Below are 72,089 nucleotides of genomic sequence, written 5' to 3' on the forward strand. Positions count from 1 at the left end.
TCCAACTAAACGATGTTCGATCATGGAAAACAAGGTAAGTTGTAATGAACGTAAGTAAGTAATGAACGTAATTCTTCCACCAGGCTTTCCAAAGTCACCTTAATTGCAGCTTCTCCTTGTTCAACAACTGCAGTTTCATCAGCTTCCAGTTTCGAAATCAATCTAGCTCGGATGTCCGCATCCCGTGGTGATTGGAGTCCACAGACAAATCGGAGAGCTTTGAATTGATCCGACGTGAGCTTGGAAAGTTGAAATGCTTCGTAGTGTTTGTTGACCATGGCAGCATACGAAGTAAAATCATCCGCGTCACTCTTGGCGTACTGCAGGCACTGGTAACGGGAGTGAAAACCCGACTTCTGGCGACCAAACAACTTCTTCAGTTTTGTAATGGTCTCATCCAGAGAGAAATCGCGAGGATGCTTTGGCAGAATAGCAAATTGGCATTGGCTTTGGCATCAAAGAATACTCCTGCGTCCGGATCGTACAGGAAATCTTGGATTCCATTTGCCAACGACTCGATTGTCTTCTCGCTTCCGCTAGCCGCCGTCGAAAAAGTTCGATTTGCTAAAATTTCGATCTGCTGCTGCTGCTTCGCGACGAGATTCGCCAACTTGCTTGTTTGGTGGTTAACTTAGAACTTATTTATTACTAAAGAAGGCATAGGCTACTATGCCTAGGAAGCGAAATTATGCTGAGGCAAAATCCCACTGATTGGTAGTCATAGCCTACTACACAAAGCCCGCTCGCCGTTGGACGCTTGGACATTTCCTTTTACAAGCATTCGGTGACCAGTTTGCGAAACGTCTTGCCGCACGCCTGGTACAGGCCCTTCTAGTTGTGGTACGGCGCAGTTCCGGTCGCTATCTCGATCGCGGTAAAGCCGAACGACTAGAAGCCGTATCCGTGGTCCCGCTCCATCTCCTCCGGCGCCATCCAGCACGACGCCAGCCGATAAACGTGTGGTACACCTTCTGCCGCGACATGTCTCCATCGGTGGCGAGCCACGCGCTCATCCGCTATATTTAAGGAGCCGTCGTCGCCGGGCAGTATGATGGCCACCTTGATGTCCACGTAATGGGCAATGAGAAATGTGCACTCAATTGGCAAGCGCACGGCAAGATCCAGCAAACGTTACCGACAGTCTTTGTCGCCGTGAAAATGCTTCTAATGCACGGGTGAGTTGGATTATAACTACAAGCATACGTTTTTTTTCTTTCTTTAGTTTCCGCTAATGCCAGACGAACGATCGAATGACTGTTGCCTCGGAAGGGAGGTCTCATTGCGGATACTGACTTGGATGTGATGCCACCGAGTCGATTGGTCGCAGTTAGCCCTGGTGCTTTGAATGAGGCGACATCGGAGAAGCTGAACGCTTCGTGGACGTGTTGTGTTTAGATTAGGAGCGGGCGTGTTGTGTGCAGATCTCGATCGGCGAAGTGCTGTAGTGATGTTGTGTAGTGATTGTGTCTATATGTATGTTTTAAGTGTGATTGCATTAGTTTTATGCAACTAAATCATGAGCATCGGTTTCTGTATTGTATACTTCGAAAGTATTTATACAAGTGTACAAAATACAGTGTAAATGGGATGAACTAGTTTCGTTTAAAGGTGTCGAACTTTGTACGTTATAGTAGGTCCTTTGTTTTTGTGTGGTGTGTAAACATTAAGTAAGATTGATATCAGTGCTGGAGTGAATTCTTTACTGAATAAAATAGTGTACAAATATTGTTTTAAAAAACTGTGTGTTTTGTGTATTTTTCGGTAGCAAAAAAATATCACTAAAGTGCAAAAAGGTAAGAAATCAGTGATTGCGTTGAAAGGAAATTTCTCAGCTACGATGTTCTCCTTTTTTTTTTGTTTTTGGCCCGATGTATTCGCTTCCGCATTCTTCATAATGTGCATATAAATGATTGTTCCTAGGTTCCGCTAACAATGTGTTTTAGACGATGCAGTTGCATAATGTGAACAAAACGATAATGTGTAAATATGATGATGTAATTTCCCTGCCTGGTTGTCTGGCTGGCTGATTGGATGGCAGAATGGCTCACTGGCTGGTTAGTGCTGACTAAAATCGGATGCGCTTGGCCCCTCGCCGGAGTGCCGGGTGCATCATACATTGGTGTTCCGTTGCTAGTGCTCGGCTGAGCAGATATTTTGTAATATTTTATCATCGAAAACCCTCACCGCTCATTTCTTTCCTTTTTATGCATTTTATATTTTTCATCAGTAGGAGTATCACGTTTATTTATTTATTTATTTATTAATTTATTTATTTATTTATTTATTTATTTATTTATTTATTTATTTATTTATTTATTTATTTATTTTTTTAGAAATTGAAGTACATAAATCGGTCTATCCGTTTATATCGGTTTCATAAGCCTCTTCAATCGTTCAATGGTCAATCAATCATGGTCAACACTCTTACACTTCTGACGAACGTAAGTATGAACTGAATGAAAAAATATGCTCAGTAATGAATTGTGATATGTTCAAACCCAATTCATAGACAGACAAATTGCATTTGAGTGCAAAAAAAAAACTGCTTATACATTGTTTCATTTTGGTTTTCTCCCTCTCCATCTCTCTCTTGATAGGAATGCCTGGTCGCTAGCTGCAGCTTCCCATCGATGTAGGCACTCGATCTTCGAGGTTTTACTTCACCTGATCTAGCCATCGAACTCGCTGTGCTTCCTTGCTTCTAGTACCGAACTGAGTGCCGCTTTCGAACACCTTGCTGTTGGGGCACGAATCTGGCATCTTTACAACATGTCCCAGCCAGCGCAAACAGCCATGTCCGACGCGCCATACGGCTTCAGTAAGCTCGTGGTTGATCATTCGCATCCACACCCCATGCTCGAATGCACCGCTTAAGATGATCCGGAGGATGCGTCGGCCGTCGTGTTTCGCCGCTGTCCTTTGCATGCTATAAAGTAACACACCTATTCATCGCAGCACGAGCGCAACGTGATACATCGTGACATCATCCGGAAAACTTGCAGCTGGCGCACGGTGGTGATCTGAAGATTGCCGATTTCGGTTGGTCCGTGTACGAGCCGACCTTGTTCCGGTACGAAGCTGTGCGTTTCGCTCGACTATTTATCGCCCGAGATGGTGCATGGTCAGCCGCACATAAAAACTTTCGATCTATCGAATTTGGGCGTGCTGGCGTACAAGCTGCTGTGCGGTAAGGTCCCGGTTTTGGCGATCACGTATGATGAAGCTGCAGTTTAAGATGCCGCCAGATATGACGAAGCCGGCGGCCCATCTGATCTCGCGACTGTTCGTTAAGGATCTGGCCAGCCGTATGCCGCTGAAACATGTTGCGTTCATCCCTGGATTCTTCTGCACGTGCACAAAAAGTAAATAGGAATTGCTGCTACCATGTACCATATATTGTTATGTTCTCACAAAGTATGTTTATAAGATACCTGTACCTTTTAGTTTTTTAAACCCTATCTCTTATAAGAAGTAGTGGTATTTAAATTTAATATGAACAAGGCAAGTGTAATGATAAGTAATGATAATTGTTATTTGTGTGTTCACTCAATTGTTATTATACTTTCTTCATGTTCAGCATATGTTATTATTTCAATTATTAACAATAAAATATGGCAAAATATTTTTTAAGCTATAGATCGTCTTTGTATTGAATGAGTGCAATTGATGGGTTTTGCATTATGATGATCAAGACCGTGGCCAGCCTCTCGGGGTGCCTTTGGTGCCTCAGTTCTGTATGAAGGAGAGCGTAGAAGGGTATGGCTATATTCTTTTCGGAGCTGCCATGCACCTTTCGGTGCAACGATAAGATAGAGTTAATGTTTTGTTTTTGGTGATATGTTATATGTTAGGATAATTTGTTCGGCTATTTATTTAGATGACCTATTCAACTAGCTACATGACGGTGTAATTTGGAATAGGAAAAAAAAATATTAATCATTCCGTATGCCCTAATGGCAGAAAGCTGGTTTCTATATAGGATAAACGTAGTTCTATTCCCTCGCGCAGCACACACCAACCAGTGATTGACTATCCGGTTAGGTGATACGAATAAGTCTTGTAAGCATTTATACCTAACGTCAGCATGACCACGTTTGTCGGCTGTAGCGGAAATAAAGCATAACAATTATTTATTTGTTACGATATAAATAGGAAGAAAGTGCAACGCTGGGCGGTCCCGTGATACAGTCACGGGATAATAATAACATGCAAGTAATAACATGCCTATCATGGGTTCAAACCTCATACGGTCCGTCCCCCCGTAGCAAGGATCAACTATCCGGCTGCATGGTTTCGAAATCAGTTTCGAAAGCCTGTACAGGTCGAAATGTTCGCGTCGTTAAGCCAAAAAGAATGAAAGTGCTACGTTGTCGTGATGGATACGGTAAAAGTGTTTCCGTCTTAACAGAAGGTGTTCTATCATCTACCAAACCGTTGTGTGAGAAATGCAACTAGCTTGCGAAAAGGTTTGGTCAGTCTGCTTCATGAAAAAACAATCAATGTAGTCAGGTGTTTTTACTTCTCTTATTCGTCTTTGGATATAACTGTTGTCATTAATGGCATGCCTGTACCACTAATGGATGTATCAGTGTAATTAAGCTATTGATTACCCAGATCAGGATAGTCAGTCCTACGTATGAGGGGCTTGAGCCCATGACGAGCATGTTGTTTGGAAAACTAGTTTAGTGCATAACAATCAACTTATTTTCCTTCATTGAAGAACAGAGAAGCTGTTGTGGTCCGATCGAACTTAGCCATTCTGTCCATCTGGGTGTGCCACTCAGCGATAGCAGTCGACGGCTTCCGTATGATGTGTGCGTGGAAGGATGTGCGTGAGTTACAGGTCGCTGACGAGACGATTGAGAGAGAGATAGTGCAAAAAAGAGGGAGATCTAACCTACAGCGCACATGTAGTGAGTATTCTCATTCGTGCGGCTGAGCTAAGGCAAATAGGACTAACAGGCCCGTGCTATTCATTTATAATTGGGGAATAAAGGATTTTATATGTTTGTGTCAATGCAAAGTAATCGTCTTCATCATTGCAGTTAACGTCCATGCATCCGACATCAAAGAAGCCAAAGCAATCAGAAACCGATTGAAGATTTTAAAGCTCGCAGGCCACAGCGGGCATTAAGCACTGTTGTGGAAGGTCAGTGTTTTACGAACAAGAGCCCAACTGAATAGGAAAGGACTGTTCGAAGGGGAGTGGTTAGTACCAACATGTGATCGTCCTGATGATAGTGTTAAGAGTGTGTTCCTTTAGTCCAATAATTATTGTTTAAAATACGGTTGAGTAAAATACGTATGTTTGTCAATGATAATAAAAGGTCAAGGCTAAGTATGTAGAGAGAAAAAAAATAAATAAATAAAAATAAAACATAGTCCCCCGATCCTGTTAGTATACGATCGTCAGCAATTGACGTCGCATTCCAGCTAGCACCACGAGGAGGTAGGATTCGGAGTTCCAAGATAGCGGTTGCATAATACAGGGTTTTCCAATTGAGTGTAGACTAGCCGCATACTTTTTTTGAATAGTCGCAATAGATTCTTGACTAGCATCCTCTATTTTTAATTACGAGCAATGGATTATTGACTAGGAGCAATTGATTTCAGCAGATCCCTGCATGACAGCCTAAGAGCGTCTTGTTTATAACACCCGGTGTGACAGATCGACTTGAATAATAATCTGTGGATAATATTTAATTTCATCCGCATATTAGTTTAAAGCGTTTGTTTTACTGCTATATATCATCCACAAAATAAGATATATTTTATCTGATAGGTTTTTGGTGCTATTGTTTTGATTTTATGAATGCACAATACAACACAAAAGCACTTAACGGCTGAATTGAAATATGCAGTAGTGAACCCACAGGCATAACCTAACCAAAAGCTAGATTGGGCAAGTTTTTCAGAGTGACCAGATGTAGTTCTATCGATTTTCGATTGAATATCGGTTTACAATTGAACACACTAAAACTAAGTTTTTCTAACCAAAAATCAAATATTTTTGTAAGTATTGACCGTTCAACCGTTCAACCATAAAATTGGAATTTAATAAAATTTATGAGTGAATAAAAAGTAATTTTCTGAAATTTACCGAATTTGCTTTAGATTTCCTACCGGTAACCTCTAAAAACAATCTGGTCACTCCGCGCCAGCAACCGGTCTGCTGAAATCAATTGATCCTAGTCAATAATCCATTGCTCGTAATCAAAAATAGAGGATGCTAGTCAAGAATCTATTGCGACTATTCGAAAAAAGTATGCTGCTAGTCTAAACTCAATTGGAAAACCCTGTAATACATCCGCTTCCTGGCATTAGCTAGCCAGCTGGAAAGAGCTCGATGAATTTAAAGTGTTTAAAAATACGAAGAATAATATGTTAATACTTACTCAAACTCCTGAACTGATTGGATGGCACGCAAGATGGTAATGAAATTGTTAGGCTGGGCTCGCTTAAGCTGGTACTCGCGTATATATTCAATCAATGCTCCCCGGTTTGTGCCTTTATATCTTAAAAAGGGCTTGACCCAGCGCCATAAATTCTCGATGGTCTGTGTGTGTACTAATGGAACGCTTGGGTTGACAAAATTTTCGGAATGGTTTATCATCTCGTGCTCATACCCTTTTCCGTCTAATCCGATGTAGGCACGCCAACCATCCGTCACAATTGTCGTTCCGGGGGCCATATTGTTCATAATGATGCCCTGCTAGTTGCCAGCGGCGCGTTTCTGAACCAGCTCCAGAGAAATCTCTTTTGTCTCCCGACAAATACCACCGACCAGCCAAACCTGGTTGTTGTCCGCGATCCGTTCTCTGTGGTACTTCCTTTTATGTTTTAGCTTTTACTTATTGAAGTATGGGGCCGCGCGCACGAGCCGAACCGTGAGCCCTACCGGGAGCCCTGCTCGACCGGTAGCCTGTAACACACTCCTGCGTTAGGTGCGCTCTGCACACACTTAGCGCGCATCGCTAAGTGCGGCGTATTAGTGTGAGTGAGCGCAGTGTCGATTCCTGGATGTCGACCAGCAGCAGCGCAACTGCTACGGCGAATCCAGGGCTCGGCACGTCTATCCACAACATCTCCCCCTTTTAATAACCGAAGGGTCGAACCGACGCGGGTGATATTCCACAACGGAATACCAGCGTGGTGACGCCCTTCGACCGATGGTACGTAGTGGGGCCCGTGATGCTGCTGCGCTCATGTTCCCGGGCGGAGGCGATGATACCGCGTTCGCGTTCCTCGGGTTGCGGCTGTTGTTTCTGGAGCGGCGGCGATGATGCCGCGTTCGCTTTCCTCGGGAGCGTCTGCTGTGGTGCACCGTTGTCCCGGGGCGGCGGCGTTGATGCCGCGTTCGCGTCTTCGGGTTGTAGCGTCGCTGCTACGCCTGCCGGAAGGTGGCGGTGGTGCCACGATGAAACTTTGCGCCGGCAGGGCCATGACCGGCCACAGCGATGGCGTCTCTGGCTGGACATGCTGGGTTTGCTGCAGATGAGGCGGAATTTGTCCACGCCAATGAGGGCCGCTATGCTGCAGCTGAGGCGGAATGTGACGTCGCCTATGATATGAGGCTGCTGCGTTGCAGCCGAGGCGACTTACGTGTCGCCGTTGGTGATGCGGGGCTCGAGCTGCGGCGGGATAGCTGCTTCGCCGATGACGTGCTGCAGGGCTCGAGCCGGGGCGGAATGTGCCGTCGCCCTTAATATGCGGCTGCAGTGGGTGGTGTGTAGCCGGCTGCCCAATGCAGCGGTGATGGGACAGCAGCCGGGGCCACGGTGTCTGCGGTGGCGGCGGCCCGATGTTACGCGGTATCCAAAGGCACAGGGAACCGTGCCATCGCGATGGCCGCTGCACTGACGCTGCAGAAAGGCCAGACGAAACGCGATGGCTGCGGCGCGTTCTGTAGGATCCTCCTTGCGCAAGAGGATCCCATCCTCGTCGCCACTGTTGTGTTTGTACTTTTACTTTTATTAAAACACTTATAAACGAACAATAATAAATAAAAGACACAATGAACAAACAATTAACACTTTAAAACCGCAAGTGCGGTGGCCGCGCACCAGCCGCACCGTGAGCCCTACCGGGAGCCCTGCTTGACCGGTAGCCTGTTACACACTCCCTCGGGTAGGTGCGCTCTGCACACACTTAGCGCGCATCGCTAAGTGCGGCGTATTAGTGTGCGTGAGCGCAGTGTCGATTCCTGGATGTCGACCAGCAGCAGCGCAACTGCTACGGCGAATCCAGGGCTCGGCACGTCTATCCACAACACTTCCGTTTGGTAATGACGGACTCGTCGATCTCCACAGTGAGCCCTTTGCCTCCGATCTGTTGTCGGTGGGTTTCCACATATTCAGCGCTTATTTCACGGAGTATTTTGAACCATTTTAGAATGGCTGTCTTACCTACAATGAGATAAAAATAAAACAAAACAAAAAATTAATCAAAACCGACTGATTGAAAAAAATACTAAAAATAAATTACCGGCTGCACATTCAGCTTCCGCAACCATCCGCGTCGTATTTCGAGACCTCTCGAAGGTTATCTCCATCAACTGGGATAGAGACAGCCTCGAATTTTTGAAAGTACTATCCGTGCGGACAGTACATTCCCAGCCGGTGCAGCTCGATGTAGGCTTGCAAATCCATTTGCAAGCATTGGAGCGCTTGGTTACCTTCAGCTTCATTTGTCTCTTGCACTTGCTGCATTGTTGCGTTGGCGGCAAGAGTTCCGCTTCCTGCAAAAGACGAACCAACCCTTCCTCATCCGCGGTTAGCTTCTTCAGGTCACTGGAATTTTTGACTGCTGCAAATATATCCATAGTAGATGGTTTGTCCTGAAAATAAAACTTTCAAAAAGAGAGAATCTTTAATCTGTACACCACTTTCTTGATCAAAACATTCAACTACATACGGAGCAATATTTTCCCGCGCGATCTACACTTCCACACATAACCGATTTTACTCATTCGTTAGTACAATAAATTTAAACACACTCAACTGATATCGACGATTGATTGTGTGGTTTGTGAAGTAGTGATGTCCTGCTCGACCCGCACCAACCGGATTGGAGACATCCGGAAGCAACTCGGAGTCTTTCGAAACGACCCGTAAGATTTAAGGAGGTTCAGTAGGTGCAACGATTCCGGAAATTCGGTAGGTGCAAGAAAGCAGTCTCGATTCTGACACGTTGGTGCATTTCGGGTCGGGTCAAGGTAGGTTCAATACTCGACCAGAAATCGCTGCACCAACGGGTCGAAGTCGCTTGTCACCTACTCATCATGCGGGTCGACCCGAACTCGTTACACCCGCGGGTCGGAATCCATTACAGCGCATAATAATGCAGCATAAGCAGCGCTGTGCATAAGGTGCAGCGATTTCTGGTCGAGTATTGAACCTACCTTGACCCGACCCGAAATGCACCAACGTGTCGGAATCGAGACTGCTTTCTTGCACCTACCGGATTTCCGGAATCGTTGCACCTACTGAACCTCCTTGAATCTTACGGGTCGTTTCGAACGACTCCGAGTTCCTTCCGGATGTTTCCAATCCGGTTGGTGCGGGTCGAGCAGGACATCACTACTTCACAAACCACACAATCAATCGTCGATATCGGTTGAGTGTGTTTAAATGTATTGTACTAACGAATGAGTCAAATCGGTTATGTGTGGAAGTGTAGATCGCGCGGGAAAATATTGCTCCGTATGTAGTTGAATGTTTTGATCAACAAAGTGGTGTACAGATTAAAGATTCTCTCTTTTTGAAAGTTTTATTTTCAGGACAACCCATTTACAATGGATATATTTGCAGCAGTCAAAAATTCCAGTGACCTGAAGAAGCTAACCGCGGATGAGGAAGGGTTGGTTCGTCTTTTGCAGGAAGCGGAACTCTTGCCGCCAACGCAACAATGCAGCAAGTGCAAGAGACAAATGAAGCTGAAGGTAACCAAGCGCTCCAATGCTTGCAAATGGATTTGCAAGCCTACATCGAGCTGCACCGGCTGGGAATGTACTGTCCGCACGGATAGTATTTTCAAAAATTCGAGGCTGTCTCTATCCCAGTTGATGGAGATAACCTTCGAGTGGTCTCGAAATACGACGCGGATGGTTGCGGAAGCTGAATGTGCAGCCGGTAATATATTTTTAGTATTTTTTTCAATCAGTCGGTTTTGATTAATTTTTTGTTTTGTTTTATTTTTATCTCATTGTAGGTAAGACAGCCATTCTAAAATGGTTCAAAATACTCCGTGAAATAAGCGCTGAATATGTGGAAACCCACCGACAACAGATCGGAGGCGAAGGGCTCACTGTGGAGATCGACGAGTCCGTCATTACCAAACGGAAGTACCACAGAGGACGGATCGCGGACAACAACCAGGTTTGGCTGGTCGGTGGTATTTGTCGGGAGACAAAAGAGATTTTTCTGGAGCTGGTTCAGAAACGCGACGCTGGCAACTTGCAGGGCATTATAATGAACAATGTGGCCCCCGGAACGACAATTGTGACGGATGGTTGGCGTGCATACATCGGATTAGACGGAAAAGGGTATGAGCACGAGATGATAAACCATTCCGAAAATTTTGTCGACCCAAGCGATCCATTAGTACATACACAGACCATCGAGAATTTATGGCGCTGGGTCAAGCCCTTTTTAAGATCTAAAGGCACAAACCGGGGAGCATTAATAGAATATATACGCGAGTACCAGCTTAAGCGAGCCCAGCCCAACAATTTCATTACCATCTTGCGTGCCATCCAATCAGTTCAGGAGTTTGAGTAAGTATTAACATATTATTCTTCGTATTTTTAAACACTTTAAATTCATCGAGCTCTTTCCAGCTGGCTAGCTAATGCCAGGAAGCGGATGTATTACTATGCAACCGCTATCTTGGAACTCCGAATCCTACCTCCTCGTGGTGCTAGCTGGAATGCGACGTCAATTGCTGACGATCGTATACTAACAGGATCGGGGGACTATGTTTTATTTTTATTTATTTATTTTTTTTCTCTCTACATACTTAGCCTTGACCTTTTATTATCATTGACAAACATACGTATTTTACTCGACCGTATTTTAAACAATAATTATTGGACTAAAGGAACACACTCTTAACACTATCATCAGGACGATCACATGTTGGTACTAACCACTCCCCTTCGAACAGTCCTTTCCTATTCAGTTGGGCTCTTGTTCGTAAAACACTGACCTTCCACAACAGTGCTTAATGCCCGCTGTGGCCTGCGAGCTTTAAAATCTTCAATCGGTTTCTGATTGCTTTGGCTTCTTTGATGTCGGATGCATGGACGTTAACTGCAATGATGAAGACGATTACTTTGCATTGACACAAACATATAAAATCCTTTATTCCCCAATTATAAATGAATAGCACGGGCCTGTTAGTCCTATTTGCCTTAGCTCAGCCGCACGAATGAGAATACTCACTACATGTGCGCTGTAGGTTAGATCTCCCTCTTTTTTGCACTATCTCTCTCTCAATCGTCTCGTCAGCGACCTGTAACTCACGCACATCCTTCCACGCACACATCATACGGAAGCCGTCGACTGCTATCGCTGAGTGGCACACCCAGATGGACAGAATGGCTAAGTTCGATCGGACCACAACAGCTTCTCTGTTCTTCAATGAAGGAAAATAAGTTGATTGTTATGCACTAAACTAGTTTTCCAAACAACATGCTCGTCATGGGCTCAAGCCCCTCATACGTAGGACTGACTATCCTGATCTGGGTAATCAATAGCTTAATTGCACTGATACATCCATTAGTGGTACAGGCATGCCATTAATGACAACAGTTATATCCAAAGACGAATAAGAGAAGTAAAAACACCTGACTACATTGATTGTTTTTTCATGAAGCAGACTGACCAAACCTTTTCGCAAGCTAGTTGCATTTCTCACACAACGGTTTGGTAGATGATAGAACACCTTCTGTTAAGACGGAAACACTTTTACCGTATCCATCACGACAACGTAGCACTTTCATTCTTTTTGGCTTAACGACGCGAACATTTCGACCTGTACAGGCTTTCGAAACTGATTTCGAAACCACGCAGCCGGATAGTTGATCCTTGCTACGGGGGGACGGACCGTATGAGGTTTGAACCCATGATAGGCATGTTATTACTTGCATGTTATTATTATCCCGTGACTGTATCACGGGACCGCCCAGCGTTGCACTTTCTTCCTATTTATATCGTAACAAATAAATAATTGTTATGCTTTATTTCCGCTACAGCCGACAAACGTGGTCATGCTGACGTTAGGTATAAATGCTTACAAGACTTATTCGTATCACCTAACCGGATAGTCAATCACTGGTTGGTGTGTGCTGCGCGAGGGAATAGAACTACGTTTATCCTATATAGAAACCAGCTTTCTGCCATTAGGGCATACGGAATGATTAATATTTTTTTTTTCCTATTCCAAATTACACCGTCATGTAGCTAGTTGAATAGGTCATCTAAATAAATAGCCGAACAAATTATCCTAACATATAACATATCACCAAAAACAAAACATTAACTCTATCTTATCGTTGCACCGAAAGGTGCATGGCAGCGCCGAAAAGTATATAGCCATACCCTTCTACGCTCTCCTTCATACAGAACTGAGGCACCAAAGGCACCCCGAGAGGCTGGCCACGGTCTTGATCATCATAATGCAAAACCCATCAATTGCACTCATTCAATACAAAGACGATCTATAGCTTAAAAAATATTTTGCCATATTTTATTGTTAATAATTGAAATAATAACATATGCTGAACATGAAGAAAGTATAATAACAATTGAGTGAACACACAAATAACAATTATCATTACTTATCATTACACTTGCCTTGTTCATATTAAATTCAAATACCACTACTTCTTATAAGAGATAGGGTTTAAAAAACTAAAAGGTACAGGTATCTTATAAACATACTTTGTGAGAACATAACAATATATGGTACATGGTAGCAGCAATTCCTATTTACTTTTTGTGCACGTGCAGCAGAATCCAGGGATGAACGCAACATGTTTCAGCGGCATACGGCTGGCCAGATCCTTAACGAACAGTCGCGAGATCAGATGGGCCGCCGGCTTCGTCATATCTGGCGGCATCTTAAACTGCAGCTTCATCATACGTGGTCGCCAAAACCGGGACCTTACCGCACAGCAGCTTGTACGCCAGCACGCCCAAATTCGATAGATCGAAAGTTTTTATGTGCGGCTGACCATGCACCATCTCGGGCGATAAATAGTCGAGCGAAACGCACAGCTTCGTACCGGAACAAGGTCGGCTCGTACACGGACCAACCGAAATCGGCAATCTTCAGATCACCACCGTGCGCCAGCTGCAAGTTTTCCGGATGATGTCACGATGTATCACGTTGCGCTCGTGCTGCGATGAATAGGTGTGTTACTTTATAGCATGCAAAGGACAGCGGCGAAACACGACGGCCGACGCATCCTCCGGATCATCTTAAGCGGTGCATTCGAGCATGGGGTGTGGATGCGAATGATCAACCACGAGCTTACTGAAGCCGTATGGCGCGTCGGACATGGCTGTTTGCGCTGGCTGGGACATGTTGTAAAGATGCCAGATTCGTGCCCCAACAGCAAGGTGTTCGAAAGCGGCACTCAGTTCGGTACTAGAAGCAAGGAAGCACAGCGAGTTCGATGGCTAGATCAGGTGAAGTAAAACCTCGAAGATCGAGTGCCTACATCGATGGGAAGCTGCAGCTAGCGACCAGGCATTCCTATCAAGAGAGAGATGGAGAGGGAGAAAACCAAAATGAAACAATGTATAAGCAGTTTTTTTTTTGCACTCAAATGCAATTTGTCTGTCTATGAATTGGGTTTGAACATATCACAATTCATTACTGAGCATATTTTTTCATTCAGTTCATACTTACGTTCGTCAGAAGTGTAAGAGTGTTGACCATGATTGATTGACCATTGAACGATTGAAGAGGCTTATGAAACCGATATAAACGGATAGACCGATTTATGTACTTCAATTTCTAAAAAAATAAATAAATAATAAAATAAATAAATAAATAAATAAATAAATAAATTAAACGAGATACTCCTACTGATGAAAAATATAAAATGCATAAAAAGGAAAGAAATGAGCGGTGAGGGTTTTCGATGATAAAATATTACAAAATATCTGCTCAGCCGAGCACTAGCAACGGAACACCAATGTATGATGCACCCGGCACTCCGGCGAGGGGCCAAGCGCATCCGATTTTAGTCAGCACTAACCAGCCAGTGAGCCATTCTGCCATCTAATCAGCCAGCCAGACAACCAGGCAGGGAAATTACATCATCATATTTACACATTATCGTTTTGTTCACATTATGCAACTGCATCGTCTAAAACACATTGTTAGCGGAACCTAGGAACAATCATTTATATGCACATTATGAAGAATGCGGAAGCGAATACATCGGGCCAAAAACAAAAAAAAAAGGAGAACATCGTAGCTGAGAAATTTCCTTTCAACGCAATCACTGATTTCTTACCTTTTTGCACTTTAGTGATATTTTTTTGCTACCGAAAAATACACAAAACACACAGTTTTTTAAAACAATATTTGTACACTATTTTATTCAGTAAAGAATTCACTCCAGCACTGATATCAATCTTACTTAATGTTTACACACCACACAAAAACAAAGGACCTACTATAACGTACAAAGTTCGACACCTTTAAACGAAACTAGTTCATCCCATTTACACTGTATTTTGTACACTTGTATAAATACTTTCGAAGTATACAATACAGAAACCGATGCTCATGATTTAGTTGCATAAAACTAATGCAATCACACTTAAAACATACATATAGACACAATCACTACACAACATCACTACAGCACTTCGCCGATCGAGATCTGCACACAACACGCCCGCTCCTAATCTAAACACAACACGTCCACGAAGCGTTCAGCTTCTCCGATGTCGCCTCATTCAAAGCACCAGGGCTAACTGCGACCAATCGACTCGGTGGCATCACATCCAAGTCAGTATCCGCAATGAGACCTCCCTTCCGAGGCAACAGTCATTCGATCGTTCGTCTGGCATTAGCGGAAACTAAAGAAAGAAAAAAAACGTATGCTTGTAGTTATAATCCAACTCACCCGTGCATTAGAAGCATTTTCACGGCGACAAAGACTGTCGGTAACGTTTGCTGGATCTTGCCGTGCGCTTGCCAATTGAGTGCACATTTCTCATTGCCCATTACGTGGACATCAAGGTGGCCATCATACTGCCCGGCGACGACGGCTCCTTAAATATAGCGGATGAGCGCGTGGCTCGCCACCGATGGAGACATGTCGCGGCAGAAGGTGTACCACACGTTTATCGGCTGGCGTCGTGCTGGATGGCGCCGGAGGAGATGGAGCGGGACCACGGATACGGCTTCTAGTCGTTCGGCTTTACCGCGATCGAGATAGCGACCGGAACTGCGCCGTACCACAACTAGAAGGGCCTGTACCAGGCGTGCGGCAAGACGTTTCGCAAACTGGTCACCGAATGCTTGTAAAAGGAAATGTCCAAGCGTCCAACGGCGAGCGGGCTTTGTGTAGTAGGCTATGACTACCAATCAGTGGGATTTTGCCTCAGCATAATTTCGCTTCCTAGGCATAGTAGCCTATGCCTTCTTTAGTAATAAATAAGTTCTAAGTTAACCACCAAACAAGCAAGTTGGCGAATCTCGTCGCGAAGCAGCAGCAGCAGATCGAAATTTTAGCAAATCGAACTTTTTCGACGGCGGCTAGCGGAAGCGAGAAGACAATCGAGTCGTTGGCAAATGGAATCCAAGATTTCCTGTACGATCCGGACGCAGGAGTATTCTTTGATGCCAAAGCCAATGCCAATTTGCTATTCTGCCAAAGCATCCTCGCGATTTCTCTCTGGATGAGACCATTACAAAACTGAAGAAGTTGTTTGGTCGCCAGAAGTCGGGTTTTCACTCCCGTTACCAGTGCCTGCAGTACGCCAAGAGTGACGCGGATGATTTTACTTCGTATGCTGCCATGGTCAACAAACACTACGAAGCATTTCAACTTTCCAAGCTCACGTCGGATCAATTCAAAGCTCTCCGATTTGTCAGTGGACTCCAATCACCACGGGATGCGGACATCCGAGCTAGATTGATTTCGAAACTGGAAGCTGATGAAACTGCAGTTGTTGAACAAGGAGAAGCTGCAATTAAGGTGACTTTGGAAAGCCTGGTGGAAGAATTACGTTCATTACTTACTTACGTTCATTACAACTTACCTTGTTTTCCATGATCGAACATCGTTTAGTTGGATTGCCGGCATTCTTTCTTCCCGCTTTCGAACGTTCGCCGGCTCAACACGGTTGCACAACAGCTGCATAGAAAACACCGCTTTAATTGATTTAATATTACAATTATTGGCTATGCTTTACTTACCCTAAACTGCTTTCAGGCGTGCGAAGTCGATTCTACCGCCATTTATAATTTTTCGGCTGTTTATTTTACACATTACACACAACACTTTCATCACCGATGTATGCTTTTTTTAATCATTCGCCGTTGTACATCGTGAGAGCTATCGTTCGGTTCAAAATGTAAACAAACTTTATTTTTTCAATATTTGACAGATTGAATGACCGATCAACCGCACACTATCTCGTTTTTCTTGTCAGGGCTGCTTCGATTGCCATAGGGGGGGCCTTAAAAAATCTTTTACCATAAATGGTCCCAACAACTATAGACCTTTAGCACTTATACCAACAATAACCAAAGTCCTAAACTCAGCGGTATTATTAAAATTAAATAAATATATTGAAACCAAAAATATACTCCCGGAAAAATCCTTTGGATTCAGAAACAAAAGAACCATAAACCAATGCATTAACTATTTCAATAACGAAATAAATCACAACCAAAGACTAAATAGAATAAGTGGAGTAATATTCATAGATTTGGAAAAAGCATATAATAATGTTTCAACAAAAATCCTCGTGGAACAAATTATAAAATCAGACATCCCACCTCAAATTATAAAATGGACCTACTCCTTTCTTAGAAATAGAACTTTAATAATAGAGAGCAATAAAAAAAACATACAAAATGCTAGTGACAGATGGACTACCACAAGGAGATGTTATGTCACCAACACTTTTTAACTTATATACCAAAGATATACATAAAACTATAAACCAAACAAACACCAAAAATACTAAAATACAGTACGCGGATGATTTCGTTATTCTCAGCAGTGGAGTAAACGAAAGAGAGCAACAAAATAACCTACAAAACGCTTTAAATGCTTTCGCAATAGAAACAGAACAATTTAACATAAAATTTAACATAAACTCAAACAAGACAAAATTTATGGTTTTCGGAAAATCACATCACACCATACAACTCAACATACACAATAATAGCATAGAACACACAAACACATATAAATATCTAGGAACAGTAATAGACCCAAAACTCAATTTCCACAAACACATCGAACTACTACGTAACAAGGCTACAAACAGGCTAAATTTCTTGAAAATTACAAGCACGCAAAAAAATAACATAAACCCCAAAAACAGCCTAAAAATATACCGGGCAACAATCAGAAACACTATGGAAACGGGAGCTTCATACACTCTCAATAGCAACAAAAACAAATACAAAACAATGAATTCAACTATCAACCAGGCACTAAGAAAAGCTACAGGTTGCACCAAAACTACCCCCATAAATACTCTGCATGCCATTGCAGCAGAAATACCTTTCAATATCAGAAGTAGATTTATAGTACGTAAGGAACTAGCCAAAGATTTAGTCTACTCAGCAATCAATAGACAACAACTACAAATACATCAAAGAACAAAATACAAAAAAAAAGAAAAAAACAATACATGAAACATCGTGCGAAAAAGACAATAAAATTCTAAAACAAATATACATTGCAAAGAACAACGATATAACCACACACATCAAAATAAATACAAAAATTAAAGACACGATAGAAACAAAAACAAAAACAAACACTCAAATTTTGAAACAAATTACCATTGAAAACATGAACAAGTACGAAAATAACAGACCCACCATCTACACTGATGGAAGCATTGCCGGAAATAAAGTAGGCATAGGGATATACATAAAAAACAAACCACAACATTACTACTATAGCTATAGATTAAAAAATCTCACCTCCATAACCACCGCCGAACTGATAGCAATCGAAAAAGCCTTATTTTTAGCACAAGAAAACAGTAATTTTCACAGACAGTCTAACATCATGTAACATTCTACAAAAAGCAATGACAGAAAACAAAATAGAGGAAATTTGTTACAATATTATAAAAACAGCAACAAATATTAGAGCAGATATTGTATGGATTCCATCACATGTAGGCATTGATGGAAATGATAGAGCAGATGAACTGGCAAAAAAAGGCACTTTAACAAATTGGTTCTATAAGAACAAAATCAGATACACAGACGCTACCTAATATTTCAAAAAAGAAATGGAAGAGGAAACAAAAAAATGGTACAAAGACCTGGGCAGGAATAAAGGGAAAAAGTTTATGCAATTCCAAAATGTTTTCAAAACAGAACTATGGCACAAACAGGTTAACCTGAACGGAAATGAAGTAAAAACAATTAACAAAATACTGGCAGGGCATAATCTTTCCGAAATTTGGCTTCATAAAATGAAAATAGTAGAAAATGGAACCTGTGAGAAATGTCTAGTCCCAGAAACAGGACGACACAAAATTTTTGAGTGTCAAAAATATAAAAGACATAAAGACATCTCCCTAGACACTTTGCACGAAAAATGGATGGAAACCAGTGGAAATACCTGCAAAAAAAATATAGAATTCATAAAAGAAAACAATATTACATTATAGTACTTCATCACACACATTTTCAAATAAAAAGAAATTCAACAATTTTTTTACACATTTCCTATATCTTCAAAACTCACAACATAGAACCTGCACTCAACACTCCAGTAAAAATGATGTAGCAATAGGATAAGTACTTACTATTTATTTATCTATTTATTATATTTATTACATCTATTACATTTATTATATTTATTCTATTTATTATATTTATTATATTTATCATATTTATGATATTTATGTGTTCAAAGTATCAATTTTGTTTGTATAATGAAACGTTATTCCATGTTTTTTTTTCCTTGTTATTCAATTATTTAAAACTATTTATGCAATCATTTCTCAGAACCCCATTTATTTATTTATTTATTTATTTATTTATTTATTTATTTATATATTGTTTTTTGGCATGACTTTTATATATATATATATATATATATATATATATATATATATATATATATATATATATATATATATATATATATATATATATATATATATATATATATATATATACACACAAAAAATCACCTAACTGCACATTCCAAATCCAAACACCACACCACAAAAAAATAACAATAACAATAATTAAATTTAATAAATTCAATAATAAATCCGATTTTACACGCATCAGGGGGGCCTCCTAAGGTTGGGTACTCCGTTTGTTCTTGCAAACATGAGAAATCCAAAGACATCCTTTTCCATCACTAGAGGATAAAAATAAGATGCCAAAAGGACTAACTGAAAGGACCTTGTATCAAAACCACCACACCCAAAAAAAAAAAAAAAAAACTTTTTGAAACTTCACAAAACAACCCACTTCAAAAAAAAATAAAATAAAAATAAAAATTGCGCATCGTTTACTGATACGGTCACATCTGTACCCATATGATAATGGGGATTTATTTCTAGGGCAAACGGGGTGTGAGGTAGAGAGAAACAGGTTGCGACGAGGGAGAAGCAGGATAGTTTTGGAGAGAGAGGAATGAAACCAAGGGGGAAACGAATAGCCTCACATACGGAGAGCGAGAAATGTCAAAACAAACCGTTCGAAACACATTCAAACAAACGAGGACGCTTCGCGAGCCGGTGTTTGTGAAATTTATATTTTGTTATTTTAAAGTGATTTAAAGTGTTTCAGAGAAGAAAATGGACCAGATAAAGCAGTTGAAGAAGAGTGGGCTGTTAAGGAAGCGAGCTCTGGCAAGGATGGGTGAAATGAAGAAGAAATGGGTGGCTGAAAATCAACCCGGTCCGAGTACGAGTATGGAAGTGCAAGGTAAGCGATTTTCATCATCTTTTACGCACGTTAAACTCGGTATCAAGTTTATATTTAATAGTTGTTTTAAAAAGAAACCACATTTAGCTGTGTGTAACTCTGAGTATACGAAGTGCGTATACTTTTTGTCAGTGGTGCGTTAAACGGTGGGCGGACTGGGCGGCCGCCAGGGGCCCCGTCGATCTAGGGGGCCCCGTCATTGTGGATGTTCGACTTCGTATCGCCTTCATTGTGGATGTTCGACTTCGTACCGATTCTCCCCCCCCCCCCCTCTGGTTGGGACTTTTACCATCTATTTCAAAAAGACACATTTTTAATTAATTCATTTTTCCCATCGCTTTACTCACTGTATTTTGTCGAGGGCCCCGAACTGCAGAAAACCGGGGCCCCATACTACTCAAAGCAGCACATTAAATGTTCTAAGAAATCTGCCAATACTTGCATCAAAGCTGCGCTGCGACACGCGCGCACAGCTCAAATCAATACCTCATCATCGTTGGCGCAAAGTATTGGACAGAGCGAGAAACCGTCAATTTTTGCTGGTGTGGGTGGCCTGTGCACGAGACACCCAAACCCACAACCACGCAGAGCAACTTGCTGCTAAAATGGAATACACAGAACGCTGCGCTTAACTACCACCGAAAACCCGTTACACAACACAAGCATACAACACACCCAAACAAAAGTTTAAAGACCCCGAAACACAATATCAATACACCGGCTCGTAGCCGGTAAAATTAGCAGGAAAAATTGACTAACATCAAGCAAGCAACGGTGCTCCAGTGGGTAGAGGTTTCATTCGAGAAACGATTCCATCGATATCGATGTGTGCGCTTTTCAAATTGGCTGGGATGAAACGTGCCTGCGCTTGTCTGGGGGCCCCTATACTTGTTTTGCAGATGTGTGCCGAAAACAGACAGCTGTTTTCACGCGAAAAATGGTATTCATATCTCAAGCCTGAGATCGTGGAGCGTGCCTGCTTTTAACGCAAAACCTTAAATTTTCACGCGGGGCCCTACTCAACTTTTGTGGTCAACTGACAAATAGGGGAAATCGGGAAGGGAAAGTAATATGTCCAAAAAGGATCTGGGCCATGTTAATATTAAAATGATGTTTTATCACTATTTACATACAACTTTTTGCGTGAAGACAAGATAAAAAACCGTTACAGCTATGCTGAAACTAAAACTCAAAGGTGGTTTACGGGGCCCCAACTATTATGTGGACTCTTCGATGAAGGGGCCCCTTCGGTAAGGGCCCCCGTCGGTAAGGAGGCCCCGTCGATAAGGGGCCCCGTCTACAAGGGGCCCCGTCAATGAAGGGCCCGTCCATTTGGTGTCTTGGTGTGGATGGTCGATGCACGAGCTCACCAAAAAATACGCGGAGACACTTGCTGCTAAAATCCAATGCACAGCACACAGAACAGAACGCTGCGTTTAACCACAAAGAAAACCCGTTACAACAGCCACAAGCAAACATCAGACACAGACAAAAGTTTAAAGGCCCCTATACAAAATTTCAATACACCGGCTCGTAGCCGGAGAAATTAGCAGGAAAAAATGACACCCAGCTCGCGTCGCTTTAAAAAGCCTAGGAAGGTCGTTTGGTCAACGGTGGGTTCAGTGGGTTGAGGTTTCATTCGAGGAATGGTTTAATCGATGTCAATGTGTGCGCTCTTGGCTGGGATGAACCGCCTGTTCTTGTATACGGGGCCCCTGCTACCGCTTTGCGATTCTGTGCCGAAAGCAGACAGCTGTTTCACACGAAAAATGGTACTCACATTCCTGGCCTGGGATAGTGGATTGTGTGTGTCTTTTAATGCAAAAACTAAAATTTTCTTTCTTGGCCCAGATGCCAAGACAAGAGATGCCTCACGCAAACTACTTGCACATACGACATTAAAAGGCTCCGAAACACACACATCTCAACACAACGGTTCGTAGCCGGAGAAATTAACAAGAAAAATTGGCTGACACCAAGCACGCTCTTTTTATCTGTTGAGGTTTCATTCAAGAATCGATTCCGATGTCGATGTGTGCGCTTTTTAATTTGGCCTGTGTTTATGTTATCACGCAAAAACTAAGAACTCGTGCCCCTGCTATCTTTTGGGGACTGTACGAAGTGATGGTGGAAAAGCAAGCTGTTGAAGGGTTTGAGTCAAATTTGAAAGGGTCGACGGAAAGGAAATATCGATATGAATGATCGCGTAAAATTTGACGGCAGCGGTCGGCAAAGTCCGGCCCGCCACAATATGCAGTCAGGCCCGAGAAAATATTTGCGCGATTTTGAAAGATAGGAAGATCCTATTCATTACAAATTAACTGAACATATTTTCATATGACAATTCATATCGTTGAACTATTCCAAATTTGATCACCATAACATGGATTGTCGGACCAATCAATATGGTCAAATTTGAGGAGAAATTAGAAAATAGAAACGAATAATTCCATAAAAACCTGGCTGTTGATTTTACAAGAACAATGGTTACACACTATTGCTTTTTAAGGATGCAACGATTTTCTTGGAGCTTTTTTTTAAAGAAATGCACTATCAATTGGTCTGACCTGGCCTTACTTGTCCGTGGCCTCATAATAGTACTGAACGATTGTACGTTTGTCTCGATAATTTTTCAGCTGTTAAGGTTTTTGTACCATCTTCAGATATATCCTGAAAACATTTTGCAACATGGAAGGAAGGGTACATTCAGAAGCGATATTGCGATTTTGCTTAATTGTTTGGAACTTTTTATGACTTTTGCACACTATGCTGCTGACTCTTAATTGAAGAATCTTTACAATCAATTTTAGTTATTGTAAGTCAATAAAACGAATTTGAAACTTGCTTGGATGATATAATAATTTAAGAAAACCAATAACCAATCGCATTGTTTAATATCATAAACCAGTTATTTGGGTATTAACTGTAAAATATGTGTAAAAAAATGCATTCTCCTGGCCCTCACCGCTCGATCATTTAGAAAGCAGCTGATCTAAAGCAGTGGTCTCCAACCTGTGGTCCGTGGATTACTTGAGACAAAAATACTGCAATACAAGGTATTTCCTGTTACTTTCGAATGAAAATATTATTTTACCCGCGTGCAAGAAGTTATCGCTCTGACCGATTGAAAATGAAGTGGCCGTAATTCGAAGCAAGACATTCAGTATTCATTGTAAAGGTAAACACCAACGTAAAAGCAAAATATTGTTTTCATGTTATGCTCACGATGACGATTTTAAATCTTAAAAGATTTTAAATTTTTAATCGTCCGTATTATGAAACACGAGCTGGAAACTGTAAAGTAGGAAAGAAACTATCGTTTAGAACCATCGTTCTTGTCAATAAAAGACAAATGTAACTAACTTAGCGAAAACGATAACTTTCCGACCTTTAACTTCTTTTGAGTATAGATAAAACCAACTCCGATCATGGCAGGTCAGATTTGTTCGGATTATCAGGATAGGACTAAGCCCATCCATCATTTATCGACTATCGAACCAAACCAACCCCCCCGAACGCACAAATCACAAATGCACTAATTTATGTACGCTTTTATGGACGTATTTAGTAATAAAGTCTTTTAGTTTCAGGTCCGGAAGCTGTGGTTGATGGCGTTGCTGAGGAGTGCATGATGGATTTCCCCTTGTCGGAGGAGGAGGATGTATTCATTTTATCCGATGATGAAGATGAGGATGAAATAATCGAATACATCGAGAACGAGAGCGAAGAGGATGATAAAGATGAAGAAGATCATCTACTGAATGAGGAAAATAATAGTTCAGCTCAACATCCGATGGCCAAGCGGTTGAGAGTTTGGGCTTTATCTCATAAGATACCTCATTTAGTATTGAATGATCTTCTTCGCTTGGTTCGCGAAACAACGGACATTCCTCTTCCTCTAGATTCTAGAACGCTCCTTAAGACACCGGTTGCTGTGGGCAAGGAAATACACGCGGTAGCTGGCGGTGAAATGTGGTATCATGGCATTGCGAAATGTATGCAAAGTTGTTTTCGGTAAGACAGATTGTGCTTAGCTTGATAACATGTACCATGTAATGGTATAACTAATGCATAGGTAACATCAGAACTAATGCATAGGCAGATACTGTGTTTCATATTAGGAAGCCGACTCCTTCGGTCAACGAAATATTAATAAACATATTCGTAGATGGGCTACCGTTATTTAAGAGCGGGCCAAAACAGCTATGGCCCATATTGGTGAAGCTTGTAAACGTCCCAGAAGCTCCCATATTGGTGGTTGGCGTGTTTTGTGGCTTATCCAAACCGGAAAATGTCGAGGACTACTTGCGCCCACTCGTTGATGAATTGAATCGCCTACACGATGACGGAATTGTTATCAACAACAAAAAAATAAAAATCACCCTTAAAGCTTTCCTGGCAGATTCTCCAGCACGAGCATTCATCAAAGGTAAGCAATGGAGAATAATACAGAGCTGAATAAGTTAACAATATTTATGTATCTTTTTTCCAGGTGTAACATACTTCAACGGCGCTTGCGGTTGCATAAAGTGCAAAATCGTAGGAAAATTTGACAAGAGCGCACGGAAGATGATATTTGAAGGCGTTGCTGAGGAGAGGATCGACGATGATTTTCGCGATGGAAACTACCCAATAAGACACCAGAAGCACCATACTCCGTTATTAGACTTAAAATAATTTAATATAGTAGTTCAGATGTCAATTGCAGACGATTTACACTTGTTTCATCTAGGGGCATTGAAAAAATTGCTTAAAGGTTATAAAGGAGATTATAAAGGGTTTTCAGCATGGTCAGCAGCAGAGCAGGAAGAGATAAACAAGATTTTAGCTAGAATAGAATTGCCAGCAGAGATACATCGAGGTGTTAGGTCTTTAAAATATGTGGATTATTGGAAGGGGACAGATTTCCGGTCTTTTTTAAATCATATAAGTATCCCTTTGTTCTTAGGAAGAATCCACGATTCAGCGTACGATCATTTTAAACTTATTTATGTAGCTCATACTTTCCTTTCGCATTCTTTCTTCAAACAATATTGGACATACGCTGGTCAATTATTAGAAAAATTTGTTTTAGACTACAGCTCAATATACACCAAATATAATTTAACTAGTAATGTCCATAACCTTTTACACGTCACAAAAGACGTTCAAAATTTAGGTCCCCTTCCAGAAATTTCAACATATGATTGTGAGAATACGCTGCAGTTTATGAAAAGGCTAGCAAGACCAGGACCGAGAATATTAAATCAAATAGTTTGCAGGCTTGCTGAGCTTAGGGAAACACAAGTAGCAGTTAGAAAGGAGGAAAAACAGTATCCCATTTTCAAATTCAGAGGAGAGGAAGTAATTTTATTCGTTAAGGAAGGTTTAATGCTAAGGAAAGGTAAAAGGAATGGATGGTTTTTGACGAAGGATAGGGAGATCATCAGGTATAGTGCAGCTGTTTCGTCGCGAATAGTTTTCGGATAAAGTTTCCTTTCCTTTCTTTGGTTTTTGCTGCTAATAATTACCGAAGCCGTTGTAAGAAATTGCTGGTGATGAAGAGAGGGAAAAAGCCTTTTCGCCCTCTATTTATTAATTTATGATCGATAGAGATGTGTACATCAACGGGCGCGGATGTGATCCGATCCGCAGTTCAAATCTGCACGATTCGCGTAGCTGCTCGAACATCCTCCCCACCTTGACGAATGTCAACAAAAAGTTGCTTCCTAGACTACACGTGGTTTTCGCTATCAGTTCTGAGCGGTAAAACGCATATTTTCGTGATCGGTCGCGTAATTATTCCCTTAGCTGTCTTAAGCGTAACGACGCGTACTATCTTGTCTTCACCGGGATGGATTTTAACGATACGCGCGAGAGGCCAACGAGTGGTGGGTAACGATTCGTCCATGAGGATCACTAATCTGCCGGGAAGTATGTTGCTGTTGTTGCTGCCACCACTTGCATAACATTTCTGCATTTCTTGTAGATACTCAGTGGCCCAATGCTTCCAAAAACGCTGAACCAAAAGCTGCCACTTCTGAAGATCATCTAGCGTGCAGGATTTCAGCTGGGTGTAGTCCGGTTCAGGCACGGCGAACATCGATGTGCCAATAAGGAAGTGTGCCGGTGTGAGTGCAGCTAGCTCGTTGGGATCGTCGGACAAAGGCAACAGCGGACGGGAATTCATCGCTGCTTCGATTTGGTGGAGCACAGTGCAGTAGCCTTCGTACGACAGCCGCGTATCGCCCAGGTGACGATAGAGGTGTCGCTTCGCCGTCTTTACTGCTGCTTCCCATAATCCGCCGAAGTGTGGAGCCTTTGGTGGGTTGAAATGCCAAGTGATTCCCCGGTCAGCGCATCTAGTAGCCACGGTGTTGCGGTGTTGTTCGTCGTTGAACAGCTCAAAAAGCTCCTTCAGTTCACGTTCTGCGCCTTCGAAGTTTTTCCCATTATCAGAATGGATGTGGGCTGGCAATCCGCGTCGTGATGTGAATCGGCGTAGCGCTGCTAAGAATCCCGCCGTTGTGAGGTCTCCCACGAGTTCCAAGTGCACAGCTTTCGTAGCGAAACACACGAAAACGCACAGATAGCTCTTAGTAGCTGCTGCCTTCCGGTGCGCTGGCTTCAAGTAGAATGGACCGGCGTAATCCACTCCGGTTACAGAAAAAGGTCGGCTCGGTGTGATGCGGGATGGTGGAAGCTGGCCAACCGGCTGCCGGGCGAGTGCGGGATCTTGCCGAATACAGCGGAAGCAGTTTCTTGCAATGCTTTTTACCAAGCGACGTCCGTCCAGTGGCCAATACAGTTCTCTAATGCGGGATAGCAATAGCCTTCCACTAGCATGTTTCATCTCTTCATGATAATCTTCCGCAAGTAGACGGGTGAATTTGTGGTTCTTCGGTAGAACAGCTGGATGCTTGGACTGATACGGTAGTTGCGACAAGTTCAATCGTCCTCCCACCCGTATTACTTCTTCTGTATCCAGGAATGGGGTAAGTTTTCGTAAAGGAGATTGTTTCATCAATGCTTCTCCCTTTTTTAGCTGCTTGATTTCCGCGGAAAATGCATCTTGCTGGGCTAGTCTGCAAAGCACAATTTTTGCAGCATCCACGTACTTGGGCGTGATCGTCTTGGATGCATTGGTGTGCGGTATCGATCGCTGTGATCGCGCCTTCTGCTTGGTGTTGCGCACAAAACGTATGCAGTATGCAATGATGCGTACCATTCTGGTGAAGGATGAAGAAATGCCAAACCATGGATGAGTTTGTGTACAAACTAAAGCGGCACTCACCTGGCGTGTTTCTAGGTCCGCCTCATCGCTTGGTTCTGGATCTGAGCTGGGCCAATGGGACGAAGGTTGCACAAGCCAATCTGGACCGTTATTCCAAAGCTGATTCTGCGTGAAGTGTGCTGCCGACATGCCTCGGGAAACCAAGTCAGCAGGATTGGATGTGCCAGGAACGTGCCTCCATTGCCTTGGATGAGAGTAGTGTTGCACCTCAGCTACTCGATTTGCCACGAACGTCTTCCAGGAGTTGGGAGGTGACGCAATCCATTTTAGCGTCACTGTTGAGTCGGACCAGAAAAACGATTCGGCGCACACGATCTGCATTGCCTCCTTGACGCGATGATGCAGATGGGCGCCCAGGACAGCTGCGCTTAGTTCAAGCCTCGGCAACGTGACGCGCTTCAGTGGTGCCACTCGAGACTTCGAAGCTAATAGGCTGATGCGGACTTCTCCCGCCGCGTTTTCACAACGAGCGTAGACACATGCTCCGTAGGCGGCCTCAGAAGCATCGGTAAATGTGTGAAATTCTACTGTTGCATCTGGTAAGAGAGCGTAACGGTTAGTCCTGTACTCGGATAACGTTTTCCAGTCGCTCTGAATCGCCTTCCATTTTTTACAGATGTGATTAGGAACAGGTTCATCCCAGCCGGATTTGAGTAGCCATAGCTCCTGCATCAGCATCTTAGCACGCACGATCACCGGTGCTATCAATCCGAGCGGATCGTACATTTTGGCAATGCTCGACAAAATAGATCGCTTGGTCGACGTGGCTTCATCAGCCTCAGTGTTGGATTCAAAACACAGCTCATCCGATTCAGGCTTCCACGAGATGCCGAGTGCTTTGACCGTCTCGTTGGGTATAAAATGCAGCGATGAGTGTGTGCCGATATACTCGGTGCTTAAGCCGGAGAGTACGCTCAGATTGTTTGAGGTCCACTTGCGCAACTCAAACCCACCTTTGGCAAGTAGCGCTGATAACTCCTTACGCAGCTGAACAGCTTCGCGAACGTTATTGGCACCACCAATGAAGTCGTCCACGTAAAAGTTTCGTTTCAGGGCTGCAGATGCAAGCGCATATTCAGTCCCTTCATCATCTGCTAGTTGGATAAGTGTGCGTGTAGCCAGAAACGAGGAAGGTGCTAGTCCATATGTAACGGTGTTGAGCTCATATACTTGGATCGGAGCTTGTGGCGAGAATCGAAAGAATATGCGCACCAATCGACGATCCTCAGAATGCAGCAATATTTGTCGGTACATTTTCGCTATATCTCCCACAAGTGCTATTTGGTAGGTGCGGAATCGCAACACAATATCAAGCAGCTCGTCCTGCACGATTGGACCAACACATAGAATGTCATTCAAGGAATAACCAGTGCTTGTTTTTGCAGATCCGTCAAACACGACCCTTACTTTCGTGGTGGTACTGGAGGCTTTAAATACGGGATGGTGCGGTAGGTAGTACGCCTGTTCATCCCCACTATCTTTGTTCATGAGCGACATGTGCCCCAGCTCCAAATACTCCTTCATGAAGGCATGATAGTCTTCCTTGAGCTGTGGGTTGCGTTCTAGCCTCCTCTCCAGCAGCTCGAAGCGTCTCAAAGCGGTAGTTTTAGACAGGCCAAGCTTTTCCGTGAAGTCGGTCTGTTTGGGCAATCGTACAATATATCGACCCGACTCGTCGCGCTGAGTGGTTTCTTTATACAACGTTTCGCATCGCCGCTCATCAGGTGAGTACGAATCATTGACGCTTAACCCTTCCAGCTTCCAAAAGCGTTCGAGAGACTCCTCCAGGGATGCCATGCAGACGATTGTGGACGCGGCGGTGCAATCGGTCGGAGATGCAGGATTCTGAGGAGAGGTGGGACCAATCATGACCCACCCAAACACGCTGTTCAGCATAGTTGGAAGGTTCGGAGCAAGCTCGTGCGATTTTACGTTCGTAAAGAAGGAAGCGTAATGACGGGCACCAAGGATGAGATCAATCGGGGCTGATTTATCGAACTGCGGGTCAGCCAAAACAAATTCCGAAGGAATGTTCCAGCCGCGAGTGGAAACATCATGCGCCGGCAGATCAGCGATCACCTTGTCTACTATCAGAAAATCGACATCCAAGTCAAAGTGTTCAACACGTGAAGCAATTTGAGCTCGAACCGACCTCCTCACCGTTCTGGTGGATAGTCCTGCTCCTTTGAGGGTTATGTTAACCGTGCTACTTTTCAAAGCCAACCTCTGAGCAAGGCGATTGCTCATCAAATTGGGCTGTGATGCGCTGTCTAAGAGTGCACGCACAGGATGCAGGATGCCGTGTGCATCGGTTACATTTAGAAGTGCAGTTTGTAATAATATTTGTGAAGGTGATTGTTTTATTGCAGCTGCGTAGCTGCGTTGTATGCTAGCCGTGTGATCATCAGTGGCGTGTGTTGTGTGTGAAGGTTCATCTTGCGCAGCTAGCATTGGAAATGTAGTGGAAGATGTGCTGGGAGTGCTTTCAGTGTGAATCATTGTGTGATGCGCCAAGTTGCAATGACGACACTTGTACTGTGACGAGCAATCGCGGGCACGGTGATTGTCTCGCAGACAATTCAAACACAAGCGGGCATCAAGTACCTTACGGTACCGCTGGGCAGGATTCATGGCATTAAATCGCTGGCATTTTGTTATGGTGTGCGGCATATTGCACAACGGGCATTTATTAACATCGCGGTCAGTGGTAGCAAAACTAGCAGTGCGCGGAAAATTAGTGCGTCTTGGTGGTATCGGTGCTTCTATAGGTGATGGTTCGGGTTTGTTTACTAATAGCGTCTCGAGTACGCGCATACGGCGGTGCAAAAAGGCAATCAACGAATCGTAGCTCGGATTGTCATTGGTCGAAGCAAATTCTTCCCAATCGCGTAATGTGTTAGAGGGCAATTTTGTGCAAAGTAAATGCTCTAATATGCTGCTCCAGCCGTCAGTTTTCTCTCCCAAGTGATTTAGGGTTTTTTTGTGACGCTCGAACTCGTCCACTAACTGGTGCAGGGTTGTCGCACTTTCCCTCTTCGCTGGAGTGATGCCGAACATCGCTTGTAAGTGGCGTTTTTTCAGTAAATATTCATTCGAATATCGCTCAGCGAGTGTTTTCCAAGCTAATTCATAGCTGGAGGCGCTTATTGTAATGGCCTCGATCACTTGCGCTGCTTCACCTTTTAGGGCTGCGCGTAGATAATGGAATTTTTGTATTGGCGGCAAATCAACATTATCGTGAATCAAACACTCAAAGGTATCCCTAAAGGTCAGCCATTGCATATAATCGCCGTCAAACTCCGGCAGAGCGATGGTGGGCAGTTTTATGCCTTGTAGCGGGTTCCTACCGGCTCCTTGCTGCGACACTTCGCTGCGCGGAATTTCTCTATATTTCGCTTTCAATGCCGATTGAACGCGAATCAAGCGCCGTTCAAAATCCTCCCTAAGGGCGGCATTGTGTGTCATCTCTTCAGCAGTGGTTGCACTGTCCTCCAGCTGCTGTTGAAGGCTCTCCAAATCCTTGCATATTTGGTCAAATTTGGCCATACGAGTTTCCACCTCGATAGAATCCCTATCGGGCTGGTAGTTTTGAAGAAACTCTTCGTAACGGGCCAAAATGGCAATCAAAATCGTTCGTCTCGACGACAAAATAAGCGGTTGAGCTGGCATCTTACTAAAACTGCGATTATCGTGTGCGCGAGTGTAGTGTAAAGTGCAGTGTAACGGTCGGGTAGTGAAAGGCAAAGGTGTTTAGCACTTTATCGAAAAAATTGCGAATATTCAGGATATCGGCACAATCCTGGTCACGGCACCAATGTTTCGTCGCGAATAGTTTTCGGATAAAGTTTCCTTTTCTTTCTTTGGTTTTTGCTGCTAATAATTACCGAAGCCGTTGTAAGAAATTGCTGGTGATGAAGAGAGGGAAAAAGCCTTTTCGCCCTCTATTTATTAATTTATGATCGATAGAGATGTGTACATCAACGGGCGCGGATGTGATCCGATCCGCAGTTCAAATCTGCACGATTCGCGTAGCTGCTCGAACAGCAGCATTAGAAGAATCTGGAAAGGTTTACATAATAGGACATTTGTTAAAGAAGAAGAAAGTCAGCTTTAGTACTCCGTGTAGTTCAGATATCATATTTAATTACGAAGGTGAAATAGCAGATTTATCAAAAGAATTAGGTAGGGTTCCTATAGATAGTGTGATGTGTAAGCTTGTAGCAATTTCATTAGATGAAGGAATAGGGTATCATTTCAGTCCATTACTACATACTTTAGCTGAATAGGTTAGATAGGGTTTCATTAAGATAGATTAAGACGTTTTAATTGTTTCATGCAAGGCAGCAATGCTTTGACAAATTTCCTTTTTTTTTCTTTTTCAGCTGGCTAGCAAATGCTTTGACGCTTTTATGCATCTTTGAACTCCTATCCCAACCTCCACGTGGTGCTAGCTGGTATATTTATTGCAGAATTTGTTACATTAATTCTGCAATTTTTATAAACTAATAAGGAAGGGGGCTTTTAAAACTGGTAATATAAAGGACTAATAAACGATGATTACAACATGTCAACCATATACATACTAGCAGTTCGGTTTTTTCATTAAACTTATTGCTACTAGATTTTAACAATTGAAAGAAAGGGGTTTTCTATAATTGGAGCTAGATGGAACCTGGCAGTTGGGTGATTTTCTTTAATAAAATATGCGCCAATTGGTATGAAAGATCATGGTTTCATTAGAACGAAGTAAACGTTTGTTGTTATTGTTGTTATTGTTTATTGTATTAAGTGATTGGCCAAACAAGCGGCCTTATCACTGAATTAAAACTAAAACTTAAATAACTAACGCAGTGTACAATGACAAAACGGATCAACAGAATCTAGTAGGTAGGTGCCAGTCAAATAAAATGTAACGCTGATTAAATTTACGGGCCATCGCAGTCATTGGGTCGTTCTCGCTGTATGCACGTCTTGTAAGGTCAGTTCTTATTAGTGTGTAGTTACGGAACACTCTAGGAGGGACATTTATGTTGACTCTAGCCAGTAGTTCTGGCGAATCTATCTCACCGACAATAAGTTTGGACAAAAACGTACATTGGGCATTATCACGTCTCCTAGCAAGTGTGTCCAGACCAAACAACAAACAACGAGTATGATACGATGGACGAGGGGTTACATTACGCCACGGAGTGAAGTGTAGGACAATACGAGTAACTCTCTTTTGGACAGCTTCTATTCTATTGGACCAAACACTAGAGAACGGACACCAAACTGTAGAACTAAACTCGAGGATGGAACGAACATAGGACTTGTACAGAGTTAACAGGCAGTGTGGGTCATTAAGTTCTCTCGAATGTCGACGAATAAATCCTAGCATTTTGTTAGCTTTGTCTAAAATATCACAGTAATGTTGTCGGAAATCTAGTTTGCGATCCAGGGTGACTCCTAAATCCCTGACCGTATTGCACCGCGGTAGTTGTGTCCCTGATATGCTATAGATATACCTTATCGGACTAGCTATTCTAAAGAAAGACATTGACGTACACTTATCAACAGAAATTAGCAGGTCGTTATTGATACACCAGTCAGAGAAAACATCAATCGATCTTTGCAGAGAAAGAGAGTCGGAAGTGTTCCGTACGATGCGAAACAGCCTAACATCATCCGCATAAAGCAGACAATCTGCTTCCGTAATGGCCAGTGTGACGTCGTTAATAAAAAGCGAGAACAGCAGTGGTCCCAAGTTGCTGCCCTGAGGGACGCCAGATGAACTCTCGAAAACCTTAGAGGAGACACCATCGATTTGTACGTAGTAGCTACGTTCAGAGATATAGGACCTGAACCAATTCACCAGCGGAGTAGAGAGACCGATCCGGGCGAGCTTAGCCAACAGCAAGCGATGGTTCACACGATCAAACGCAGCCTTAAGATCAGTGTATACTGCATCCATCTGAGCTCCGGAAGTAAAGGCTGCATGGCAGTTGGAGACGAATTCCACCAGGTTTGTGGTAACACTGCGTCGAGGAAAGAAACCATGCTGGCGTGTAGAAATATAAGAACGACAGTGATACATTAGCGAGTTTTGTATGACGATCTCAAACACCTTGGCACAAGAAGGCAAGGTGGTTATACCGCGGTAGTTCTCAGCAGAGTTTTTATCTCCTTTTTTGTACACCGGAAACATCACAGAGGATTTCCAGGCCGTGGGTACAGTACTTTGTGCAAAAGAGAGTTGGTAGATTTGAGACAGAGGCTCTGCTAAAAATTCGCGGCATTTGGCAAGGATTGCCGTAGGAATACCATCGGGTCCAGGGTTGTATGAGGTTTTGACCTGCTGCAGAGCACGTAGTACAGTATCTACCGAGATAATAATATCGCGTACATCAATGTCAACAACATCACGGGGCACATTATTTAAAGCTGCTTCTAATGATAAGCTTGCATCATCCGTAGTAAAGCAGTCCTTGAAACGATCAGCAAATAAGTTGCACATGCCTTCCTTACTGCTTGTGGAGACGTTGTTATATGTGAGAACATCGGGGAGCGAGCTGTTACCGCGTTTTGATTCAACATACCTCCAGAATCGTGTTGGGTGTCTGATGAGCGAGAATTTCACTCGAATGAGATAACGAGTATGAAGTTGTCTGTTATAGCTTCTATATACATTATGGGCAGCAATGAACCTTAATTTGGAGTGTTGTGTACCATTTGTACTGTAAAAGCGAAAGCATGACGCTTTGTTTTGCTTTAGACGGCGTAAACGTGCATCAGACCATGGTGGACTGCGACGCGGTGGCATTAGAGGACAGCAATCAGATATAAGCGCCAGTAGTGTTGTGTTAAATAGTTCCAATGCTGAGTTAACATCCGGATTACCTTCCAGGAAAGACCAGTCAGTAGATTGAAGCAGTTCCGCTAGACGGATAAAGTTAGTTCGCCTGTAGTTACGTGTGCCGGATTCACGGTTTGGTGAGGTAGAACGCCAGGAACGAGCTGTATTGCCAGCACCAGTTAAGTGTAGTTCAACAGGAGGATGATGAACATCAACGGCAACCATAGGGAAAGGTGACACCACCGGTGGGGCACAATAATGTAGGATCTCGTCAGAGACAATTATGAGATCGAGAATGTTATTCGATGCATTAGGTATAAAGTTGATCTGAGAAAGCCCATTACTATAGATGCAGTCAAGCAAAGAGCGGCAGTTGTCCGTAATTCGTGAATTCTCATAATTGATTCGCAGTGCAGGAACGTTAGAATCATCGGTGTTCCAGGAAAGATTGGGGAAGTTAAAGTCCCCGAATAGGAGAAACGTATCGGTGGTTGCACAAGCAATATTATCTATGGTGGAGCAGATAGTTTGCATGGTAGTAGTGTTGTTTACTAAATCTGGAGGAATGTACACTACACCCGTGATAAAAGTACGTTTATTACCATAAACTCTTACCCAGAGTTGCTCAACGGTATCCTGTGTAGGACAAAGTATTGTACGTAGGTGTGAAGCAACGGCAATGAGAACCCCGCCACCGATTGATTTTTTACTATTTTTGCTGCTGCGGTCTGTTCTATACACTGTATAATTATCCGGGAACAATTCCGAGGAATCAATCGTTGAATCCAACCATGTTTCAGTCAGGATAATAACGTCATAGTGGGTTGTAGAAACATAGTCAAATACTTGATTGCATTTAGATTTCAATCCTCTAACGTTTTGGTACAGCAACAATAATTCGTCAGTATTATTACGGCAGGCGACCCCTGTAGAATTGACATGATAGCCGTGCGATTGTGTGAGTGTAGTGTCCGTTCTTTGGCGATGGTTTGTTTTGGTTTCACGATCATTAAGTTGCGTGCGCCTTTCGTCAAGCACTGCCTCAGTAGAAAAAATATTGTTTGTTGTAGGAAAAACAATCGTCTGGTAAGTGCAATTATTATTTACTAATGTTGTTTCAGCGCCGGTGTTCTTCGTTTCTTGAGACGTGTCAGGATGATTTGTGTGATTGTAAGTGTGCGCGATGTGCGTGGACTGAATACCGGTGAATATTAGTGGGTCTGCGGTGTTGGTGATGTGCGTGGAGTGTGTGCCGATAAAATTGTGTGATCCAGCAGTGGCGGTGACCGAATATTTAGCACCGTAGGCAAAGTTGTAGGGGTGTAGAGACCCATTGGCGGTTGTATACGAAAATTTGCACTCGGCTGTTGAGTTCGGTAGTCAATGAATTCACGTACTGATAGGCCAAGAGGCCAGGTGTCAGGGGAAAGAGCCTTGTCACGTAGTGATAAAGGCACTAACACTTTAAACGACAGGAATGAGAGTGTAGCCGTATTTGTACCCTGGCGAATAAGACAGTATGCTGTAGCATCGTCAATGGATAAAGCTTGTTTGACCATTTGTACAATTTGGTCACTGGTTGTATCGGGAGAGAGCCGGGAAATATACAACGCGCATTTTTGCACCGCGGAATGAGCGGGAACTATTTTGATAGGAAAAGCTGCTATATCCTTTTTTGTGCCAGTTATCACAGGTGGTGCATGAGTTTTGCGTTGAACATCGTCAATTCGCTTCGTATTGTTGTTTTGGCTATTTCTTTGATTGCTCGTAGCACCGAATGTAAACAATGCGTGATTGTCCTTAATGACATCGGAAAACAAACGTTTGGATGGATTTATGCGACGAATTTTTGCGGGAGGGTGACTGCTACGTGGAGTTTTTAGGTCAAGTTGGCTCATCCGTGCAAACCCAGTTTTAATTTCGTTAGTCAATGGCTCCATAACGGTCTTGATGCTTTCGGCTACTGTCGTTATTGCCGCCTGGAACCCAGATTGCATGGCTGCGTCTTTTACGAACTTGGTGCGCGGATTCTTGAAGACGTTGTTGCAGCCAATACAGCACCAGTGAAATTGTTTATATTCCGAAATGCGCAGGAACAGATCAGCGGGAACCGAAGTGCAGCGCTGATGAAATGGAGAGTCGCACAGGCAGCAGCTGATAGATGCCTCCGCAATTTCCATAGTGCAGGCGTTGCAAATACGGGCCATTCTACGGGAAACGGTGCAGGTTGTCGTTGCAGCAACAAGAGCGATGGCGGTCAGGACGCGTGAACTCAGACGCGATCCGAAATGCGAAATATGCGCGAGTTTTTGGGTCACAGAGATGGGTCTTGTTGTAAAAGTTCATTTGTTATTCAATTATATAGCTCTTATTACTTACATAGCTAGTTAACCAACCATCACATCTTTTAAGAAATTCATCTTTGTCATCCTTTAACAATAAAACAAAATCACAGCAATTCTTCGGTTTTTCGTTTTTTTGCTTCGCTTGCAGTCAACGCATTCCCTAGTTTCTTCATAAGAAACTTTTTTACTAATGTATCCGTAGCCTCAAGATAATCGTTACCTCCTACAACTCTCAATAAGTGAAGTACATTTCTATCATATGATCATATGATGGACATTTCTATCATAATCTCCGTCAAAGCTTCCACGGAAAAGGGAGTAGTAGATGAAGGCATATTCGTTTTAGGTGTTTCTATTTGTACAGATGGAAGTACGGGAAGACGGGATTTCGACAAATCACTGGTATTAGAAATCGATCCAGAAGATTGAGGCAAATTCAAAGGTTCCACAATTGGTCGGTAGACTGTGGGAAGGACCGGAAGGGGCTTATGGGGTGCCTTAAAAAAATTGTCTAACGGACGGGGTACACATGCATTTTGTACTAAAGGGCTGGTTTCGCTGATTACAAGCACAGGAAGTCGGGATGTAGTTAGTGTGCCAGATCTGGAACAGGAGGAGGAAAGCGATTTTGATGGCATTATTTTATCACTTCGCGAAATGACATTGGATGATGCAACTGGCACATGATGTGGTTCGATGGTTTTAGAATCCATATCTAAAAGAAACGAAAAACATGTAACATTATTTTGTTCACTGATAGCGTAGGAAGATGTGTGCCACCCAGTAGCCGACAACAGTGACCACGGGAACAGCGCAACACCGGTAAGGTTAATACTTCAAATTTCTACTTACAGTCTTCTCTGTCTTTTCTCCAAATACAGCAATCAAGCAAGCAAAATCACAGCATGGCAGATGGGATGCGAGAAGATCCGCCTACAAATCACAGCACTCACAAAAGTAAATAAAGATGGCAAGCCAGCCAAGCCGGGTGCGCACAGTAACACACACACATATCCACATTGACAAAGCGCGTACATAAAAGCGCGGCTTTTTTTATGGAATCTTCGAATCGAAAATGACATTCGAAAACAATTTCGAATGTGTGAAACTATACTATCCTTGGTAAAAACGTACCTTGGTTTATGTTCACCTTGATGCATTCAAAATGACAGCAAACCTCTTGTTTTGCTGAAATCAGGAGGTTTTGAGGTGAATTTGTGGTGAAAATTGTTATATGGGTACCCATATAACAATTTTCACCACAAATTCACCTCAAAACCTTTTGATTTCAGCAAAACAAGAGGTTTGGTGAATATGACGTCATATGCAAACGGTGGTTTGCGAAAAAAGGGGGTGGGGCCACGGCCGTGCGTGGCTTATACCTGTATCCGCTCTGTTCGCTCTGTATTTGTATTTATGTGTGTATTGTGCACAGCTGTTCTTGGTGCGTTGTGGCTTTTAATCTGAGGGCGGATCTTCGTTTCTCTCGCACGTTTTTTTTCGCTGCGTTTCTTTGCTGTGATTGAAGAGAATATTGGAGGAAGAGCGTAATCATTTAGGTTTTCATACTTTACCGGCGTTGTGTTGGATCCATCGTCAATGTTTTCGGCTATCTTGGTTGCACGTACCTGCCTACGCTATGAGTGAACAAAATACTATTCAATGCGTTCTTGTTTCTTGCCATCAATCTCTACGCAAAATAAGGGGCCGAGCGAGTCTTGGAGATCGAAATGATTCTTTGAGTTCGCTAGAAGGTCTCGAGAAGAAAAACCCTAGCGCGCTCGCATGTCAATTTGTCTTTGTTGTTTTCTCCATCTGAGAATCATAAATGTGGCCATTAAGGGCCAGCTACTAGCGATGTATAAATTTGAAAAAAAAAAACACCGGAATCGCTACCGAATTACTCCACAATAATCGCAAGTTGTGAAAGGTAGATGCAATCTCGGTAATGTTTGGTGTCATCTGTTGTAGCCGACCAGGACTGGCCGGTTGCGTTAGTCGGTAACTTCAGCCGCCGTATTCGTTGGATCCATCCGAAGCCGATTCCAAACAGCTCGTGACGGTTGCGGATGGCTTCGGACGGTTCCAGGCGAATGCGTCGATGGGCAAAGGTAGTCATTCAAACTTTCCGATTTTACGTACAAAACGGCCGTAAATACAAACGGTATAGAAGAATACATATATATATATATATATATATATATATATATATATATATATATATATATATATATATATATATATATATATATATATATATATATATATATATATATATATATATATATATATATATATATATATATATATATATATATATATATATATATATATATATATATATATATATATATATATATATATATATATATATATATATATATATATATATATATATATATATATATATATATATATATATATATATATATATATATATATATATATATATATATATATATATAAGTTATAGCTAGTATAACTTTATTCAAATAAGGTTGTGTTGAACTATTGTTTAAGCATTTGCACTGGGAATTCTCTGACAGCAGCTAGTTTCCGCTGTCAGTTGAGCACATCAGTCCGGTCCCTTTTTATTACAACCGTCGACAAGGAAGGACGTTAATAAAGAACGGGGAGTAACAAACGATAACTGGCACAGCCGAAGCTTTCGAACGACAAAAAAAACGAAACCCTAATCAACGTTGCTTATCCAGTACATCCAAGGCGGTTCAACTGGTGAACAATTAACGATTATTTTCGGAGAGTATTGGACTTCGAAAGGCGAACCCGAGCAACCGGTTTACCCATCTCTGGCGGAATACCAGCGGATTTGTGCTGCTCGATAGACGTGACCTGGCATTAACAATACAATTGTGAGTATAGGTTTGCGATACCGAGCGAATAATGGAGAAGACCGTCGAAAATTTGCAAGCGCAGATAAACGATCTAGCTAGGAGGTTAGCGGAAAGACAAATAGTAGAACATGTTGACGCGGCGGTGAAATACACCCAGCTTCCCGACACATTAAAGTATCTACCGGAATTTACGGGCGATAAAAATACGTTAACCACATGGATCGACACAGTGGAGAGGACATTGATCCTTTGTCAAGAGTCAGAAGGAAGTGCGGTGTATCAAATGTGGTTGGGACACGTGCGAAATAGAGTAGTTGGCAAGGCAAACAAAGCATTACTGACGAAGAACTGTCCACTTAATTGGACTACAATGAAACAAATCCTAAATAAACATTTCTCTTCGAAAAGGATTTTATCCAATATTGTGTCAGATATTTTGGTTCTAAAGCAAAATAGTCTATCGCTTAAAAATTATATCAGTGTGTGTGAGGAACTTTATTATGAGCTTAACACAAATATTTATCAGGACCAAATCAATGCGGGGCATGAGTGTGCAATTATGCGTGTGATGACGATCACTATAACGAACGCGTTTATCGATGGTTTAAATTATGATTTGCCTAGACTGATTAGAACAAGTAAACCTGAGTCACTAGAAGATGCATTTAAGGCAGCAAGAGAATTAACAGAAGTACACGTTAGAGAAAAACAAAGGAATCAGTCGACAGATAAACCTTCGGTAAGAACGAATCATTCTGCACATTATAATCGAAGTGATACTAATGAAGCAATGGATGTTGACCCATCCACGCGACAGTCAAACAATAGTCGATCGAATCGGCGATCAAATGAAATCCAAGGAAATAGGCAAACAAGTTATTTTAAGCCAACAGGCCAACCACGTTTTCATGTCGAAGAATTAACTAATGTCCATCAGAATGAATCAGATGAAGTTAATGATGATTTAAATTTTCACATGGCTCAACAGCAAAAAGACCAAACATAGCTAACAGTATACCATTTGTTACAATTCGCACCAGCAGTGGGAAACTATTAAACTTTCTCATAGATACCGGAGCAAACAAAAATTAGATACGTAAAAGTTTAGTTAAAATTGAAAATTGTCGCTTTACAAAACCATTGGCTGTACACAGTGTACATAGGTTGTTCAAAGTGGATAGATTTGTGGATTTCGATCATTTTCCTGGAAACCCTTGTTCGGAAAAATGCAGGTTCTATGTGTTTGATTTTCATCCGTTCTTCGATGGTCTGTTAGGTTATGAATCTTTGAAAAAACTAGATGCAAGTATCATAACGGCAAATAACACTTTAAAAATAGGCCAAACTATTATTCCTTTACATAAAAAAAATTGTGAAAACGAAATTACGAATTTGGAAAAATATGAATATAAAATTACTCCTGTACAGACCCCGTACGAAACTGGTGATTTTTATTTGGAGAAGGAACTTGAACTTTTTTCTAATGTTTTTATTTTGCCTGGAGTATACAGTTCAAGAAATCATGTCGCTAATGTTGCTATTTTCAATTGCAATGCGTCAAAAATGGCTATAGAGATCCCAAAACTGATGGATTTTGAAATTAATAATTTCGAGATTCCATCTGAATCAACATTTATTTCTAATTTGTCCAAAAATAATCTCGATAACTTTCTTGACAACATTAAAAATGATCATTTGAATTCAGAGGAGATAAAAAAGCTTGAAAAACTGCTATCAGATTACAAAGATATTTTTTTTGTGGAGGGTGATAAATTAACATTTACCAATGCTATCAAGCATCACATTAATACAAAAGATGACATACCAGTCTATACAAAATCATATCGCTATCCATATTGTCACAAAGAAGAGGTACTAAATAAAATAGGTTCCAGGGTATGTATGGGTTCATGATAGGTTTCAAGCAGTGTTACGAACGGTGACGTTCATCGACATAAAATTGTAAACATTCATTCGATTTGAAGCTTCCCATTCCCATCTCTCTCTGTCATTTGACATTCCCGTCAAAAAATGTCATTTGACATGAAGACATTTTCAAGATACATTCATTTGACATTCGCCAACCTGTATGAATCGTGAACTGTGTCGTATTGCAAACGGCCGTATTCATGTCAAACTACAACAGAGCGTGCGGTGCAAAGGCTTTCGTTTCACTAGTTTTTGCTATTTCACTAGAATCCCCATATTCAGCGACGATACACTTCATAATCCTCCGATCGTATCGATTTGTGTTGTTCAAAAAATGTCAAATGACATTCAGACTACATTGTTTACATTTCATGTCATTGCATCAGCCCTGACGGTAGCGACACGAATGAATTTCGTTTAATGACAGTAGTCTGACTTTTTCTTCTAATGCCGAATTTTGAACGAATCTTCTTTCTAACGCTTCCATTCGTCTAACAGCCATAGGATAACTGTCGGGAAAGTTTGGGCAATCGGTGTTCCATAATAAGTCTGTTTCGAAGCAGTTACCTGAATCTACTCGTTTTGTGGTTTCACTCAACAAGAGGTTTGAACGCTTTTCTTCTTCTGAGTTCAAGAAGTCAGTTGACAGTTGACAAATGTAGAGTGTGTCTGTGCATCTGTAGCTCCGTGTTGAATCGGGTTTTTAAGTGTGAATTTGACGAGAAGCATCCAATCAGTTGTTGTTATTATGACGCTAACTGAATGGGTGTGGTAATTAATATATAGTTTGATGGTAAAAGGATAAATATTTGTTTACGTTTTAATTTGTTGTGTGTAGCTTTTGAGTCAACGAAGAAGCGTCACTTAGGGATGCGTTCTGATATTTTTATATTTATTTGCCTATGTGTGTGATATTCTTGTGCTGTTAAGTGTAAGGTAAGGTACGTGTCATGGAGTGCGTAAAAGACACATACTTGCCGGTGACTGTCCGTTGGTGTGTGTGGGTTGCGTCCAAGGCTTTCACGCAGATTGTACGAAAGTTAGTAGAATGGCTGCGCGTATGATCAATGAATCGACTAACATCGTTTTCTGTTGTGACGCGTGTGACAAAAAGAATGTAGGGATGAATGATTTGGGTAAATGCAAAGCGATACTAGATGCAGGCTTTGAAACCCTCATGAAAAAATTTGCTCTTAAATTTGAGATACTGAAATGCGATTTAGTTGAGACCCTTAACGCTAAACTCTGCCAAGTGCGAGCGTAGTGGTAAGGTAAATATGATACAAGTAGAAAAGCAAGTGGGATTAAATAATTTGGGTGAAGATTGCTCTAATACATGGACGCCAAATAAGAATTCCTAACCATCATTGCAAACAAGTTCTAGTATGCAATCTATTTCGTATGAAAACGAATGGGTTACGTGCGGAACAAGCGCACCAACGGCTCCGGAGTCAGCTCCGCACCAACGGCTCCGGTGCCGGCTAGGCACCAACGCCTCCGGAGCCGGCTCCGCACCAACGGCTCCGGAGCCGTTGGTGCGCTCCGAAACGCCCATCACTACCACCAACACCATCGACACCACCACCAGCACCTGGGAGCCGTTGGCGACGACGAACGAGATGAGCTTCCTTTTCTGCACAACCTCTCGAGTCGAGCGGACGCGTTTTACCAAGCCCGGACGTGCTTTGTCAAGAGCTAGTTGGTGTTGGTGCGTGTGTGTGTTAGTCGCGATTTTGGAGAAAATTCTTTGATAGCGTCGCACATCTCGGTGGTCGAACAATGGATCATAGCAACAAAGGTATGCACTCAGATAATGCAACAACATTCAAGGGGGCAGCGCATGAACTGCATCGTATCCATAAGATGCTGAAAATCGATGAGGCTGATAGGGGAGAGGTTTTTGATTGGTGCGCCCAAAATGAGATGGTGTGGAAATTTATCCCTCCGCGTGCACCTCATTTCGGAGGTTTTTGGGAAGCGACGGTAAAATCGGTCAAAAAGCACCATCAAAAAACAATAGGAGTTAGTAGCATTACACAGGAGCATATGCTTACCCTTTTAGCTCAAGTTGAGCAATGTTTAAATTCTCGCCCGTTGGTACCGTTATCCGACGAACCAACTGATTTGGAAACATTAACCCCGGCTCATTTTCTGATAGGTTGTAGTATGCAGGCAGTACCGGAGGTTGATTTAAGTAAGCTTTCTTCCAATTGGTTAAAAGAGTACCAATTAGTGCAAAAGCATTTACAAGGAATTTGGTCCCGGTGGTACCCAGAATATTTGCAGCAGCTGCAAGCCAGAGCAAGGCACGCAAACAATGCGCCGGTCAAGCTAGAAATAAATCAGCTAGTTATAGTAAAGGAAGATAACGTTCCACCTACCGTTTGGCCGAAAGGGAGAATAACTACATCCTACAACTTACATCCGGGTAAAGACGGTGTAGTTAGAGTAGTTACACTACGAACAGGCACGGGAAAGGAAATAGTCAGAGCAGTAAATAGGATCGCATTGCTACCTAATCCCATTGAGAATCAAAGGTTAGAATGTCGCGCAGCTTCACCACGTGAAATATAGTAAACAAACCTTGTTGACATTAGCGAGATGTCAAGTGTTAAAGGTCAGCCAGGTTTATACTTTGCTCGCTCACTTCTTTATTTGAATTTAAGGCATTTTTGAAATTTTCTCACTTCTTTATTTGAATTTATGGCATTTTTGAAATTTTAAAAAGAATTCTCTTCTGGTGGCCGGAATGTTTGAATTTCAATGTATATATTTAATTGAATTTTATTATAGCATGTACAAATGAACTCAAACGGACAAGTGAATACACATTAGCAAAGTGAAAGTTCAACCGCCTACACGTTATTTTCTTATTCCCAAAATATCACAAGTTTTCCTTTAATTTCACACCCGGTGTAATTTACTACATTAGTTCAGATTATATTAGTTTCTAATATTTTCTATATTAGTTCAGATTAACTGATATTTAATCTGTGGTAGCTTTGAACTCGCGTTGGCCAGGTTGGCCTTCGTCATCGTTTGCCGAATTAAGCAGAACTGAGGTGGACTCTGTTTCGAAGCGGACTTTCGGCACTTGATCGTCCAGGCGATCATAGAAACCTTTAGGAGGTTTCCCTTACTGGAAACGTTGGAGTTTAGAGGCCTTACCTTGGGCAGGGGGACATAAATAAACTCTTTAAATGAGAAGTCGAGAGATGTAGGATGGGCATAGTCCTATCCTGACAGTCCGAACGAATCTGACTTGCCATGATCGGAGTTGGTTTGATTTATACTCAAATGAAGTTAAGGGTTTCTCACATTTGGTTCCGGGTTGTATGTTGGAAAGTTATTGTTTTCACTAAGCTAGTTACGTTTGTCTTTTGTTGACAAGAACGATGGTTCTTGTCACTAAGTTCCTGTTTTGGGTTTAATGCTTCTACTGTTCCTGCTTTGGGTTATAAAGCATAAACTGTTCCTGCTTATGTTGTACGTTTCGGTTGGTTCTGTTAAGTGTGTCACAATTGTTTTTATATGAACGGTGTGGCCTGAGCTCTTCCGGGTGTGTATGGTATGATCTGATTTACTGAATGTGTTATAATGAATGTGTTACAATGGTGTGACTTGGCTTTCCAATGTGTTTTACTATGTGTCTATGGCTGTTAGTGTGTATTACAATATGTTCTGCGTAGCAGATATGCTACACCTCCCCCCTTTAATAGAATAACGTAAATAATGGAATTGTTTGAAGTTATTCTTTTCATTTAATTAAACAGGTTTTTTTTTGCTATGCTTTTTGTTGGTTTAGTAATAAAATCATTTCTTATCTCTTAAGGTGGGTAATATTTTATGTAAATTGATCTATTTAATGGTGTTAAAGTATTGGGAATATTTGAATATGGATCATGATATTTTGATTTTGCCATATTGTAATTGTTAGTTTCATTGTTTGAGGACTCTGCGTTTATAGATTTCGTCATGGGTATCATGAAGATTATGCTATGCAATTGTTCTAGGAGCTCTTTTAGATATGTTTCGTAAGCAACAGTTTTTCTTGATTCATATGGTATGAAGAATGCAATTCATTGTTTGTTTCATTTATTTTCTTGGTCGTTTTTATGCTTCGTTTTCTTTTCTCTTTATTTATTAGCTCAGTTGCATGAATATCTTTATCATTGATCTCTTCAATCCTTTTTACGTTATCTTGCATTGTTGTATCCTCTTTAACATTTTCCTCGAAAATATTTGTTTCGTTACTTTGAGTAACCGTTTGCTCTTCAGTGGATCTGTTTACTTTTTTAGTTAAGCATATGTCACATTTGTTTACGAAATTTTTGATATCGTTATGCATATTATTCCACGTATATGTATCTCTTAATTTCTTATAAAGTTTGAACTGGCCTACGTGTCCTCCCGAAGAGGTCATGTGATAATCATGGATTATTCTCAGCCTATCATGTTCAGTTTCAACCCACCTAGGTGGTGTATACAGTATGAATTCAAACTCGGTAATGGCTCTGTTGGCGATTTCCTCAAGGGTTTGTTGAGAGTACTGGGAAAATATTTCATCGTTTAGTGACCAACCTAGCTTCTTGTTTTTGAAGTTTTCAGCTATGTTGCAGATGCTGAGAAGAGCAAGCTCTAATGCTTGACTTCCATTTTTTTCTGAATTTGCGTAAGCTTTTCCTAAGACTTTCTTGTAGGTGCTGTTGCATACTTCAAACGTTAGTACGTTATTGGAAATACTGGTTCTAACCTTGAGTAGTTTCCTAGTTTTAGACGGTGTGTCTGTTGACCACATCGCTGGTTGATCGTACCAAATATCGATGGGTTTCTGAGGGATTATTTTTCTTGCTTCTTTAATCATGGTTCTAGTGTTTATCATGGGCGTTTTAGTTTTTAGTTCCTTTAAGGAATTTATTTTTGTATTGTTAGTTTCTTTTAACATAATGTTTGTTGGTATATGTTCTTTAAGTTCATTTGATTAAATAATTATTTTTTCTGAGTCGTTTCTTTACCATTTTGTTTCATTAATTGTTTCATTTTCAAATGATTTACTTCGCTCGGATTTGAAATTATACTTTTTATCATAACAGACTGTTTTACTGTTTAAATGTATATTTTCTTGCTCAAGGTAAACCTGATTGCTCGATTGGTTAATATTTGTATAATCTTCGTTATTTTGATTATAAGTATGATATACCTTTCTTTGATTATTATCAGCTTTGTAATAAAAGTTAAGGCTCTTATCTTCTTTAATTATTTTGTTTGTTTGGGCATTGGTACCACTGTTTGATTCTCGATTCTGGTATGAGTTTAATTCGCATGACTTTTCTTTTTCATAGCTTTTAATCATATCTAGCATGTCGGAGATGCATGCGTACTCTTTTATATCCAAAATAAGTTGGCTTTCTCGGCTGATACCTGTTTCCTTCTGTTTAAATATGACATTTTGCTTTGTTAGCGCCTTTGCACTGTTGAGCGTCATATTTTCTTGGATGTATGCTGCTTGTAATTGGTTTGCCAATTTATGTAGATTTTCGGCGAAAGTGTTGAAATTTTGAAATGTATCCTTTTTTAAGTCCCAAAATCTTTTGTGAGCTTTGGTGACTGAGACGGTATATTTTCCTTTGATGGTAATAACTATTTCGTCAAAAGAGTTAGGGATTTTATTGAAAAGTTCTCTTGGTTCTGTACCTAGCTTTGCAAGTAAGAGATTGATAGCTATTTGAGTATAATCTACTGGTATCATGCTCTTTACAGCATTGATTATGTCAAGAAATTGAATCAATTCTGATTCTCTACCGTGGAATGTTTTCATACCTGTTAGTATGGAGAAACCAATGTTTGCCAGATTAAACGCCATTTTGCCTTCAAATATATATTTTTTTTTTGTCAAAGTTGAATTCAATTTATAAATAGAATGGTATTTTATTCATTCCTAATACAGATACTGTTTTGTAATATTTGCAATGACTACTACTATTAATAGTCGTACTATTAATATTGCTTGTATCGTGGAATATTTGAAACAACGCAAACTCAAAAGTATGGTTTATACACATTTTTCTTTAGCTTTGAATTTGCCATTTTAGCGATTTATAGTAATGTGGTTGAATAGCATGGACGCAACATAATTATTTTGTATATCTGATTTGGAGAATCATGTTGCTTATTTCTATTAAGCAAAGGGATACGATCCTTGTCTGTTTTTTTTTTGTCGATGAAATTCATATTTACGGTACCTTGTTTAAATACATAGCATGTATTAGTTGTTGCAGCTGCTGATGATGCCACACTGTATCGTCTTTCGGTGTTTGATGCGTAAACTCGTTGCTTGGTTCATTCTCGGAGATTGATGTGAAGTTCTACGATGTTGTCGTCGATCTGTTGTCGCTCGATGTCTTGTCGGGGTTGGGACACTTGTCCATTCTTCCCTGCCAATCCAGATTGGGCAGTGGGCTCGTCTTGTATTTTCGTCTTCCACGTTGGAACAGTTTTTCCATTCAATCACACTAGTCATATTTCGTATACCGTAGTCTCGCCATTCATTCTATCACCTTTCCGATGAACATCACTTCTGCTTATGGTTTCACAGCACTGTTTCTATATGATGGTGACATCGTTATTTCCGCTTACGTTGGTTTGGGTTCGTTGCGTTATTAATCACTTCAAGATTGTTCTAATTTGCAAACTGATCACTTAAGGGTTTATTTATAATGTTGTTGCATTTTTGCACGTTGAGGAAGGTTGTCACAACACTTTTTTTTGCATAATTGCTGTACATCACACTTTTTTTTTCGCCCTTCAAACGGTTCATCACTTATATTTTCGCTGAGTTATCATTTTGTACACCACACTGTACTTGCTTTTGGTCACTCATTCATAGCTATTGTTTTTTTTTTTTTTTATATGGGTCACTTGTGCCAGCTGCGTTGTTCAATACAAATTTGTACATTTGACACTTTTTTCCGTCGTATACCGGTTATGGTCGAAAACGCACTTTTTTTACACTATTTGATGCGTTAGCACGACACTGCTGTACGTTACCGTTGCACGTATCACAAATAATTTGTTTATACTTCTGCCCGTCGATTGTAGATTAAGGTCACGGTCGCCATGTGGTAGCTTTGAACTCGCGTTGGCCAGGGTGGCCTTCGTCATCGTTTGCCGAATTAAGCAGAACTGAGGTGGACTCTGTTTCGAAGCGGACTTTCGGCACTTGATCGTCCAGGCGATCATAAAAACCTTTAGGAGGTTTCCCTTACTGGAAACGTTGGAGTTTAGAGGCCTTACCTTGGGCAGGGGGACATAACTAAACTCTTTAAATGAGAAGTCGATAGATGTAGGATGGGCATAGTCCTATCCTGACAGTCCGAACGAATCTGACTTGCCATGATCGGAGTTGGTTTTATTTATACTCAAATGAAGTTAAGGGTTTCTCACATTTGGTTCCGGGTTGTATGTTGGAAAGTTATTGTTTTCACTAAGCTAGTTACGTTTGTCTTTTGTTGACAAGAACGATGGTTCTTGTCACTAAGTTCCTGTTTTGGGTTTAATGCTTCTACTGTTCCTGCTTTGGGTTATAAAGCATAAACTGTTCCTGCTTATGTTGTACGTTTCGGTTGGTTCTGTTAAGTGTGTCACAATTGTTTTTATATGAACGGTGTGGCCTGAACTCTTCCGGGTGTGTATGGTATGATCTGATTTACTGAATGTGTTATAATGAATGTGTTACAATGGTGTGACTTGGCTTTCCAAAGTGTGTTACTATGTGTCTATGGCTGATAGTGTGTATTACAATATGTTCTGCGTAGCAGATATGCTACAAATCCATACCGGTCTTAAAACTAATCATGAACCCATACCGGTCCTAGAGCCTATCATCTACCCGAACTTGCCCCGGAACATATCATGAACCCATACATGCCCTAGAACCTATCATGAACCCATATCGCTCTTGAAACCTATCACGAACCCATACTGGTCCTGGAACCTATCATGAATCTATACCGATCTTCGAACCTATCATAAACCCGTACAGGAACTCATACCTTCCCTAGAACTTATCATAAATCCATACAAGTCCTGAAACCTATTATGAACCCATACCTATCCTTGAACCTATCATGAACCCATACATGTCCTAGAATCTATCATGTACCCATACAGAACCTGGAACCTATGATTAATCTATATTGGTCAAGGAACCTATCATCAACCCATACTGATCCTTGATTCGATTATGAACTCATACCTGCCCTGGAACCTATCATGAAATCATACCGGTCTTGGAACCTATCATGAACCCATACATACCCTGGAACCTATCATGAATGCAAACCTACTCTAGAACCTATCATGAACCCATGCCGGTTTTGGTACCTATCATGAGCCCATACTGGTCCTGGTTTCGATTATGAACCTATACCTGCCCTGGAACCTATCATGAACCCATACCTTCCCTGTAACCTATCATAAAATCATACCGGTCCTGAAACCTATCATGAACCCACACTGGTCCTGGAATCTATTATGAACCTATACTTATCTTCGAACCTATCACAAACCCATACAGGACCTGGAACCTATCATGAACCCATACATGCCCTGTAACCTATCACGAACTCATACCTTCCCTTGAACTTATCATGAATCCATACAAGTCCTGGAACCTATCATGAACCCATACCGATCCTTGAATCTATCATGAACCCATATAGGACCTGGAACCTATGATTAACCTATATAGGTCCTGGAACCTGTCATCAACCCATACTGATCCTTGATTCGATTATGAACTCATACCTGCCCTGGAACCTATCATGAAATCAAACCGGTCTTGGAACCTATCATGAACCTATACATGCCCTGGAACCTATCTTGAACCCATACATGCCCTGTAACCTATCATGAACCCATACCTTCCCTAGAACCCATCATGAAATCATATCGGTCTTGAAACCTATCATAAACCCATACATACCCTGGAACCTATCATGAATGCATACCTACCCTAGAACCTATCATGAGCCCATGCCGGTTTTGGGACCTATCATGAACCCATACTGGTCCTGGTTTCGATTATGAACCTATACCTGCCCTGGAACCTAACATGAAATCATACCGGTCCTGGAACCTATCATGAACCCATACAGGTCCTGGAACCTATCATGCACTTATACTGGACCTGACACTGATATTGAAGCCATACCGGATTTGGAACTGACACTAGTCCCATACCAGTCCTAGAACTATAGATAAATTTATTTTAGTCCTGGAACTGATTCTGAACCCATACCGGTCCGGAAATTGATCATGAACCCATACAAATCCAGAAATAGCTCTCGATTAAATTTTTTTTCAGGAACAATACCTGGAACTGTTCCGGATTCGGAACGACATTTGGACCGGTGCGGGTATGTCTGCGATACAATACCAGTCTCCTCGCATCGTCACTACCACAGGTGTGTATCTCTGTTGGCACCGTTCATACTTTGCGCCATTGTTCAGCGTGTTGTGCCCATGCTTTCGACAGGTGAGATAAAACACGTGGATCACCTGTAGAATTTCAAATAAACCGTTACACACCTTATCCAATTGCTTTTCATCACGATCCGAAGGTAAGGCATGCGTGTGGAGAATACTGTTTGCATGGAGATTTCACATTTTAAACTTTATTATGTTAGATGGATGGAGCAGCAACATGCTTACAGCAGATTTAGCTTTTGTTTGAGAAAATATAATTTAAGAAAAAATATCATTTTTAACTCTTCAGTATGCTTTGTGTCTATTACCGTTGAGGTTTAAGAAAAAACTGAAAAATGTCCAAATATTTAATATGATTGTTATTTCCCTAATGTTGGGTTCGAATGTGATCGGGGATGAAAATATTAATTAAAATTAATAAAAATCATCAAACAACAGTTGCTTTTCAGGTGCCTCACAAGAGACACACCTTTGTAGTTGAACTCATCTTTATTGGTAATTCACATCGTTCGTCATGGCACATCGGGTGTCTCAAAAACGGGCTCAATTCGCATCTTACAATTATCTTACGATTCGTCCGCTTGGCGCTGCTTGCGCGCAATGGATTCGTCGTCGCTAGCCGCCTGCTGGTCGGCAGCGGCGCGGCGTACCGGGTGCGGCGAGAACAAACCGCTGCGCGCGTCTTCCCACTCCACCGCCGCCATGTCGTCCAGCTGGAGTATCACCGTCTCGCGCCCCGTGCGCCCGGATCGCCGCAACTGCCCGCCTGCCGCCGTCGATGTGCCGATCGTACTATGCCGACGATGCCGGATCGCGCCCCCTACCCGTCTGCCACGCCGGTGTCGGCGGGGACCCCATTGTCGCGCTACGGCCCGCGGCACCCATCGGCGGGGGCGCCATTGTCGCGCTGCGGCCCGTGGCACCCATCGGCGGGGGGTCGACGATCACCAAAATCGTGTCGGGCCGCGAGTTGGCCTCACTGTAGTAACGCTGGATCAAGCGCGACCTCACGTTGTCCTGCTGCATCACTACCGGGCGCCTAAAGGATGCTGATGCGTGCACCGGCCCTGCCCCGTTCTGCCCGTTCTGCCCTACCGTTCTGCGCGTCTGTGGGCGCGCCGGTGTGCGCGCCGGTTGCCCGCCGCCCATCGACAAATTCATCGGCTGCTGCTCCGGGGACGCCGGCAGCGGCGGAATGGGTGAGGCCGAAACCGCCGGCCCGTCCTCCGTTTCCATCGTCGAGATTGACATAGCCGGCCGGTCCAGCTCGTAAAAGCTCGGCGACGCCAAATCAAACTTATCGTTCGACGAATCCGAGCCGGTGGCGTCTGTGTGAATTTGTGTGGTTAGAAAATGGGCGGGAAAGTGGACCGGGCACCACCCGGGCAGGGAAATCATTGCGAGAAAACTCATTCAAATTGTCCGCTTTTTTGCCTACCTTTGTTGCTATGATCCACAGACGCGCAGAACGGTAGGGCAGAACGGGCAGAACGGGGCAGGGCCGGTGCACGCATCAGCATCCTTTAGGCGCCCGGTAGTGATGCAGCAGGACAACGTGAGGTCGCGCTTGATCCAGCGTTACTACAGTGAGGCCAACTCGCGGCCCGACACGATTTTGGTGATCGTCGACCCCCCGCCGATGGGTGCCACGGGCCGCAGCGCGACAATGGCGCCCCCGCCGATGGGTGCCGCGGGCCGTAGCGCGACAATGGGGTCCCCGCCGACACCGGCGTGGCAGACGGGTAGTGGTTTGGGCGCGATCCGGCATCGTCGGCATAGTACGATCGGCACATCGACGGCGGCAGGCGGGCAGCTGCGGCGATCCGGGCGCACGGGGCGCGAGACGGTGATGCTCCAGCTGGACGACATGGCGGCGGTGGAGTGGGAAGACGCGCGCAGCGGTTTGTTCTCGCCGCACCCGGTACGCCGCGCCGCTGCCGACCAGCAGGCGGCTAGCGACGACGAATCCATTGCGCGCAAGCAGCGCCAAGCGGACGAATCGTAAGATAATTGTAAGATGCGAATTGAGCCCGGTTTTGAGACACCCGATGTGCCATGACGAACGATGTGAATTACCAATAAAGATGAGTTCAACTACAAAGGTGTGTCTCTTGTGAGGCACCTGAAAAGCAACTGTTGTTTGATGATTTTTATTAATTTTAATTAATATTTTCATCCCCGATCACATTCGAACCCAACATTAGGGAAATAACAATCATATTAAATATTTGGACATTTTTCAGTTTTTTCTTAAACCTCAACGGTAATAGACACAAAGCATACTGAAGAGTTAAAAATGATATTTTTTATTTAATTATATTTTCTCAAACAAAAGCTAAATCTCCTGTAAGCATGTTGCTGCTCCATCCATCTAACATAATAAAGTTTAAAATGTGAAATCTCCATGCAAACAGTATTCTCCACACGCATGCCTTACCTTCGGATCGTGATGAAAAGCAATTGGATAAGGTGTGTAACGGTTTATTTGAAATTCTACAGGTGATCCACGTGTTTTATCTCACCTGTCGAAAGCATGGGCACAACACGCTGAACAATGGCGCAAAGTATGAACGGTGCCAACAGAGATACACACCTGTGGTAGTGACGATGCGAGGAGACTGGTATTGTATCGCAGACATACCCGCACCGGTCCAAATGTCGAAATGTCCAAATGTCCAAATCCGGAACAGTTCCAGGTATTGTTCCTGAAAATAAATGTAATCGAGAGCTATTTCTGGATTGGTATGGGTTCATGATCAATTCCAGGACCGGTATGGGTTCAGAATCAGTTCCAGGTCTTTTATAGGTTTACCTTCAGTTCCAGGACTAAAATAAATTTATCTATAGTTCTAGGACTGGTATGGGACTAGTGTCAGTTCCAAATCCGGTATGGCTTCAATATCAGTGTCAGGTCCAGTATAAGTGCATGATAGGTTCCAGGACCTGTATGGGTTCATGATAGGTTCCAGGACCGGTATGATTTCATGATAGGTTCCAGGGCAGGTATAGGTTCATAATCGAAACCAGGACCAGTATGGGTTCATGATTGGTCCCAAAACCGGCATGGGCTCATGATAGGTTCTAGGGTAGGTATGCATTCATGATAGGTTCCAGGGTATGTATGGGTTCATGATAGATTTCAAGACCGATATGATTTCATGATAGGTTCTAGGGAAGGTATGGGTGCATGATAGGTTACAGGGCATGTATGGGTTCAAGATAGGTTCCAGGGCATGTATGGGCTCATGATAGGTTCCAAGACCAGTTTGATTTCATGATAGGTTCCAGGGCAGGTATGAGTTCATAATCGAATCAAGGATCAGTATGGGTTGATGATAGGTTCCAGGACCGTTATAGGTTAATCATAGGTTCCAGGTCCTGTGTGGGTACATGATAGATTCTAGGACATGTATGGGTTCATGATAGATTCAAGGATCGGTATGGGTTCATGATAGGTTCCAGGACTTGTATGGATTCATGATAAGTTCTAGGGAAGGTATGAGTTCATGATAGGTTACAGGGCATGTATGGGTTCATGATAGGTTCCAGGTCCTGTATGGGTTTGTGATAGGTTCGAAGATCGGTATAGGTTCATAATAGATTCCAGGACCAGTGTGGGTTCATGATAGGTTTCAAGACCGGTATGATTTTATGATAGGTTCAAGGGAAGGTATGGGTTCATGATAGGTTCCAGGGCAGGTATAGGTTCATAATCGAAACCAGGACCAGTATGGTCTCATGATAGGTACTAAAACCGGCATGGGTTCATGATAGGTTCTAGAGTAGGTTTGCATTCATGATAGGTTCCAGGGTATGTATGGGTTCATGATAGGTTTCAAGCAGAGTTGCGAACGGTGACGTTCATCGACATAAAATTGTAAACATTCATTCGATTTGAAGCTTCCCATTCCCATCTCTCTCTGTCATTTGACATTCCCGTCAAAAAATGTCATTTTACATGAAGACATTTTCAAGATACATTCATTTGACATTCGCCAACCTGTATGAATCGTGAACTGTGTCGTATTGCAAACGGCCGTATTCATGTCAAACTACAACAGAGCGTGCGGTGCAAAGGCTTTCGTTTCATTAGTTTTTGCTATTTCACTAGAATCCCCATATTCAGCGACGATACACTTCATAATCCTCCGATCGTATCGATTTGTGTTGTTCAAAAAATGTCAAATGACATTCAGACTACATTGTTTACATTTCATGTCATTGCATCAGCCCTGACGGTAGCGACACGAATGAATTTCGTTTAATGACAGTAGTCTGACTTTTTCTTCTAATGCCGAATTTTGAACGAATCTTCTTTCTAACGCTTCCATTCGTCTAACAGCCATTGGATAACTGTCGGGAAAGTTTGGGCAATCGGTGTTCCATAATAAGCCTGTTTCGAAGCAGTTACCTGAATCTACTCGTTTTGTGGTTTCACTCAACAAGAGGTTTGAACGCTTTTCTTCTTCTGAGTTCAAGAAGTCAGTTGACAGTTGACAAATGTAGAGTGTGTCTGTGCATCTGTAGCTCCGTGTTGAATCGGGTTTTTAAGTGTGAATTTGACGAGAAGCATCCAATCAGTTGTTGTTATTATGACGCTAACTGAATGGGTGTGGTAATTAATATATAGTTTGATGGTAAAAGGATAAATATTTGTTTACGTTTTAATTTGTTGTGAGTAGCTTTCGAGTCAACGAAGAAGCGTTACTTACGGATGCGTTCTGATATTTTTATATTTATTTGCCTATGTGTGTGATATTCTTGTGCTGTTAAGTGTAAGGTAAGGTACGTGTCATGGAGTGCGTAAAAGACACATACTTGCCGGTGACTGTCCGTTGGTGTGTGTGGGTTGCGTCCAAGGCTTTCACGCAGATTGTACGAAAGTTAGTAGAATGGCTGCGCGTATGATCAATGAATCGACTAACATCGTTTTCTGTTGTGACGCGTGTGACAAAAAGAATGTAGGGATGAATGATTTGGGTAAATGCAAAGCGATACTAGATGCAGGCTTTGAAACCCTCATGAAAGAATTTGCTCTTAAATTTGAGATACTGAAATGCGATTTAGTTGAGACCCTTAACGCTAAACTCTGCCAAGTGCGAGCGTAGTGGTAAGGTAAATATGATACAAGTAGAAAAGCAAGTGGGATTAAATAATTTGGGTGAAGATTGCTCTAATACATGGACGCCAAATAAGAATTCCTAACCATCATTGCAAACAAGTTCTAGTATGCAATCTATTTCGTATGAAAACGAATGGGTTACAGTGCGGAACAAACGCACCAACGGCTCCGGAGCCAGCTCCGCACCAACGGCTCCGGTGCCGGCTAGGCACCAACGCCTCCGGAGCCGGCTCCGCACCAACGGCTCCGGAGCCGTTGGTGCGCTCCGAAACGCCCATCACTACCACCAACACCATCGACACCACCACCAGCACCTGGGAACCGTTGGCGACGACGAACGAGATGAGCTTCCTTTTCTGTACAACCTCTCGAGTCGAGCGGACGCGTTTTACCAAGCCCGGACGTGCTTTGTCAAGAGCTAGTTGGTGTTGGTGCGTGTGTGTGTTAGTCGCGATTTTGGAGAAAATTCTTTGATAGCGTCGCACATCTCGGTGGTCGAACAATGGATCATAGCAACAAAGGTAGGCAAAAAAGCGGACAATTTGGATGAGTTTTCTCGCAATGATTTCCCTGCCCGGTTGGTGCCCGGTCCACTTTCCCTCCCATTTTCTAACCACACAAATTCACACAGACGCCACCGGCTCGGATTCTTCGAACGATGAGTTTGATTTGGCGTCGCCGAGCTTTTACGAGCTGGACCGGCCGGCTATGTCAATCTCGACGATGGAAACGGAGGACGGGCCGGCGGTTTCGGCCTCACCCATTCCGCCGCTGCCGGCGTCCCCGGAGCAGCAGCCGATGAATTTGTCGATGGGCGGCGGGCAACCGGCGCGCACACCGGCACGCCCACAGACGCGCAGAACGGTAGGGCAGAACGGGCAGAACGGGGCAGGGCCGGTGCACGCATCAGCATCCTTTAGGCGCCCGGTAGTGATGCAGCAGGACAACGTGAGGTCGCGCTTGATCCAGCGTTACTACAGTGAGGCCAACTCGCGACCCGACACGATTTTGGTGATCGTCGACCCCCCGCCGATGGGTGCCACGGGCCGCAGCGCGACAATGGCGCCCCCGCCGATGGGTGCCGCGGGCCGTAGCGCGACAATGGGGTCCCCGCCGACACCGGCGTGGCAGACGGGTAGTGGTTTGGGCGCGATCCGGCATCGTCGGCATAGTACGATCGGCACATCGACGGCGGCAGGCGGGCAGCTGCGGCGATCCGGGCGCACGGGGCGCGAGACGGTGATACTCCAGCTGGACGACATGGCGGCGGTGGAGTGGGAAGACGCGCGCAGCGGTTTGTTCTCGCCGCACCCGGTACGCCGCGCCGCTGCCGACCAGCAGGCGGCTAGCGACGACGAATCCATTGCGCGCAAGCAGCGCCAAGCGGACGAATCGTAAGATAATTGTAAGATGCGAATTGAGCCCGTTTTTGAGACACCCGATGTGCCATGACGAACGATGTGAATTACCAATAAAGATGAGTTCAACTACAAAGGTGTGTCTCTTGTGAGGCACCTGAAAAGCAACTGTTGTTTGATGATTTTTATTAATTTTAATTAATATTTTCATCCCCGATCACATTCGAACCCAACATTAGGGAAATAACAATCATATTAAATATTTGGACATTTTTCAGTTTTTTCTTAAACCTCAACGGTAATAGACACAAAGCATACTGAAGAGTTAAAAATGATATTTTTTCTTAAATTATATTTCCTCAAACAAAAGCTAAATCTCCTGTAAGCATGTTGCTGCTCCATCCATCTAACATAATAAAGTTTAAAATGTGAAATCTCCATGCAAACAGTATTCTCCACACGCATGCCTTACCTTCGGATCGTGATGAAAAGCAATTGGATAAGGTGTGTAACGGTTTATTTGAAATTCTACAGGTGATCCACGTGTTTTATCTCACCTGTCGAAAGCATGGGCACAACACGCTGAACAATGGCGCAAAGTATGAACGGTGCCAACAGAGATACACACCTGTGGTAGTGACGATGCGAGGAGACTGGTATTGTATCGCAGACATACCCGCACTGGTCCAAATGTCGTTCCGAATCCGGAACAGTTCCAGGTATTGTTCCTGAAAATAAATGTAATCGAGAGCTATTTCTGGATTTGTATGGGTTCATGATCAATTTCAGGACCGGTATGGGTTCAGAATCATTTCCAGGTCATTTATAGGTTTACCTTCAGTTCCAGGACTAAAATAAATTTATCTATAGTTCTAGGACTGGTATGGGACTAGTGTCAGTTCCAAATCCGGTATGGCTTCAATATCAGTGTCAGGTCCAGTATAAGTGCATGATAGGTTCCAGGACCTGTATGGGTTCATGATAGGTTCCAGGACCGGTATGATTTCATGATAGGTTCCAGGGCAGGTATAGGTTCATAATCGAAACCAGGACCAGTATGGGTTCATGATAGGTCCCAAAACCGGCATGGGCTCATGATAGGTTCTAGGGTAGGTATGCATTCATGATAGGTTCCAGGGTATGTATGGGTTCATGATAGGTTCCAAGACCGGTATGATTTCATGATAGGTTCCAGGGCAGGTATGAGTTCATAATCGAATCAAGGATCAGTATGGGTTGATGATAGGTTCCAGGACCAATATAGATTAATCATAGGTTCCAGGTCCTGTGTGGGTACATGATAGATTCTAGGACATGTATGGGTTCATGATAGGTTCAAGGATAGGTATGGGTTCATAATAGGTTCCAGGACTTGTATGGATTCATGATAAGTTCTAGGGAAGGTATGAGTTCATGATAGGTTACAGGGCATGTATGGGTTCATGATAGGTTCCAGGTCCTATACGGGTTTATGATAGGTTCGAAGATCGGTATAGATTCATAATAGGTTCCAGGACCAGTATGGGTTCGTGATAGGTTTCAAGACCGATATGGGTTCATGATAGGTTCTAGGGCATGTATGGGTTCATGAAAATTTGACTGATAAATTAACTGATAAACTGATAAAATTACGATCGTAATTTTATTTTATACGGTAATTTGAATAGAACAATTTTTTTCCAATGCATTTAAAACTTTAAACGTGGAACTTTAACTTTAACGCTAATAATAAATTATTTGTTCGTGTGGGTGGTATGTGCTTTATCAGTTAATTACCCGGGGGTTAAAGTTGGGGCAATAGGGTCATTTGCATGTTTTGATAGTTAAACCGTTAAACCACAATGTAAACAATCGGTTGTGCTTCACCAATAAATCACAGCCAAAGCATCGCGAGCAAAGGTGTTTTGTGGATTGGTGTTAAACTGTGTTTTTGGTGTTTTGTGCGATTTTTTTTAATTGTTCAGGAAATTTGAAAACCATAGCGGTGATTTATTCGGCATTTATCGGAAATTTAATTTTATAAAAGTGTAGAGCAGAGAGGAAAGAAAGAAATTTCGATAAAGAAATGAGCGAGCTTAGCCAGGTTAAGTCGATAGGGCAGTTAGCGGTTTTAACGCAGGATAGGCAACAGGTAGTGCGACTGATGCAGGATGCAGGATTGTTAAGGACAGAACAGGAATGTGAGAAGTGCCACCACTCGATGGTTTTGCGAGGTACGCAAAGAAGGAATGCGTACAAATGGATTTGTGCAAACGACAATTGTGAAGGTTCGGAATGCTCTATCCGAAAGGGTAGTGTGTTCCAAAACTCAAGATTGTCGCTTGCACAACTTCTCCGCATTATCTTCGAGTGGTCGCAAAACTCGCACGTGAAGCGTACTAGGGCCGAGTCAGGTGTTAGCCGCAAAACGGTTAACGAATGGTTTAAGCTTCATAGGGAAAAATGTAGTGCGTATGTTGAGGAGAATAGCCGGCTGATAGGAGGCCCAGGACTAACGGTGGAGATCGATGAGTCCCTCATCGTAAGACGTAAGTACAACCGAGGCCGATTGCCAAGGACTGGGGAGCTATGGTTGGTAGGGGGTATTTGTAGGGAAAGTAAAGAAATTTTCTTAGAGATAGTCGGTAGGAGAACTAGGGAAAATTTGCACGACCTAATCCTCGAGAGTGTTAATTGGGGCACCACAATAATGACGGATTGTTGGAGGTCATACGACACTCTCGAGGATTATGGATACGTGCATAAAAAGGTGAATCATTCAGTTCGCTTTTTAAATCCAGAAGATAGGGAAATTCATACACAGACTATGGAAAATTTATGGGGTAAAATTAAACCATTTTTGAGAAGCAAGGGAACAAACAAGAAGACGTTGATCTCGTACATCAGAGAGTACGAGTTCAAACGGTGTAGTACGAATGTTTTTGAAAGCATTCTGCTCGCCTTAAAAGCTGAGTAGGCCCAGCTTAGGACCAGCATAGGGACCAAGATCCATTTATTTTTTACGACTATTTTAATCACATTTTATCATTCAAGGTGGCTAGCAAATGCTGAGAAGTGTTTTTAGCACGATTAAAATAATCATGCTCACACATTTTCAGAACTCCGACCCCAACCTCCACGTGGTGCTGGCTGGACTACAACTGTTGCACAAAATGTGCAACAATTGTATACCAACTGGGGCGGGGGTGTTGTGTTTTTGTTTGTCGTTTCAGATCACCGTTTTGCTGTCGATCAACGGATACATTTATAGTTTTGCTTGCAGCAAAACAAAGGTAGGTTGCAATAATACTTACGTTCCATTTTATAACAAACTAATTATTGTAACTATTTTTTTCAGTAACTTTTATGTGCGACATCGAACCACCAATCCATCTCGGAACCATGTCCTGTCGACACTCTCACCAAGGACGGTTTTATATGATGTGTGCCGCGTGCGGAGTGAGTGGCAAACGGTACGTGGTTAATACTAATAATAAGAAAAACAATTGCTCTTGTAGTCACAATATATGACACATTTTCTTTTATATTGCTTACAGATACTTCATCTAAGCTGCTCAACGTTTTCTTCCTCTGCTGCGGTATCGGAATCGTAACATCGTAAATATGGTGAGTCCTTCATAGCACATGATTAGTAATTTTAACCATTAACGTGCCATATTATTTCTTCTACCAGGCCCCAGCGACCTATTTCTATTGTTGCGACAAATGTCAGCACGCGTCGTACGAATCATCGGTGGTATGCTGTCCGAAGAACAAAGCTGCCACAGCTGAACCCACAGCCCGATTGCACGATCAGCACAGTTACAGCATAGCGTAAGGTTCAACACCCGGGGCTCGCGTTGAGCTAACAGCACGGCACCGTCAACGACACGATCGGTCACCCAACGCCATGCCCGTCGAATGATCCGCCCTCCACCGACCAATCTGCTGACGCCGATGAGCGCCCAATCGCGCAACTCGGAAACAGAATCTGCCTCACCCCCACGACCGTGACATTACTATTAGATAATAAAAGTGCGATCGATGGTTCGAACGTGACGTGATTTGAAAAAAAAATGTCTGCAGACACTGCGTGGTAATTTTTTTTTTTTTTTATCCGAAATTCGTCCTTAAGATTTCCACCTGCTACAGTTGTATTGGATGCGTTATTCCGCTGTTCCGCTTTGGTGCGCTTTCCGAGAGAGCAATCTCTCATCGGCTGACGAGCATGAGTGCCCGCCGTCTTGGTACCGGTAGGTAGGGAGAGGAATCCCGGCTTTAGAGGAAAACAATTAGAAGGTCATTCGAGTCCACAATACAACAACGAGATCAACAATCCGAACTGAATGTAATGTGTAACGTAACTTAATAGATAATAACTTTGTAAAAAAAAACAGATTAAATAATAGAACATAAAACGTTTTACTTTTTTATTGGCGAACTATACACGAACTACACATCGTACTGTTCTCTCGCTCTCAGGCAGTTCGAGTTTTGGATTAAGTGATGGATTTACATATGTATTTATACATTAATTGACGTATTTAATTTTAATAATAACGTTGTAATTTTCAACGTACTTTGCACATTTTGTAATAAAATAAAAGTTTTCTACGAATATGTACATACATGCTGTTTTGATCATCATTTGCAAATCATAAAATATTAAAAAAATAAGCATAAAATATAAAACATTACATTTTTAAGAAAACATACATGTATTCATTCTTATCATTATTGTGACAACATTCGCAAATATAATTTTAGCATCTCGAGCCTCCTGAGTAGTACTGCACAGGACAGTGATGCGTCTCTCGCGCGCGCCCTGGACGATACATTCGCAGTTAAATCCTTTTTTTATGTCATGCGTAGAGACTTTGTTCGGACATCTAGCTATCGTGGAAAAACATACGCAAATTTCACGATATACACATGATGGGTCACCGGAATCGCACCCACGGCTCGGAATCGCTTCCGAGCAATGCTACTCCGGCTCCGATTCCGAATAATTCAAACGGTCGATTCCGCCCAGAGCCGTCGGAGCCGTCCGGAGCCACTAGTCGACAGCTGGAGCATTCGGAGCCGTCCGGAGCTGTCGGAGCCGTCGGCGCCGTCCGGAGCCGTCCGGAGCCTTCGGAGCCGTTGGAGCCGTTGCACCCGTCGGAGCCGTCGGAGCCGTCGGAGCCGTCGGAGGCGTTGGATTTATGCATATGGTTATCCTCGATGGAAAGAAGCGACGCATTTTCTCGGTGATTGGATTTCATTGACGATGAATGAGGACGAAAGAAATAATTCCAAGGAATATTTCCACCGCAAAACAGGCATTGCCTACATTACTATGTGCATCAATTGTACACACATAAAAATTTAAAAAAAAAAAACCACACCACCGACCTCTATTGTACATCAATCGAAAACGATTTTATAGCCTCAACGTTATGTTTGTTTTAACTTCCGATGTGGAATCATGTGTAAAATAATGGTTTTATGGTATGAAGTACTGGTTTGTTTAATTCTAGTTTTGTGATCATAAATGTCGCATACGATCAATCAATGCCAAATTTACAGGCAGCTATCACGATGCTTTTGTATGGGGAGTGAGTGCTGCTCGAAAACATTTCGAAGAACTACACAGAACCGGAAGAATTGATAAATTACTTGGTAATTTAAATCAGTACACCTATACCGACTTGCGTAATTATAGTACTACTATTTTGACACAGGTGACGCCAGGTACCCAGGAGAACCTTGGCTTGGTAGACCACATAGAGATCCTGATCCTGGTTCTGAAGAAGCATTATTCAACTCATCTCATTCCTCTGGCCGGATACTCGTAGAGATGACTATAGGAATATTAAAATCGAGATTTAGATGTCTTAATGGTATAGACGGTTGCCTTAATTATGCACCAGAAAAATGTGGAAAAATCAAAAATGTTTGCAGTGCATTGCACAACATATGTGTTGAGCATAATTTGGAGTGGAATCAGCAATGACATTATGCTCAGTGTGCATTAGATAGCATCAGATTAATTTGCTGCTTTGTTATACAATCAACCTCAACTATAATGCATTATTTGCGAAATTAAATACACTAATACTGAGGCTTTTTAAACTTCTTAGATGGGACGGACAGAGGAGAGTGTTTGTTATCCTACAGAAAGATCCATTCCCGTATCAGCAATGTTTTTCTACATCCATACCGAGCAGAATCAACCTACGAGCAGAATCATACCGGCTGTGACTATATCGTTACTTTTTAACACTTTTGCGCATACCTTTGAGGCCACTCCAAAATTTACGAAGCACTTTGAACCGCGTCAAACGACGATGGTGGACCCGGTATAAGCTATACTAGGTATAAAGCTATATGACATGTATGTCAACATATCTCCCCGTCATGAAATGAATCAAACTCACTAGGCCACGATGAACTGTGAATGTTATGTGCATGACACTCGATGACCAAGCTCAAAGATTGCATCGTAGCCTGGCGAAGCTGTAGTAGCGTCTGATTAATATGTAAATGAGCTGCTTTTTCATGCCTGGCTATCTTCTCGGCGTTAGAAGTGTGAGCATTGTAGAGACTAAACAAGTTTTCACAAATTGGGTTAGGAATTGTATTTATTGGTTACATTAAAGTTCGCATTTATTCTTTACTAATTTGTTTATACCCTAGCTCTAGCTCCACTTTGGCTATGGTTAATTTTAACTCGCGGTCTTTCTACGCTAACTCCCTTGTGAGATTCAATTCTTCTCTTTTTTGATCAAGCTTTGCTTGTTTTAATTCCATATTTTTTAATTCTATTTATTTTTCGAATTCAAATTTTTGTTTTTCTAAATCTAGTCTTTCCTTATCCAAATCTAGCTGTTGTTGGCGAATAATATTTTGCTGCTGTTTAATTCGACCATAATGCTTATGTTCTAGCAATTGCAATTCAGCTATTGTTCTTTTGCGTCGTGTTGTACGTTGATTTGTGTTATTTTGCCCTGACTGAGATGATCTCTGTGGTGTTCTTTCATTGTCATTCGTTTGGTTTAGATGCTGTAGAGATGGTGATGACGTTAACTCCATAACCTGTGGAGTTGGTGCTGCACGAGATGGTGACGCAGGCAATGGTGATGAGAGTGAAATTGGTTGGGTTGTTGATTGTGATGGCCTTTCTGCCAACGGTGTTTTCCGAACAGAGATAGGTGCTGAACCTGATGAATTAGATGGTGCTCCTAACCCTTTAGTGTTTAGCCCAACAACGCTATCTTTTAACTGCAAGATGTCAATAACGTGACTTTCAAGTGCAGAAAAACTATGCATCGTGCATGGTCCTCCTCCAGTTGCTCTATACTCGCGGCTATTGTGCGATAGCTTTTTTCTTCATCCCCGATCTAAAATCTGCCCATACCTGTATCGTGAACGATTAAAATGCATATAAATACATAATAAACATGCTCAATAGTTCCAAAATGTTGAAGACTTGTTGACTACTTTCCTTTTTCCACCCAGAACCGTCTTTAGTCGGGGGTCCTAAGAGATTCAGATCTTTGGCAATATCATTCCAAAAAGTTGAGGTTCCTTTTTGCTTATCATGTATGATAGCTTTGTTCCTTTCTATCAGCTCCACCCTTTTTTTCAAACTGTGACTATGTTGTAGTTTTTCGTTTTTCCTAAAATTAAAATTTACGTCATCATTAAAGGGTTTTCGAGGATTATATAGACATGTTCAGCGAGTTGTAGATTCGTTCAGACACATAATAGACTCTTTCAGCGAGATATAGAATTGTTCGGAAGTAGGCGTGGACATGTTCAGCGATTCTGTAGTGCTGTCATTTGTTTTGTTTACACACTGTGAGGCAGGGTTCAATTTTTCATTCTCAAAAGACCTAAACGTAGCTAATAATCATTCCCCAAGCTGTTTAATACATAATTTAGTTAAAACAAACATATTTTTACGAAAACCGTTTGTTTACCTCCTGATGAGAATGATCCAAGCTGCAGTCCAAGGGGTACGAAAGTGACAGCTCTACAGTATAACCGAACATGTCAACGCCTACTTCCGAACAATTCTATATCTCGCTGAAAGAGTCTATTATATGCCTGAACGAATCTACAACTCGCTTAACATGTCTATATAATCCTCGAAAACCCTGTATTATGTTCGAAACGGGTATAGAAGTTTACATCAGGCAATAGGTAAAATTCTATTGCTTCGAGAGATTGAGGTAGCCACGAAAAATCAAGATCTAGTATTTTCCAGGCTAAAGATGAATGTTATGACCTGCTCATTTTTTATAAGAGAAGGATTATTATTACGGAACAATCCAGAGAATGTTTGGGTTTTAACCAAAAAGTGTAGCATTTTTAAATATAAGAAGGCTGAAATGATAGCTGATTCGTTTCACAGTTATGAACACTTGCTTCGTAAACAATGTGAAGCATTTACTACACTATGATCATCAAATATCATTTTGAATTTCATTGGATGTGAGTCTTATTTTTCATCTACTATCTGCCGAGTTTCCATACAAGATATCAAATGCAAAATGGTGGCTATGAAAATTCCACGATCCATTTCTTATCAATATCATTTTACTCCTATGTTGCATACTTTAAATTAAGGTAATTTGCATTGTATTAATAGCCAGTTAAGCAGGTTCGATTAGAAGGTTCGGAGATAAAATAAGGATATATATTCTAAAACAAACAAAGTATAATGTTAACCCCTGCATATTTATTGAAGTATGCTAAATTTGATATCTTACTGATCATACGATCATTCTACTTCCGGTAACTAAACGAGAGCGAGCTAATTATATTGAGGTCTGATTTCACACATAAACTATCATAAAAATGGCATCAATGTGTAAGTAATATCATTAAAAATAGATACAATGAATCATATTGCAATACATTGATAAATCCAGTTGCATATAAATAACCCCGTACTGGTGGATTATATAATAAACATTTAATCTATTTTTTACATTTTTTAGTGTTTTTTTATTATTTAAACGGAATTATGCTAACGGGATTAGGACCAGACAATACTTGAAGGCTAGAATATAAACAGGGAAATAGACGAGGGTTAGATGAACTACATAATGAATTATAGCATGTACAAATGAACTCAAACGGACAATTCAATACACATTAGCAAATGGAAAGTACAACCGCCTACACGTTATTTCATCATATTCCCAAAACATCACAATTTTCCTCTCATTTCACACCCAGTGTTGCAAATACAACTCCGTCGGTTCCTCGACGGCGGCGAACAAGATATAAAGACCGTTTCACTAACGTACAAATCTTTACTTTATTTAAAAACGGAAAATAACGCGGTCTATCGTTCGCTAACTTTTTAAGAGACCGTTTGTTCTGCGCACAGTGTATTTATCCTTTTTTTTCCCGCGATGGCCGTTGCGTCATCGCGTTACGCAGATGTTCGAAATTCGAAGATCGATCTTTGTCACCCTATCTAAACGACTAAACCTATCTCCTGCCATTTTAGCTTGTTTACATTCCGCATGCCATAATAAAGGACACGCGGTTCGTCGGCACGGTTACTTGTAACACCCATTGTAATTCTATACAGTAGTAGAAAGCACATTTTTAATACTAGATTATCAATACCATCAACCATCAATAATACATAGGCGATCACAGCCGTATTTACATATTTACAATCTATTTTTTATTTTACAGGATTTTGACAACTAGTTTTCTTTATTCCCTTTAAACTTATGCAACCCCAAGCATATCGCAGTTTCAGCTTAAAAAGTGCTTCCACATCATCTGTATTTGGCTGATTATATTCAGTACTTCCAATATTTTTAAAAAGATAACAAATATTTCTACACTTCATTAATGGTATTTTAAAGTTGTTTGGTGGATCACATTGCCAACTACACGTTGCAAATACGGGATCAAACACAATATCTCGAGCTTCGTGCATTTTATTTTTTCTATCACATCGTGTGTTGATTTCATTCAGCCACTGGGTAATGTTGTTGAAATATTCTGTGCCATTCAATCTTTCTTCCAGCTCATCGAGTTCCTTTTTCGTCGAAACAGGTTTAAACTCAATAGAGGGAAGAATACTTTTACACTGCATGTCACGGATGATATTGCTTCGAAAATCACTTGCACTTCTAACATTTTCAATTCCTGCTTTGTTAATGTATGTCTCATTTCTTCTTGGAACTTGTACTGAGCTGCTTCCATTGAAGAAATAAATTTCTGACTGAATTTTCAATTGTTGCAGAATATGCCTTTAATTTACAATTATTTGTTTTAGTAGCTAAAATATAACATTTTCACTTCCATTTTCTTCCATACATGTGTAATGAGTTCGGATGATAGCTACGGTCGCCAATGTAATGAGTTTGGATAATGTTACGGTCGCCATGTAATGCGATGATCGTACAACTGTACTTCGAGTACCGTCGCGGTAGGTCAGTTTTTACTGACATGAGCCGAGGTGGATTAAAACTTCGTTCGAGCGGACTTTTCGACACTTGATCGTCCAGGCGATCATAGAAACCTTTAGGAGGTTTCCCTTACTGGAAACGTTGGAGTTTAGAGGCCTTACCTTGGGCAGGGGGACATATCTAAACTCTTTAAATGAGAACTCGATAGATGTAGGATGGGCATAGTCCTATCCTGACAGTCCGAACGAATCTGACTTGCCATGATCGGAGTTGGTTTGATTTATACTCAAATGAAGTTAAGGGTTTCTCACATTTGGTTCCGGGTTGTATGTTGGAAAGTTATTGTTTTCACTCAGCTAGTTACGTTTGTCTTTTGTTGACAAGAACGATGGTTCTTGTCACTAAGTTCCTGTTTTGGGTTTAATGCATATACTGTTCCTGCTTTGGGTTACATGCTGTTCCTGCTTATGTTGTGCGTTTCGGTTGTTTTTGATATGTGTGTCACATCTGTTATTTGTTTGAATGGACGGCCTGAACTCTTCCGGTTGCGGTGCTATGGTATGATCTGATTTACTGAATGTGTTATAATGAATGTGTTACAATGGTGTGGTTTGGCTTTCCAAAGTGTGTTACAATGTGTCTATAGCTGATAGTGTGTATTATAATAAGTTGTGTATAGCAGATATGCTACACATGCAGCAGGAACAATCGTTTGTTCAACTACATAATTATCTACAAAATTTTCTACAATATCATCGTCAATTCCTACACTTGGATTAAACTCCATCCTTTCAATGGAATAGGATTTTCTTAATATTGGTTAATAATGGGACGTTTTACGTACCCTGAAATAGAGTAAGTGTTAAGCAGAGCTATACTGATTCGATGAACTGCAGTTCAAAACCAACTGGAAGTATGAAAATTTACCGTATTAAATAATTTCATATCTTCTTTCAATTCCAGATCATAGAGAAGTCGTCGAGTAACAGAGCCTGCTAAGCCTGTCAAACATTCCCTTCAAACATTGCGAGGGTTGCAAATAGTACCATCTGCTCGAAATCTTAAGATATTTGAAAAATATTTTAAAATATTTATTTATTTATTTTTTTTTTTTTGCTGTGTTATTTGTCGAAAAAATCACTTTTCCTATTTTTTTTATTTTTGCAAAATAAAATCTCAAAATTTAGGTGTTTAGTAAGCTATAATTTGCAATGAAGAAAAACATCTTCCTTCAACACCTCACTGCTTAAGAGAGATGCAATCAAATTCATTAACGGCGTAATAAGAGTATCATTGGAAAAGGAATGGTTTAAAACCTAGAACAACTTCTTTCGTCTAGTGAAAACAACAACGACATCATGGCCATCTGTAGAAAAGAATCAAGACCAGAAGATCCTTACTCGAGTAAGAATGGGCCATACTAGACTGACCCACACTCATCTCATGGATGATCCAGCCCTCCTCTATGGCAATTCTGCGGTACCGACATAACAATCTTCCACCTTTTGATTGAATGCCACGGTTACTCACTTCTAAGGAATAATTGCTCTCTTGACTTTAACATAGATTCAATACTATCAGCCCATCCACAGAAACAGAAACATCTCCTTAAATTTCTAAAGCTTTCTCTTCTTTTACATCAAATTCAACAGTCAAATATTTTCTCACAATATTCTCAATTCCGTCAACAGGATTTTCAACACTTAAACGGGATAAAGCCATCGTTTTTTCTTGGGGTTTTGATGCCGCATGTCAACAAGGTTTGTACAATAATTTCATAATTAATATTAAATGCTCCATTATTTTTGTTGTTATTGTCAATATGTTATTTCACATCTATGTAACGTTTCATTTCCATCATAATAAATTTTAATTTCTTCAGCATGATTTTCAACACTTCTCAAGCTGAATTTAGTATGACAGTTCTTTGCGATTTGTTGAAAATCATATGTAAAAATGAAATTTCATTAGCAAGCAAATACACCATTTGACAGCTGTTGAAAAATATCTAGTAGGCGGTTAACTTTTATGTTTACATTCGAAAGAGACTTGTAAAATTCTGTAATGCGCCGTGTAAAACAAAAATCGGATGGTTCATTGCGTTACTTTCAGCTGAAATCTGCAAGTTTGACATAAAATGTGTGACCGCTTAATTTGAAGACCCTGTAATTATTTATAACGCAGTTAAATTGCTGTGGTGCATGTGTGGAACATAGCTCTACTTTTAAATCTATTCTTATAATAAAGTTTTTCTCGCGCCATATTAAAAAAAAATCGTTCTGAAAAGAATTACCATCTTCAAATTTAGTTTGTTTACATCTCGTTTTCATTCAGTTTCAATTATATAAGAATCAACCCCCAAGCAATTGACAGCGATTTGCGAGGGCGCTGCGTTGTGCTTTGGGGCCAGACGATGTTATATGCGCTGGAACCAAAAGAAACGGATTACACGAACTTCAACCTAAAGTTGATAACGAGCGGACTGGCGCACTCAACCAGTCTGTTGCGCATGATGAGAATCAATTATCCCAGTGCAGCGATAGAGAGAGACCTGGAGATCTTGATGCAGTACGAGTCCTCCGAGCACAAGTCGACGGTTACGGTTCAGGGTGAAGTTAAATCACGACATCATCCTTACCTTCTAACTATCACGTCATCTGTGGAAGGGTTCATTGCCGACTTCACTCGATTTGGCGACGAACAGACATTCTACGTCTGTCCCAGCGTGGAGAAATTTGCGGAGCAGATCGATCAGATAAGCCAGGCAGTGCAACTCGAGGCAATGTAGGAGCAAGAGAGGTAGCAGGCGAGCAGCAGGCAGACATATACAAGCCAGGAACACCATGCCTTGCTCGGTATAGTGGTGACGGATTGTACTACCGGGGAATCGTGGAAGAGGTGGACGAAGTACATGATACTGTGCGTGTCGTCTACGTTGCCTTCCTTAAGAAGGACCTCTGCACAACGTATGTGTGCGACTGGCGGGCGTTCGGCCGAATGCACAACTACCCATTTCAGAGGTTTACCGACGGCTGGAGCAGCAACTTTATCGAGCGTCGTTTTACGTGCGAAATATCCATCGCTCTGACATGGAGAAAGGTAAGACACTAGAGGTAGAGCTGTACACGGCGAGCAACTGCAAAACGCTTGTGTACCAGAAGCTTATAGATGAGGAATACTTGGTTGCTGTTGCCAATAGTGATGGGCAAAACAACACAATTTCGGAGCAGGCTCTGACCGGCTCCTTACCCAGCTTCGCCTTAGCGACTCCGTACCACCGGCTCCACCAGTCCAGGACTCCTTAGCCAAGTTACTGTTGTACTTCAAAAAGCTAGTTGCCTAGTTGCCAAGAAGTTAATAATTTGCAACCTATGGACAACACCAAGCCAAGGATTTTCAAGGCTCCAACCTTCAATCTATCCTCAACTCTCTGTCCTGCTGGTGCTCAGAAAATTATCTTGATTTGTGTACCAATAAAAGTTCTATCATTTCCTTCTCCTGTTCCCTCCAACTTATACAATGTAGCTATTTCCTTAAATCCTTCCAACTTCTTCTTCTTTGGCTCAATAACCGTTGTCGGTCAAGGCCTGCCTGTACCACTTGTGGGCTTGGCTTTCAGTGACTAATTGATTTCCCCACATAGCAGGATAGTCAGTCCTACGTATGGCGGCACGGTCCATTTGGGGCTTTAACCCATGACGTGCATGTTGTTAAGTCGTGCGAGTTGTCGAGTGTATTACGAGACCAGCCGACAATGCATCTAGCACATCATTATTTCCCGTATTTCTATTATGCTACCGTTATTGCCGCTCAGGATGCGGGGAACGTATTTTCTGCCATACTTCGGCCTCCCTTAGAATCTTCCTCTGAGCTCTAACATTAGTCAACGGGAGGCCACGTCCGCCTCGATCACTGCAATCACTTCTGCGCCGTTCATGCCTACTCGAGGCGCCTCGAACAAATGTGGGATTACTCGACCATCGTCACTGCTTATGGGTGTTCGCCGACGCCTGCGGTAGCGCTCCTCACGAGATGGGACTTCCGCCCGTCTCTCCAACGCTCTGAGGGGAGGGGAGATGACGGTGTTGGTTGGATTGATACGGACTGTTCCGAACTGATCCGGACTGATCCGGACTGATCCGGACTGATCCGGACTGATCCGAAGTCAAATTCGATTATCATCGGGAGTCTGAGTCATATTTTGCGCACCGGAGTCGGAGTTGATCCATGACTCCACTAAAGGATTACCCATCACTAGTGCGTACTATGTTTATTTTGTTATAGTGATATTCATAAGGATAAGAATACAGGTTTTCC

General features: G+C 42.1%; 3 protein-coding genes and 2 long non-coding RNA genes across 5 annotated transcripts in view; 2 read left to right on the forward strand and 3 right to left on the reverse strand.

Annotated features, from left to right (window-relative positions):
- Positions 1-9,793: 9,793 nt before the first annotated feature.
- LOC133395126 (uncharacterized) lies at positions 9,794-10,778 on the forward strand. Its single transcript, XM_061663826.1, has 2 exons — positions 9,794-10,130; positions 10,210-10,778. The coding sequence occupies exons 1-2, from the start codon at positions 9,794-9,796 to the stop codon at positions 10,776-10,778; spliced, it is 906 nt and encodes a 301-aa protein (XP_061519810.1).
- A 1,943-nt stretch (positions 10,779-12,721) lies between these two features.
- On the reverse strand, positions 12,722-14,236 carry LOC133391857 (uncharacterized). Its single transcript, XR_009765309.1, has 2 exons — positions 13,915-14,236; positions 12,722-13,758 (listed from the first exon to the last, which is right to left on the reverse strand). It is a non-coding gene; the product is annotated as an uncharacterized LOC133391857 (long non-coding RNA).
- Positions 14,237-23,720: 9,484 nt separating this feature from the next.
- On the forward strand, positions 23,721-25,587 carry LOC133391905 (uncharacterized). Its single transcript, XM_061648609.1, has 3 exons — positions 23,721-24,183; positions 24,291-24,598; positions 24,662-25,587. The coding sequence occupies exons 1-3, from the start codon at positions 23,798-23,800 to the stop codon at positions 24,844-24,846; spliced, it is 879 nt and encodes a 292-aa protein (XP_061504593.1). The 5' UTR covers positions 23,721-23,797; the 3' UTR covers positions 24,847-25,587.
- Positions 25,588-26,808: 1,221 nt separating this feature from the next.
- LOC133395127 (uncharacterized) lies at positions 26,809-31,111 on the reverse strand. The gene is made up of 4 exons (XM_061663827.1): positions 30,790-31,111; positions 28,850-29,529; positions 27,443-28,765; positions 26,809-26,883 (listed from the first exon to the last, which is right to left on the reverse strand). The coding sequence occupies exons 1-4, from the start codon at positions 31,109-31,111 to the stop codon at positions 26,809-26,811; spliced, it is 2,400 nt and encodes a 799-aa protein (XP_061519811.1).
- Positions 31,112-61,752: 30,641 nt separating this feature from the next.
- The window catches only part of LOC133391230 (uncharacterized), a 21,476-nt gene continuing 11,139 nt past the window's right edge, over positions 61,753-72,089 (reverse strand). Inside the window, exon 2 of the long non-coding RNA XR_009764699.1 lies at positions 61,753-65,009. This is a non-coding gene — a long non-coding RNA (uncharacterized LOC133391230). The remainder of the gene's footprint in view (positions 65,010-72,089) is intronic.

This window comes from Anopheles gambiae, chromosome 2, assembly GCF_943734735.2.
Source record: "Anopheles gambiae chromosome 2, idAnoGambNW_F1_1, whole genome shotgun sequence".
NCBI classification, from domain to species: Eukaryota; Metazoa; Arthropoda; class Insecta; order Diptera; family Culicidae; genus Anopheles; species Anopheles gambiae.

Excerpts from the sequence above, each read along its gene's own strand:
- LOC133395127 (XM_061663827.1), bottom strand. The coding sequence starts at position 31,111 with ATGCCAGCTCAACCGCTTATTTTGTCGTCGAGACGAACGATTTTGATT. Across the intron at positions 28,766-28,849 it reads CCTCCAGTACCACCACGAAA|GACGAGCTGCTTGATATTGT; the intron begins GTAAGGGTCGTG and ends CCAATCGTGCAG. Across the intron at positions 26,884-27,442 it reads CGGACCTAGAAACACGCCAG|ATCCCGCACTCGCCCGGCAG; the intron begins GTGAGTGCCGCT and ends GTATTCGGCAAG.
- LOC133395126 (XM_061663826.1), top strand. The coding sequence starts at position 9,794 with ATGGATATATTTGCAGCAGTCAAAAATTCCAGTGACCTGAAGAAGCTA. Across the intron at positions 10,131-10,209 it reads GGAAGCTGAATGTGCAGCCG|GTAAGACAGCCATTCTAAAA; the intron begins GTAATATATTTT and ends ATCTCATTGTAG.
- LOC133391905 (XM_061648609.1), top strand. The coding sequence starts at position 23,798 with ATGATGGATTTCCCCTTGTCGGAGGAGGAGGATGTATTCATTTTATCC. Across the intron at positions 24,184-24,290 it reads TGTATGCAAAGTTGTTTTCG|GAAGCCGACTCCTTCGGTCA; the intron begins GTAAGACAGATT and ends GTTTCATATTAG. Across the intron at positions 24,599-24,661 it reads AGCACGAGCATTCATCAAAG|GTGTAACATACTTCAACGGC; the intron begins GTAAGCAATGGA and ends TCTTTTTTCCAG.